This window comes from Vicia villosa, unplaced genomic scaffold (assembly GCF_029867415.1).
Source record: "Vicia villosa cultivar HV-30 ecotype Madison, WI unplaced genomic scaffold, Vvil1.0 ctg.000358F_1_1, whole genome shotgun sequence".
Taxonomy (NCBI): Eukaryota; Viridiplantae; Streptophyta; class Magnoliopsida; order Fabales; family Fabaceae; genus Vicia; species Vicia villosa.
Genome location: NW_026705161.1, coordinates 574,984 through 647,072, shown reverse-complemented (window position 1 = coordinate 647,072; position 72,089 = coordinate 574,984). Strand labels below are relative to the sequence as shown.

The following is a 72,089-nucleotide window of genomic DNA, read 5'->3' as shown; positions in this document are numbered from 1 at the left end:
TTTAAACTTAAGAAATCAATCTATGGACTTAAACAATCTCCTAGAGCTTGGTATAGGAGACTGAGTAATTTTATATTTAGAAAATGGTTTTTAAAAGGGTCAAGTGGACAATACACTATTCAGAAAGACATTGAAAAATGATATCTTAATTGTTCAAGTATATGTTGATGATATTATTTTTGGTTATACTAATGCTACTCTTTGAAAGGAGTTTTCTAAGACAATGCAGACTGAGTTTGAGATGACTATGGTGGGAGAGCTGAAGTTCTTCCTTGGAATTCAAATCAATCAATTCATGGGTGGAGTCTATGTTTATCAGAACAAATACAAAAAGGAGCTTCTGAAGAAGTTCAAGCTAGATGATTGCAAAATCATGACAATGCATATGCATCTAACCTGCAATATGAGCAAACAGGAAAGAAACACCAAAGTTTGTCAGAAGTTGTACAGAGGTATATGATTGGATCCTTACTTTAATTAATAACTTCTAGACCTAATATTTTATGCAGTGTTTGTCTATGTGAAAGTCTCCAATCAGATCATTGAGAGACTCATTTAACTACTGTTAAGAGAATATTTAGGTATCTGAAAGGAACAATAAATCTGGGACGGCTGTCTAAGAAATCCCTATTTTATAAGTTAGTTGGATTTTGTGATGTAGGCTATGCTGGGGATAGAATTGAGAGAAAATCCACTAGTGGAAGTTGTCAATTTATAGGTGAAAACCATATATCCGGGTCTAGTAAAAGACAAGTGTAACACCCCATTTCTACCCGACAATTATTCAAGAATCAGAGTTTCAAAATTTCTCGACAAACAAATGAGGCGTCACATATTCACTTAAAATAAATCACTTAATCGCATTTAGCGGATACATAGCACTTCTGTAATCAATTAAACAAATACTCTGCATATAATACTTTTCAAAACAAAGTAAGTTCTTTGATTAGAACATGGCGGAATCATAGTTCTCAATCTTTAATTCAATAACATCATATTCAGCTAAGACAAAACAATAAGCAACAACAATCATAAACATCATAAATCATCCCCTCGAGTGCTACGTATCAGAGCGACAACTGACTCGATTAACGGCAACTAAATCTTCATACTTGAATACCTGCACGTTACCAATATAAAGGCAACGGCGAACAAGAGAAAAGGGTGAGATATCAAATCATATAAGTGAGTGCATGATAAATTGTATATTAGGATCCAGGAATATATAGTTATCACATCACAAGTATTAATATTGCATAACACTTCATGCTTTCACTAATTCACAAATCTCACATGATGTACATCTCACAACAAGTCACAACACTTCATATTCACATCAATTATATATATACTTCATTTACTTTGCAAGCCAAGTCACAATTCATCATAAGTATAAATCACAATTCTAATCCTAAAACATCACCGCATATGAGTCATACATCTAGTCACAAAACATCACATATAAGTCACCCAGACATATTCAGTTAATTGCACTCACAGGTATTGATATCATCATATTATTTATAAAATCATCAATTCACATTTTCACATACTTCCATCATTTAACAAGTCACCAAATACAATCACAATATATTCACAAAACGTCACAACTATGAATCACATAAGACACATGGGACATGACTCATGTATATGCATGTGGTACCAATCGGAGCTTCAGCCCCCGTCACCAATTGTCCGAATCTGAGGCACAAGGCATAAGCCTTCGTCACTAATTTGCCAATCCAGGCCGTCACATAGTATGCATATGCAATGTGACTCGACAAACAAGACAACACATCATACTCATCACAATCACATATCGTCACGAGGCATAAGCCTATATCACAATCAATTACCATTATACGAGGTTATTCACGTCACCATAATATTTCATCTTCACTTAGTCACAAAATTATCATCACAAATATATACAACATCACTTATTACCGATCATCACAAACATCGTCATGTTTTGACACATCATCGTAAATCATATAACTTCACATATTAACAAAATCATCACAACATCATCATGTTTCGGCGTAACACCACAAACATATAATTTCATATACCGACAAAATCATCACAACAAATCGACACATTAAGCCAAGTCAAATTAGTCTTATAATTCTCTATAAATTAGTCGATTTATTAACTCACTAATCCACTATCAACTGACCAAAATTATTCACCTAATAATCTCTAATTAATAAAATATATCCCGCGTCACTACCGGTTATCTAATTTCCGGTTAAATTCTTAATATTCACGACTCTATGAGTTTTCGGGTTATACTTCCAAGTCACTAAAATCACGGCTCAACCGGTTAATTCGGATACAATTCTATTCTTCACCGGTTATTCGATTCGTTCGATTAAATACTCAAGATATCGTAATTTACCGATAAACCGAATAGTTAATCTAAGTTCATATTTATTCTAATTAAATAGGCTTATTGAACATTAATTCAATCATTAATTTAATCGACCGATTAATATCACAATTTCGACAAAATAACACTCCCACGTTAATGTACTAATTAAACTTAGCTACCACCTAAATTTCCACCAAATTCCGGACAACTAAATATACCACTTAATTTGCCTATTCCAATCAAACGGGACTCTTTTCAATTCTATTATATATATATATTTGCCATTATTTATATGTAACGTACAACACATTTCATTAACTAATATATATATTACCTAATGTTTATGTATATATTTTAAGTAACGAACGGCACATGGCAGAAGGCACTGCCTGCCGGTCGTCGTGCTTCTCAATAGCACTACCATCCGTCATTAGACACAAGCATAGCAGTTTCAGAATTATTCAAACACAAACAGTAGTGATAAAATTACAGAACTAATAAATCAATTTTTCAGCAACAATTAACATTACAAATGCAATAAATCTACACACCCAATTCTCCACATACAATTGTTCATGAGCCCAATCATATGAAGAGAACCCCACCCTTACCTCATTCAATTGAAGCAACTCAATGGGTCTCCGATTCACACTTCTGATTGGGCACCATGGATGGAAATCTTCAAGCTTTGTTCATCTTCTCCAAAACTTGCCTCTTTCTCTTCTATTCTTATTATCTCCAAAAATGACAACTACTCTTTCTCATCTCTAAAACCTTAATTTTATCATTCTAATTGGGCTTAGTCTTTCACTTCCTTTTTATTATTCTCCACAAACTAATTTAGGCCCAATAAGACTAAATAACCCAAAATAACCAATACGTCACTTAATAATATTCCATCAATGTAATAATTCCGACTTATAAATAATATTATTCCTAATATTATTTTCCGACTTCAATTTAATAATTCCAAATACGCTCTTAAATAACACCGGCAATCCAAATTGGATCAATATATCATATTTTCGGTCTAATCTTAATTACTTAGAAAATTCTCAAAACTTCAAATATTATTCCAATAATATTTCTAATACTTAAAATATCAAAACTCTTGATTAAATATCAATCCGCTATCCCGAACTAATACCGACTAAATCGTCTCAAAAATACGAAAACTTCACTAAACACTCTGAACGTCTAGATTAAGAGCAACTATTGCTTTGTCTACAACACAAGCATAATACATCTCACCTGTTATTCATTACACATAACTACTCTATATGAAATATCACCTGGAAGATTATCAGATTTGTAGGAGCAGTATTCCAATCTTTAGTGATAATACTATTACTATTTTTGACAAATAATCATATTAAACATTCTAGAACCAAGCACATAAAAGTATAACATAATTTTATTAGAGATTATGTTCAGAAGGGTGTAATAGGTTGTAGCGGTGAAAAATTGAGACCGGAGGCCACTGGATTGACTCGACTCGTATTTTAGTGAAAGTCGTCACCGCGCTTTATTGTTTCCAAAGGAAATGGGAAAAAGAGCGAAATAAAACCCAAATAAATTTTTTAAATTAAATCTAATAAAATAAATAGAGATCTTAGGTTCGGGATTGGTTATGCAATGGGAAGGTATTAGCACCCCTCACATCTGTAGTACTTTACAGAACCTCTTTAAAAATATATTATTGTTATTTTTATTATAAACTATTTTTGTTTAAATAGAGTAGGATGGTGAAAAAAGAAGTTTTAAAAGTGTGCTCAGCAAGACATCGCATATTTTTCCTACATACCCCTCCCTTAAGTGCAATAGGGAAGTCAGAGCATTTGTAGTTCCCCTTAAACGGAAAATAAAGACCCAAGTGGCAAAATCTTTTTGAGTGTTGAGCTTTACAAATACTCAACAGATTTTTAAAATGTTAAGCTTCGACGTCACGAGCATAGAGCCAGATATCTACCCATCCCAAAGGTGTGTACCATGGTTATTTTATACCTGAAGAACAAGGTTCTAAAAAAGGTTCTCAGAATCATGCAATTCAACTTGGGTATTATAAATGTTGTAATTTACTTGCTTGTTTGATGATATTCCAAGAGAACCTCATTTGAGCGTAGTATCGTATAACAATCATTCTGGATTTGACTCTAAATACAGTTTCCACACTACATACTAATGACCAAGTTAGGTTGAGGGTTCTAATTGTCATCAGCTTCTACAACTAGGTTGAATGTAACGATATTTTTCCAATTAACTTGGTCAACAAAGATTACCTTCAAAGAGGCCTCCACTGAGCGGTGGATCTCAAATTGACTTTCTTGGGATTATTCCTCGAGATCAAAATGAATTTATCACACATCCCATCATAAGTGCACTCATATCTGCGTTTAGGATTTATCTCACCACAAGGGAGAATCAAGCCCTTTTCCATACAACCCACAAAAGTAACAAGTATTCACATAGACAATTTATAATAACAATAATACGCATATAACAATAATAGGGTCAACCCTCTTAGAGATAATGTAGTATCCCTAGTAAATTAGTCACTTTTCTGTAGCGGTGAAAAATTGAGATCGGAGGCCATTGGATTGACCCGACTCGTATTTTAGTGAAAGTCGTCACCGCGCTTTATTGTTTCCAAAGGAATAGGAAAAAAGAGAAAAATAAAATCCAAAGATATTTTTTTAATCAAAACTAATAAAATAAACAGAGATCTTAGGTTCGGGAGTTAGTTATGCAAGGGGAAGGTATTGGCACCTCTCACCTCTGTAGTACTCTACATGAACCTCTTTGAAAATATATTATTGTTATTATTATTATAAACTGTTTTTGTTTAAATAGAGTGGGATGGTGAGAAAAGAAATTTTAAAAGTGTGTTCGGCAAGACATTGCATCTTGTGCCTACATACCCTTTAAGTGCAATAGGAAAGTCGGAGCATTTGCAGTTCCCCTTAAAAGGAAAATAAAGAGCCAAGTTGCAAAATATTCTTTAGTGTTGAGCTTTACCAATACTCAATGGGTTTTTAAAATATAAAGCTTTAACAATGCTTAACAAGTTTTAAAAGGTGCCAAGTTTTATCAATACAAGGAAAAAGGGTGATTTAAAAGAGGTTAAGCTTTAACAATACAAAACCAAGGTTGATTTAAAAGAGGTTGAGCTTTAACAATACAAAACCATTTTTAAAATAGGGAGAAGGTGCTAAGCTTTAACAATACTAAGGACAAAGTTAAAGAGGAGGAAAAAAGAGTGAGTACCTTGACAATATGAGTTAATATCATTCCCATTCCTTTGGATTTTTAGCATCAATGAGGGATCATATGTCTCAAGCAAGCCTGTCAAGTGGTGTGTGAGACATGGTATATGTATAATGGACACAATCAAGAATGAGTATAAACAAAGATATCAATGTATAAACTCAAGTACGAAAGGGTGTTATGAATAAAAGGGATAACATACCTTAATATCATATCATGTATGTATGAGTATGATGTGATGATGGATGGATATCTCATGCATATAGGACTAGTAGACAATGTATGTATGTGTGTGTGTGTACACACACACAAAGATAATAACATAACCAAAGTATAAAGTACAAGATGTAAATCAACAAACATATATGTTCAAGTAGATAAACAAAAAAGATCATGACAATCAAGTTTATGTTCACATGATATTGCATTGAAATCAAATGATTAAAGGATCATAAGATTAGGTTTTGGTATATGTACACTAACTTAATCAATTTCTAAGCCAAATAGAACCCTAAGTGAAAAAAAAATTGGGATCATGGTATAACTACATAAGAAGCTAGGTTTAATCCTAAAATAATCACCCAAGTTTAATTAAAACATTTGGTGAAGGCGTCATTTGAAAAGAATTAATTTAAAGGCCTTAAAAAGGCATAAAAACATCATTTTTTTTATTTAATTAAAAAAGGATTAAATAACTATTACTTTTGGATTTTAAAAATATATTTACAAAATATGTCACATAAATGAAGAGTGCAAACAAAAAATCAAGTGAAAATGAGTTTTTTTTTATTAGTTAAAAATTAGGGTAAAGTTTGATAAGAAAATAAAGAAAAATAGTGATAAAAAATAATGTTTTGTTAGCCGAAGAGTTTGAACCCACGCCCTTAAGGTGACTGGTTTAAACGCTCACCACTGGGCTAAGCGCCCATGGTGATAGAATAATGGGCTCAGAAAAACAAATATGAAACAGGATAGAAATATATGAAAATAAATAATAACACAAAAGTCTGGGGCGAGGGGATTCAAACCCCGAACTTTGGGCACAAGGAGACAAAGGGCGCATTTTCTACCACTCGGGTGGCTGTACATCCAATATAAAACATGCTTCCAATTATATATATATATATATATATATATATATATATATATATATATATATATATATATATATATATATATATATATATATATATATATATATATATATATATATATATATATATATATATATATATTAAAACAAGTTCAAAAACTCAAATTTTAACTTCATCTTCAACCTTGGTTCGACTGGATTTCTGGAATTCAAATCCCCATCAATTCTCAACCATTTCAAATACTCTTAACATGAAAGTCACTCAGTTTTCTCAGACGAATTCAACCATAGGCATATCATGAGTTTATTTAACCTATAACTCTTTAATTTTTCAGAAAATCAGATGAACCCTAAAACTTCAAAATGAAATTAAATGATCCATAGCAACAATAAATGACAACAAAGTTGGGGGTTTTAATCCTCACATGATTCTAAACAAGATAGAATCAAGCTTTATTCAAAATGGTACAAATATAAGAGAGTTTGAGTTTAAAAAAACTTACCTCTGAAGTGAGAATCGAATTTTGGATTTGAGCACTTCTGGAAGTGTTGCGATGATCTGAATAGCTTCACTGAACTCCCAGGAAGCATTTGCAATGCCTATTTTGGTTTGAATGTGCCTCAATCTCTCTGAACAACTCAAGTTGTAGAGCTGAAAATGCATTTGGGAGAGGTTGAGGGAGGTGTTACACTTGGTGCTTGATGCTTACAAAAGTGTCTGCAAGCTCTTTGGAAGGTGTTTGAATGATTTTTTTACAATAAACTTGCAAGGATAGAGGAATTAAAAAGTTTGGGTTTGAGAGCTTGCAACAATGGTGTTCTTGTGCAAATTCTGGTGTGTGGTGCTCTAAGGCTTACCTCTCTATAGAGGTTTCAAATGGCTCAAGTAACTTCTAGAATTCTGTCTTGGTTCAACTTGGAAGCTGGTTTGATCATTTGGTTTCTCCAATCTCCAAAAAAAATGTGGCTTGCTTCTTTGGGAAGAAAAGAGGGATTTTAGGGATTTGTCATGCTTTTATGACTTTTGGAGATTTCTTCTGAGCTTTAGAGATTATGTAAACTGATTAAAATCAAAGTGCATACTTAAATGAAGGGTTGTTGGCATAAAGCTTGCTTTTATCAAACTGGTTATGGAGCTTTTTGGAAATTCATCCCAAAATGGTATCGCAAGTTGGATAAAGCCTATAATCTTTGTGTAATGCATTAAGGATCTATGTAATTGCTCAATTATGTTGAGATTTGCAAGGTATAGGACCTGTAAAGTGAGATCTTTGTGGTATATATGGCTTGATTTTGGACATAACTTTGAACATGAAATGGTCCTGTAAACAACTTCCATGGTGTCTTTTTCTTTAATTCGAAACTCACGGCTGACACATGCTATGGAGGAGTTCTTTTACTTTTTAGAAAGACCTAAAAATCCTCTACAACTTTTATGTTTGGTGTTTTCTCAAATTCCCAAAGGATCTTGATGGAAATTGGCCTCAAAGTTGCTTATTTTTAAACAAATCTGCCTTCATGAAATTTTTCTAAGTGTTTGAAAAAGTTAACAACTTATGGCTTCATAACTTGAAATCCTTTCATTTTTGGAAAAATCTTCACATGGACAAAGTTATAGATCATGACTTCAATTGAGGCTTTGGAGCACGAAAAATGGTTACTTATTTAAGAAATTATGAACTTTCAAAGTTAAGCATAAAGCATGTATTTTTTCATCAAAAAGTCAAAACCCTAATCTTTGACTTTTGATTCCTTGATTGATTTTCTTATTTTTCCTGATCAAATGATTTTAATGACCTCATATTCATGATTTGAATCTTCAAAAGTTCATGGTTGACCAAATTTCTCAAAAGTCAAAGGTGATCTTGGACTGTTGACTTTTTCCAAATGAATTGCATTCTTCCAAGTATCAATTGAATCAGTATATTATAGCCAAATTAATATTATGAGTGGATTATAATAAGGCATTGGAGATCTTTAAATCATGTTTTGAGCTATAAGACCTTGCCTTGATCAAAAGTCAACTTCCTAGAGAATTAGGTCAAAAACCCTAATTGTGTACTAAATGAATTTGAAAGTTATTGATTTTGATTTGAATCACACTTGGGATTGGATATTGATGAGGGGAATCACTTGAGCATATTAGAAATCTTGAGCTCCTTTGTGAGTCTTAAAACCCTAATTTTCTTGAGCTCTTTGATCAGTCACCTACCTTGTGAAACAAGGAACAAGCAAACATAATTTTCTTTGTATATTATGGTTAGTAAATGATGCATGAATGAATGATGATAATGATGATCACACTCTTTGAGATTCAATGCAAATGAGGTGGATATCAAGGTCAAAAATTGGGGTACAACATAGGTATACACTTCATTGATACTGATCATCAATGGGTTGATATATTTACCAAGCCTCTTACCATAGAAATATTTAATTTCATTAAAAATAATCTGAACATGCATTTTGTAAAAGATTAGTGCTTGCTTCTTAATGAAGAAACAGAGTCTGATGATGATCAGTAGGTAATGTGGTCAGAAGCTCTGAATTAGCTTCTGATGAATAGTAGCCTCTGAAGCATCTCAGCCTTTGGTACTTAAAATATGGTTTGTTGCCTCTTATATACTAATGCTTAAATTTATATGTTTCCATTGTGGTTAAGAATTATGTTGGCACTTGTCTAACTAAATCTTACAATAGTGAAATGTTTGAATTAACCTTGGGAATTATCAATTTATTCTAGTAAAATAAAATCATGTCTTGCAGACTCTATGTCATCATCATTTTCCTTGTGTTTTTAAAAATGTTTTCAAAACTCACTCTTTCCACACACGGCTAAAATGGTTGAAAAAATTCTCTATCAAACTCGGGTGACTCACTCAAAGGATATTATTGGCAGGAGATTCATAAACAAAAGCTTTAAGAAAAGGATTTGCAATTATTATTAAAGAGGAAACCAATAAAAAAATTAGATGCATTCTCAAGATAACTGATTCAATAAATTAAAGGATTAAGGCCTTCTGCACTGGTCTTTATGCCATCCTCCTAATCTGAGGAAATTTACTCAGTCATCATGAGCATCTGAATCAAATTCAAATTCTTCAGCCATATCCTTCCTCTTCTTCTTGAGATTCCTCTTCTTCAACACTGAAGTTATTCCCTCCCGTGATGTTCCAGCGGTTGTGGGAGTCTGAGCTCTATCATCTTCAGTAGAGCTAATCTTATCCTTCTTTTCCTGCTTTTTCATGATCTTGCTAATTTCTTTTGAGAAATCTCTCCTCAAATTCTTATCTGACTTGCTCATAATGATTGAAAAGAGGAAAGCTAAAATAATATATCTTTAAAGATATCAAATTGTGATGATAACAACAAATGTTTAAAGATGACAACTGAAAGTTTAATGATAACTAAAGTCAAGCATAAGCGGTTAAGGATGAAACCAAACTATTAGGGTTAGGTAATGGAACGGATTCCCTCCTGATGGCAATCAAATGGATTCTAACTCAAGCCTCATCTCAAGTAAACTCAATTAAGTGTCTACAAAAAAGGAACATCTGACAAGTCTTAAAGTATATGAAAGTTGTGAAAGCCTACCTCGACGCGTCTGAGTGAACATATTGTAAAGCATAAAGGTATTCTCGTAAAAGTACAAGGTTAAATCACACACACATAAGCTTGTTTTCAAAATTATTTTTCTCAAGAAAACATTTTGAAAAATTCCTTGAAGTCATGTCAGATGGGTTGAGAAGCAGTCAAAATAGCTCTGGGTAAAGTTTTGTCTTTGGCAATCGATTGACACATTAACCTAATTGATTGGCTCGGTTCAAAATTGATCCCTAAGAGATTAGGATAACATCTTAATAATGGGTAACGACAAAATATATTTCTTTTCCTTTTTGAGCGTTATAATCAATTAACTTAGGGTAACCAATCGATTGGAAAGTCTTAAAAACCCTTAAAATCATTTCCTTTTAAGTGTCAATCTCTAGCTTATAAATAGAGGTCGATTTTCACTCATTTTCATCATCCATAAACTTGAATTTATTTCTCACCCCACACTATCTCTGGAAATTTTCTTTGTTTACTTTTTCTCACTAAAAGTTTAGCTGGAGTGATTTTTGAGAAAGTTCTTTTGTGAGTGAGGAAATTGTAATTCTAGAAGGGTAATTTGTAAGTTCACCAAGGAATTTTTATTTTTACCTTGGTTGAATATTTTATCCATTTAGGGATTATTTTTTTGGGTTTGTAGCTAAACCCATAAAAAGCTTAGGTTTGGGGAATTGTGCGATCAAGTCCCTGATTAGGTTAAGATTATCCCACTATTAAAATCTCATAGGTTCTTGGTTAGCTCGTGATAAAACCAATATTAGGTTCAAGCTTAGCCCGATATTAAAAGCTTGGTTGGTTTGAGATTAGCCTGTTATAAAATCTCCCCGTTATTGGTTAGCTCATGGTAAAACCAAGGTTTAGGTTCAAGAACTCATTCCGATGTTAAAAGCTCCCAAGGATTTTTGAGAAGCTTTAAGACTAATAGCTCTGAGGTTCTTGTGGAAAGAGGACTAATAGCTTCAATCCACCATTTGAAAGGAAGACTCAAGGCTCCACTCCTAGTTTAATGTTTGGTTGGAAGTTGGCCATAAACTTTATTTTCCTTGTATAAGGGGGGTCGTGAGTTATACCTACTAAAAGGTCTCAAATTTATTGAATACTCTCAAGAATAATTCTTGAGGAGGGGATTAGGTCTTTTTTTCTTTTGACCAAACCTCTATAATTTCTAGTGTCCTCTCTCTTCCCTTAACTTTTTATATCCCTGCATTTTATCTTTCGCATTTTTATTTTTCTGCTACATAAACTCAAAACTTTTCTAAAATGTTTTCTAACTCTGATTTTAATCCGAAAATTTTTTCATAACCAAATTTTTTTTAAACACACAATTCACCACCTTCTAGAGTGTGGAGTCACATATCCAGCATAAGTTAACAAATTTCAAAAAAATAAATCTTAGTATAGAAGTCGTTGAATTTCAGACAAGTAAGTTATGTTAAACCTTGAGAGAGAGTAATATAAAATATTACCTATGCTAACTCTGATTCCCAGTAACGCCATCATTTAAAAACTGCAGATGAAGTAAAAGGTTAGGAGTGTGACTTGGACCTCATAATATTTCTCATGGACTAACTTAATAACAATGTCAAACTAAGAATCTAACCTTTAGATAGAAGATCGAGAATGTTGGTGAGTAGTGTTTTCGGGCATTCCAATGTGTTAAAGTGTTTAGAATGATCAATTATTGATAGAAAATGTTGTAGATGTTCTAGAGGAGATGATAAGATAAAGACCTGATATGATAAATAGTCAAATAAGAATATGATATGATAGTGGTAAGATAGACACTTATCTAGCGCTGAAAAATGGGTCAGACTAAATTTTAATAGCCCAAAAAGAAATCAAGTCAGGCCACTCCAACCTATTTATATGTGTTGGTCCACCGGACCAAAACAAGCTGGTCAAGCTATTCCATTTTCCAGTTCTACACTTATTTTATCAGGCATTTAGTTCATGGGCATTACTTCTCCCTCCTTACGTGATGGAGAAGTACCCTACAAAAAATTGAAAATGCCCCTGCAAATCCAGAAGTATATTTTTGAATGCACCCATTTACACCAAATTCATGCGTTAATGAGCCACGCCTATCTTTTTTTCCATAAATCAGTCTGAATATGCACTTTTGTATTCATCCTATATGCACCTCATTCATTCCTAACTGTGACACCTTCATTTTACCATGATTTAGTCCAGAGATGCATCTCTGTAGTAAAATACGAATATACATTTTTGTATTCACCCTTTAGGCAGTAAATTTTGATAATTTTCTTTAGAATTACACTAATATAATAGACCATGTATTATACACTTCCATCTTAATAATTTGTATCAATTAAACCATATAATGATATAATATGAAAAATACTATATATAAGATGATGAAAATGTCATTGCAATAATTCATAATACTATCAAAATAATAAAATACAAACAATAATATGATATCATAATTCCTAATACAAACATTATCCTAGTGAGTATATTAGACCTTTTTGTTTCTTCACTACCTCTGATACTGCAATATTGTTCCTGCCTCTGATAGGATGACATCTACAATTGCGCTTCCAAAAGTCCTTTTCAAAAAGTCTCCTAAGTGTATACACGTTCGCGCAAGATATATATAACATGACGACATATAGGCAACATATCAATGACATGATATACCATAACTTGTCCCTCCTCTAATATCTCTTGATGTGTTGGCCTAGGTGGCGCTCTCTCTCTCTCTCTCTCTACATCTTGTATCATATATATGGCCGTGACACTCTAAAATACCATTCAATGTATTCTTTGAAAATCAAATTCTAAAACTATACAGAAATGCATTTCCGTACTCCTTAAAAATCAAATTTTAAAATCATCTGGGAGTGTATTTTCGTATTAACCTACAACTCAGAAAATATGCAAATGACAGAAGTGCATGAAAACCAAAAAGACTTAAAATGTGTTGCATATTTATACCACCTAATAAACACATTGCTCAATTATACTACCTATATATTGATGTACATTACACAACCTAATGCTCAGTTTTTACAAATGCATATATAGAAAACAAATGTGAAAATTTTGGATTAAAAAACTTATCCAATGTGTAATTGATGTTGAACATTTCAATTGATTGGATGTTCAGAGTAAAAACTTAAAAGTGGCTTGAGAGAGTTTGAGAGAATTTACTGGAAATGAGGAAAGGGAATGATCTCATACTTTTTTTATTAAAAACTCGTTTAAAGGTGTATTTTTGTAAGTTATACGGAGATGCATTTTAATATATTTTTTTTCAAAAATTAAGATAATACTCATTTACGAACGAATTAAGAGTGGACTGGGGTGTGACTGAAAGGAATTTTTTTTTATTTCAATGATAGTTTTGTTTTCCATAAGGGTGTGAGAAAGAATACTTAAGGTGGAAAAAATAATTTCCTTATTTCTCACATGATAATAAACATTACTATAGTATGTTGTTTTAAATGTTTGATATAGTCACCCACTCATAGAGGTGGCAAAATGGGCGGTCCGACCCCACCCGCCCCGCCTTATGCCCGCCAAAAAACGAGCGGGGCGGGCATGCCCGCCAAGTAAAATGGGCATCAAAATCATGCCCACCCCGCCAAGATGGCGGGTTGGCGGACGGTGGGCTTACCCGCCTATTTTTATTTATATTTTTTTAATAGATTAATATGCTTTTTTTACCTTTTAATTAAACTTTTCACTTATTTTTTAAAACAATTTTTTAACAAATTTACTCTAAAAAATATTACATATATTTATAAATAAATGTATAAAATAAACCATCAAAAATTGCAATTACTATAATTAACTAAAAAAAGAGTGACTTTTGGAGGAGGAGCGGGTTTTGGCGAGCGGCGGGCTTTGGCGGGGCGGGTATGGCGGGCGGCGGGTTTTGGCGGGGCGGGCTTTGACGAGCTGCGAGCCTAAAATCCCAACCCAACCCGCCATTTTTTAGCGGGTGCGCGGGCGGCCCGGCTGGCCCCGGCCCGTTTTGCCACCCCTACCACTCATAGCAAAATTTTGTTATAAAAAATAATTTTATTTTATATTTTAGATAAATTTTATTAATATGCATTGGGTAAAAAAAACACCCTAGGCCGTTATACAAAGTGCCCTAAAAGTTAATAGAGGCCACTTCAAAATTCATTTTACCCAATTCAAAGCCAAAATCCCCCACCTCCTTCTCGTCTCTTGGTGGTGACAACAACCACTGTCTTCCGTCACGCTCTCCTTCATATCCAAAGGTACATATTTTCTCTCCGTTTTTCTCCCCAATTCCTTTTATTCATTTCCGTTTCGTTTCTATTACTTACTCTACTTTTCAAATTTGCATCGTGATTATACTATTCTTGCTGCTAATTGTTTTCTCCTGCGCTAAGCTGTCAGTCTGGTATTGTATTAGCATACTTGTTTGTATAGAGGTATTTTGAATGGCATCATTAAGGTGAATATAGGGAAAGTGGTTAACTTTGTTTGTGCAAGGAAATCACCAAATATTAATACTTTTGATAATATCTTGATTTTGAATGACAACATTGCATCACACTTAATCTCCAAGGGAATGTCAAAATCAGGCAAGGCTAACCACCGGGGCAGAAGTAACAGCCACTTTAAGCATTTGTAGCAGCCTTATTTCATAGAAATCCCTACGTTTTTGTTAACTCAATCACTGGTTTTGCAATTTTACTGTAATTTCCAATGAGCTTTTTATAATATTTGGTCAGCCCCTAAAATCCATGCACGCGTTTTACATTTTTTAGAGTAGGCCAATTTAATAACACTATTCACCTTGTTCGGATCCACAACCACTCCTTGATGTGAAATTATATGACTAAGATATTCCACATTCTTTTGACCAAAGGCACATCTTTGGTCATTTGCCTCAAATTGATGTTGTTGTAGTTCAAGTAGGCCCGATAATAGTTGCAAGTCATCCTTCTGTTTCTTGGGCAAACTACTAACATTCATCTCCATGGTAACAGACCAAAAAGAAACTGTCAGAAAAGAATCCTCAGTCACAACCCTTTGCAAAGTAGAAGGAATCCCAACACTATTGTGAGCCTGTAAACTTTCCACTACACTTTGGTCTTCTCCTGGTTACAGCCCACCATCAACACATCTCCCTCTATTGGGTTGGGCCTAACCAAACTCCTATTCAACTGGGAGATTTCAATGAGTTGGAGAAAAAGGTCTACAGTTTAAACTCTAGTTACTAACGTAATATACCAACAACTAACATTTGCTTATAAAAAACTGAGTTTTTTACCCTATCGATTGCATAGCTATTAACAAGAGGCAAATTATTTTCTAGTTTTGTATGGGTTAGCATTCTTGTAGTTTGAACAATAATCATTCAAGCAGGGTTTTTCTCAGTCTGATTATGAGAGTTTTCTGTCTTTTTTTATTGAGGCGTCGGTATCCCAGCAACTATACTATCGTGAAATTGCAAAACCCTACTAACCAAGTTTAATCCTTGATTGATTTTGTGAATCATATTATTTGCTGCTCTTTTATGAATATATACATTTTTACTTTGTTTGGCATTTATCTGCATTTAGTTATATAATGTTTGGATTTGATATTGAGCCCTTTTACAGTTGTGATAGAAGTTTGACAATCAACTAAGCCAGTTAGCCAGTCAGTAACTATCTCTGCAAGATGTCGGCTGGACCTGGACTAGAATCCCTCGTCGATCGTAAGTGATATGTAACATGTTTCCTGTTTTTGTATGATGCTAAATATTTTTCTTCTTAGTTACCTATTATTACTGAGAAATGCTAGCATCAAACCCTCTAACTCACCCTTTTAACACACACCAATAATATTAATAAACGCTATTTTAGTTTTTGAAATACACCTGAGTTGGCCATATGCCATGGTCAATTACGAACTAGTTTTATTAATTTGATCCCTTGAAAATTCAAACACCTAATATCTTAGCTAATATATCCCTTCTCAATGTATTGAATACACAACTTTTGCAAAAACTTACTTTTTTAGACTTGTTAGACATCGCTCTTAGGTAATTCATTATAAAAACTTACTTTTTTAGACTTGATAGACATTGCTCTTAGGTAATTCATTACAAAAACATACTTTTTTAGACTTGATAGACATTGCTCTTAGGTAATTCATTAGAATATGCCGAGATTTAAATATTATGTGTTTAAGAGATGGTTATCAATGTTTACTTTCACTAAAGCGTTTATTACTTTGGCAGAGACAATATCAGTCATTACAAATGATGGACGGAATATAGTGGTAAGCCTTGTGTACTCTGCATGAAATTAACTCTTGATTGCTTGTAATTTTAAACTGCCCAACACTGTTTTAACTTCTAATTATGATGCTTTCCTATTAAGGGTGTCCTAAAAGGCTTTGACCAGGCGACAAATATAATTCTTGATGAGTCTCATGAACGAGTTTATTCTACTAAGGTATGAATAAATGATATTCTGCATTTGTTTAAAATTTGATTATTCATGACTTTGGTGACATAATGTTTGCTCATTTTATCGGATTCTTTCTTGTGAGTTATATTTTGGCGTTGCTCGTTTTACATGTCTTCTTTTTGTCGCCTCATTCTTCTTTCTAATGACAGGAAGGTGTCCAGCAGCTTGTTCTAGGTTTATACATCATTAGGGGTGACAACATGTATGCCGGTTTCTTCAATATATTTTCAACTTTATCTGTTTTAGACTCTATATACCCGCATTTTAGAACCCTAATAACCGTTTTGATTTGGATTTTGCAGAAGTGTTGTTGGTGAACTGGATGAGGATCTAGATTCCAACCTAGATTTGTCCAAGCTTAGAGCCCATCCCTTGAAGCCCGTCATCCACTGAAGCCAACTTATGTTAGTTGTTAGGGCTTAGGAGTTGCTTGCTTGTATCGAACTCATGACCTTCGAGGGTGAGGAAAGATCACATCTCTATTATATGTAAAAGTCATGAATTTATTAACACATTTCGTTAGCATCAGTTTTGACAGATAGCATCAACAATTTACTCACGAAGGAAAACGTAAATTAGTGTGCTTCTCGTGTTATAAACACTATCTGTAAAAGTATTGAGGAGTGAGGTATTGCATGTTTGAATTGAACCTATAGTCCAACATATCAAATATTTTGCCAATTTATATGTTCTCAGCAATTTTGATAAATAATCATGAATGGGTTTTTCAAACAATGATGTAGCGATTACAATTTTCCTGTTATGTACTTGAAAAACTCCCAACATTGCATTGGGATGCAGGATGAAGTGGAATTATCAGGGACCATACTGGTGGATGAGGGGTTTGGCTTGGATGAGTGGTCATACAAAATTTATGGTTCAACTTGGACCTTTTTGAATGACTTATTGGTGTGTTGGAGGGATTAATCATTGCTAGGCCTGAGAAGTTTGCTCGAGATTGAATTGCAATTGGATTCAGAAGCTGTGGATAGTTGCAATGCGAAACTTTCCAAGGTTCATTATTGTGAAAACTGTATAATATATCTAGTATAAAAAAAATGTACAAACACTATAGAGGAAACACTATATATTAGAGGGATACTCTTTCCACCTTCGTGTTGCCTCTCATATCTGAAAATTTAAAAATTCCTCAAGCGTCCGGAGATACATATCCGAACGCATTCAAAATCACATATCTTTTCTTTTTTAAATTGTATCCCATTGTTTTTTAAAAATAGTCTGAAGATGTATTTCTAGATCATATTTGGGTGTATCAGGAGATGCATCTCCGAAATACTCTCTTAACTCAATTTATGGAGTTTGTTATTCACGCAAATAATTTGAGTAACAACTCAGTGATATTTTTAGAGTTGTATGTCCGGACATGTCCAGCGAAAAAGTTGATAAAACACCACATTGCATGATTTTCTTCTTTGTGCTAAAGCAAGTAACCATTACAAACCCCTTGAAAATTTTTATCTCATTTTCAATCAACTTTTCAACACCAAAACATCTTTCTTGTATTTCATCACTTCAAAGGGAGCAAAACATGCTGGAATTGCACTCACAAGACTATGTTTTGTTGATAATGGTGTGACGAAGGGTGATAAATCAAACATAAGACTATGTTTTGTTGATAATGGTGTGACGAATGGGTGATAAATCAAACATATTTATCATGACCGAGTAGACAGTGGTCTAAGAGAGATTCATGAAAGTTAATGATGTCATAAAATTGCACATCAAAGAGCAACTTATGAAGATTGCATATCTAGAAACAACATATTTGAAACCACCGTCAGAACCGATTAAAATAAAATGTAACCGCTAAAGAGGTAAAATCGACTAAAAGTGACAACACCATGAGACAATCTCCATCATATTTTGAACATGTTAACTCATATTTTCTGAATTCTTCGACTCCAAATTCCCAAAATGTTTTCAAGGGTGCGCGCATTAGTAAACCATCTCCTCCACCGCTATTACCAAAAATTAAATTCATTGGAGAGATGTCGCTTTTTATGTACAAATGCATCAAGCGGATTGTAAGTCACAATATGGTTTATGGAGAGATTTCTTATTATAGGGTATGCATTGATTTAACACGATATGGTTTCTCATAAACATTCTTTCCACTTCGGAGTAAGTCGCCTCATAATCCATCCAAACAAATCATGAGTATTGGTTGGTTATAGAAAAAACAATATTTTGTTCAAGTTTATTTGGAACTGGGATGTCCTATACCAAAGACTTCACCGGAGTGAACGACACATTTCACACAAGATGTTGAAACATGGCTGAATCACTTTCTTGAAGAATGGAAGAGTCCACCAAATTGAACATTGAACGAGAAGCAAATAAGGAAAGGTCGAAGATTGAGCCACCAATAAATTTAGGTAATGACTTAAATTTTGATGCGTTTTAGTTGTAATCTAACAATATAGCACATTTTTTGTGAGTAACACACTGCATAATGTAAAAACTGAATCATATATTTCGAACATTAAAAAATATAGATTACTATTAACAATAATTACATTAAAAATAAATCATTTTTATTATTCTTTTGAGCAAATATCATGGCATGTGTGTTTCTGTAGTAACGATTACACTGGAGTTTTATTTATAAAGGCAATATACTGAAATAATAAGAGCATATATCAAAAAAGAAAATAGTAAGATTGACATGTAGCTGGAGTTAAAAAGTTAAGAGTCAATAACAATAACTTGAAAGAATATGTGGATTTTATCCTCAATAGTTTAAAGTGCCAAGCTAGTTTACAACAAAAGATAAAATGAGGAATCTTTTTATTTGATTCCAACTAAAAGGGAAACATCACATTGAGAAAATCTCAATTCAATCTCAATGTTCACCTTATTACAATGTATATAAATTATGGTAGTCTATAACCCCTCCCAAGCTTTGTAAAAATCAAAAAGGAATAGCCTTAGCATTCCCAACAAATTGATCTATACATAAAAATTTCTTTCCCTAACTACCAATCATGGAAGTAGTCTATTGCATATTTTCAAATTGCAGACGAGTGAGATGAGCGAGACCGACGAAATTCGGCTCATCTGAAAACTAGATGGTGGCATGTGTTATCACAAGGGTAAGGACAGTCTATGTCCTTAACACCGGCTCGGTCAAAATACCAATCTCCGACGGCCAGAGCAATTGCCTACATATTGCCAATGCGTATCGGTTAGAGATAAGACACAAAAAATAATAAGATCTTAAACTATGTTATAGAATCGCCGCTGCTGCATAACACTATCACTATGTTAAATATTATAATCAATAAACAAAGAAAGCAGATACAATTTCAATATAAATACTTATGTGACAGAGACCTTGTTTCCAATGACAGGAGAGTTGTCAGCAAACCATGTGTCTGGTCTCTCAGATTGGCAGTGAGCAAAGCATGAATTTATGAACAATCCATTTTGATTTGATCTTGAGAACCCTCTAACAACATTCAGCATGTGATTTCTGAATCCTGTATTAGATTATAGTTAAATGGTTTAATAAACTCAGAAATTTCTGTGCTTTTTAATGAAAGCATTTTCTCATGCAATTAACCACCTTGAAGAAATTGGATTTGTGGACCGGTACATTTAGCGTGGTTTAATCTGCAATCATGCCAATAGCCGCGGGGATCGTTCGCTGGAGGAGCTAAGCTTGATTGGATCTATCGACAAAAAAAAATGTTAATATGTCGGGTAATGCATTGCAACAGCCATATAGATAATATAACAGATTTATCGGAGTTTAGATAACCGAGTTAGGAATGAGACATTTACCTGCCATGAGTCATAGGCTGTATTAAGAATGAATAGCGGGGTTCTGATACCGGAAATCAAATTCTCAGGAAAGAAGCACTGAAAGAAAGGAAAAATATATCACAGAAAGGTCAACTCAGAACAATAACTAAGAAGTATTTAGTTTTCATCAAATTCATTCAAATGAAACTATAACTTCAAGATTTTTCGAGTAGGATATATCGGTGATTACCGAGGCGGGATCAAGATGATTACTACAAGCGCGTGGAAGATTCCTCTGCGCTCCCTGAAATAAGTGGACAATATTTTTATCATCACCATGGTTTATAATGTTAAATAACAATGCCGAATGGCGATCTCGAGAAGAAAGAAAAAAGTGCAGTACCTGTAGGGTTACAACACCATTGAAAAAATTCTTGAGGGTATGTCCACCAGCTACATCAATACTATAACTCAAAGGGGAAACAAACAACTAAGAATTAATTTTAGAACAAGCATCACGCGTCTATGAAATACTGAAGTTAGGCACTCACGCGTCTAGAAATAAACCGGCATCACTGAGACACTTCACTTTGGTAGACCTCGGTAGGAGACCTCGAAATTCATCGCAGTGTAAAATTGTAGCTAGACCACCGGCTGAGCATCCAGAGAGAAGAGCCTAACCGAAACAAAATTGTAACTAACATGAGAACAAAAATTATTTAAAAGGCAACGTGCACGCGTGAATGTGTATGGGAACAACCTGCTTGGCATATCGCATTCCCTTAGACATCAATTCTTCGACTGCAGCCAACCAAATGCGCTGTCCTCTAAATTGCAGTCGCGCAGCCTATCCCAAACAGATAATACTCACAAATCAGTAACTTATGAAAAACAATACTAAAGTTGGCTATCATTTCGGTTTTGAAGAATTACCCTATCTTCACTATCGCCGGTAAAAGAGGCACCATCACAGTAACGAATTTTCACTCTATTCCAGTTAAAAAAATCTACAATCATAATGAACAACATGAGCCGAACAGCTAAGCAAATCCTTTTTAAGCATAATACAGTTCAGTTGCATGAAAAAAACCTGGATTCTCTTGAGGATTATTGCTCATTATTCCCGTAAAAGGTATCGCCTTCTCCATGAAATTCGATGATCCACGCCGCGTTGTCTTGCGATAGACGCAAGTTCTAACGTTATTACACCATCCACCTCCCTGCCACAGAATTTCACATAAATATCATCAAACAAGAGTTCCCAACAACACTTTAAAACTCTTCTGTACGAGATCTTGTCTCGGTATACAATATGAACATATTGTGGAAACCTATAAGAAACATTGTATTTTAGAACAATATGAAAGATCATGATTGAGATACCTCTAAATTAACAAGCCAGCTGTTTGCTCCCGATCCGTATCCGCGGTCGAAATGATAAGCAGGCAATGTTCCATCCAAACAAACTGCCAAAAACAAATATTCATCATATTCAGCCAAATCAAAAGCTATACAAATTTTCAAACATTGAGAAAATCTCAAACTCTACACAATTTTTCAAGTTAACCAACCAAACAAGGTTGGTATATACCATATAGTATATCCTTGAAAACCAGTTTGTCACATGCACTGTTTTATTCACACATAACTTACAAACTTGAAAAGATACAAAATTTGGGGTAAATTATTTGACTGAATAAAAATTTTCAGAAACAAAATTTCAAAGAAAAAAATATTATAATTTTTTTTTTCAAACAAGGGTTAGAAGTGGATTGTACCAGCTCCTTTAGCAGCAGCAGATTGAATAAGGGTGATTCCCACCATGCGAGGCTGATTGACAAGGTTGGAAAAAGAGTAACCTTCATGAGCTTCTAAGAGAGAGAGTTCAGTTTCATTGATGTGATATGCAACAACCCAGTTGATGAATACAAGTCCTATTACAATGCTAACCCAGAAAAGCTTCACCATTGTTGTTCTATTCTGTGTTTTGTGAAAGAAACAAGACAACAGACAGAACACAAAGGTGCAAACTTTTTGGTTATTTGCAACAAAGGAAGGATATTTATTCTAGTTATTAATTGGGGACTGAGAAAAAAAATAATAAAATATAAAAAATATGAAGGGTAAGAAGAAGAGGGAGATTTAGAATGGAACAAGACAGTGTTTGCTTTTGCCGGGCTTTTTAAGGTTTTTTGTCTTTATTATTAATTTATTTATTACAGTGAGATCAAGAAAAATTAAATAAATATATAAATAAAATATTTTTAAGGTTTATAAGAAGGGAATTCTAAAATTACAGCTTATGTACACTGGTCCCGGTCACAGTCACTCTCATTAACTGGATTGCATAATAGTATATGTTATTTTTAAATTTGTGTGTAATTATTTTTAGATATTTTAAAATCATTATTATAAAGTTTACACAAAAATGAATTCACCTTAAACTCTTTTGATAATCTTAAATAAACTCATACCTTGTAAGTTACAATCTGTAATAAAGTTGTTACCTTATACATATAGAAATCAAATAAGTCGTAACCTTACATTACAATCATATAACTGAATGAATTTAAGGATATTAATTGGTCACCTTAAGAAAATTAATTGCCTTTTATAACAACAGCAACATGTGATTTTAAAATAACCAATTATTTAAATTATTCACATTATATCTAAATTAAATCGATTAATTATTTATATGATTTTAACTAAATTCTTATTTTAGACATGTTATTAATATGATTTTAAAAAAAATCATCTATATTCAAAATAAAGATTAAATTAGTCTACTTTTGAAAATCACAAAAAAATATCTTAAATTAATTTTTTTTAAAAGATAAACTATAAAAGAAAATAAGCTTTTTATAATTGTTTTGAATTTTTTTTTAAAAAGTTTATCTGGAAATGAAACAAAAAATTATTTAAAAAATAAATCAAAACTAATTATAAACCATCTTGGTTATAAAAATTAACCGTCCATTAACATCCTGAATACTTTTTCACCTAATAAATTTAAAACAATAATAATAATTCAAGGTGAATGCATGAGTATGATGACTTAGAGTGGGTACTGCATGTTGTTGGGATCTAAGTTCCCTAAGAGTTTTTTCTTGGATGAAGTAGTCATATTGCAATTTATTTGATTAATATATCCTCATCTATGACAATAGGTTTCAAGACACATGCCAAGGTTTAGCGTGGAAAACTGATATCTAATTTGAAGGTTTTAGAATTTTGGTGTTTGTGCATATTAATCAATGCAAACTAAAAGTTAGAGATGTGTTAATTGGTTATCCTGGATGTGTGATGGGATATAAGTTGTGGAAGATGAAACATGGAGGGTCAAAGTTAATTATAAGCATAAATGTTATTTTTGATTATAAGCATAAATGTTATTTTTGATGACTTCGTATCAGGGCCGGTCCTTTGAATTTTGGTGCCTTGGGCGAATCAAAAGAGTGGTGCCCCTATAATTTTTTTTAACAAGAAATACGTAAAGATAAAAGAAATAGTTGGATAAAAAACACATTTTCATTTGATATTGTCCAAAAAGAATAGAAATATGGATCTTTGAATCAATGTTTATACTACATCAAAACATAAACCACGATAAAGAAACTTATTCTTCTTCTTCTTGATCCAGTCTTTTTTCTTATAAAAAAATTGACCAAGTCTTTAAAATTATTTAAATATTATCCTCTTAGCATTTTTGGTTGCAAAATCGTTAATAATTTGTTCATAATCAAGGTTCTTCAAAAAATTATTTTCAATTGAAATTAACGCATGACTATTTAATCTATCTTGTGATATAGTAGATCTCAAATAAGATTTTAATAATTTTAATTTAGAAAAACTTCTTTCAGCAGATGCAACACTGATAGGAGTAGTCAATAGTCCTCTATAATATATGCATGCATTAGGAAAACAATTAAAAGTCTTTAAAAAACTCAATATTATATAGCTGAATTTTGATTCAACTGTTAACACTTCTCTAATAAGTTTCGGTTCTTCAAACAAAATTATTAATGATCTAAGCCTTTCAATACTTAACAAAAATCCAAAAAAATATTTTCATATGTGCTATACTACTTAAATATTCTATCAAGTGAGTCTATTGTTTGATCTATAATACATAAGAAATCATGATTTCGAAAAGACTCTTCTGCAGACTCAAGATTCAGCTACCAAATAATCATAGCTACTGAAAATTTAAAGTTTCTAATTCCATGAGTTGCTAAAGATTCGACTTTACTCTTAATTTTGAGATCATTATCTTGTTCAGCTAGTTGAAGTAGTTCACTCTTAATTTTGGGATCAATAATATAAAATATTTTCTATATCATTATTTTAATTTTAGTGCCTCAATTAAACTATGTAGTTGCTAAAATTATGGATAAGTTAATTAATGTTATTTTAGAGAAATTAATTGATTTTATTTTTTATATTTTATTTATGAGAAATTACATTCTTTTATTAATTTTAACTTTGTAGTGCCTTTATAATTTTGTTAACCAGTATTTTTTTTTAAAAAAATTTCTAGCAAGTATTTTTATAATAGAAAATTCTCTTTTAATATATATAGGGGTAAGAAAAAAAATTTGGTGCCCCTAAAATTCTGGGGCCCTGGGCTCCCGCCCCACGAGCCCGTGCTCAGGGCCACCCCTGCTTCGTATGAGAATGAAATGCAGAGACTTGAAGGTTAAAAGACTCGAAAACTATGGTGGCAAAAGTTCAATTTGTGGTGAAGTTATTTATTTGAAAGATAATAGATTGGGATAATGTTAAGGTTTTCACATCTAGTCGTAGAGAAGTGTAACCTACAAAGTTATAAGTTTTTGGTTATACCATGTGCTTAAACCTATGATTAGAAGAATATGATGGAAAGTACTCTCTGTACTAGTGTGATTGGAAGTATTATGTATGGTATGGCTTGTAGTAGACCATACTTAGCATATTTTATTAGTATAGTAAGTCGGTTTATGAAAAATTTGCGTTGAGTTTATTTGAATATTTTATAGTAGATGTTAAGGTATTTGAATTTATCATTGAATAATGGCTAGAAGATAACAAAGACAACTGAAGGGAATGATGCTTTGGAGGGATATGGAGATGCAAATTATGCTAGAAATGTGGACATTTATAAAAACTTAGTTAGGTTTTGTATTTACATTGTTTGAGACGACTATTACTTGGAAGGTAGATTATTAATCTATTGTGCCATTATCTATAACTCAATCAAGGTATATTGTCATAGTTGAAGGACTTAATTAGAAGACATTTGGTTAAGAGGTATGATTGGAGAATTAGAAATCACTCAAGCATATATAAGAATACAATTTGTTTGTCAAAGTGCAATTGATTTGGTAAATTATCAAATGTATTATGAGAGGACAAAGCACATCAACATTCATTTGTACTTCGTTAGAGGCATGATTGAATCAAATGAGATTGTGGTTAAAAAAGTTGCTTTAGAAGGCAATATGATGGATGTGTTCACCAAGTAACTACCTAAGTCAAGGTTAGTCAAGGTTCAAACATTGTTTGTATTAGACCAATTTTGTTGAAGAGTAGTTCATGTTTGGAGAGAGAACAAGGTATTTGATCCGTAAATTGACATCATCATCATCATTTGTGGATGTTTGCCTTAAAAACTCATAATTCATCTTTCTGACTACTACCTTGCTCGCGAGGCCCCAGTAAGGTCTGCAAAGTAGTGTGAAATAGGAATTGAAGCAATTTGTTTCATGTGTCACACTTAAAAAAAACTTATGCCATTTTTGCTGAGAATAGGTTTCTAATCTTTGGATTTAATCTAAGGGTTGGAAAGCACTTCATATATCTTGATATTTAGTGATTCATATATTGAGAGGAATATATATTGAGTCTCAAACGAATAGAAATTAAGAGGTATTCGTATGAATTTGTTGAGCTAATTTTTATAACTCATTTATAGTCTCTTGATTAAGTCTGTTGATTGGTAATGGATCGAAGAACTGTTATTTCTTCTATAGTAAATCATTTTAGATCGAGTTGGATAAATAACTTTTATGTGTTGATTCTTTATTTTTTTTGTTATTATAATTTACCTACACTTTTGGTTGATAAATTATTATTACTTGAGACTGATTATTGCGATTGTAATTGTTCTTTCTCTCACACACCATATATATATATATATATATATATATATATATATATATATATATTGACATATTTAAATTTTTTTATCTTCAATTTCACAACAACAATTATTTAACCAATATCTTTATTATTAATATAAAGATCATGTGGATGGAATTTTTTCACGTGTTGTAGAGAGAGACTCCCTCTTCTATCTAGTTTCCTCTCTTGCCCTTTAGGGTTTTGAGTTCGGCGCCTCCAGCTCTTTTGCTGGTTTCCCTATCAAGTTCTTGATCCAACCTCTTCTCTTATTAGAAGCCATCAACCCTGTGGTTTTCAGTGACTAGTTTTTTTAGCTCTGTTGCGATGGAGAAGTGGAAGGAGATACCTCTATCGAAGGAAGAAGAAGAAGGGATCACAGTGGAGGGAGAAGAAATATTTGGAGAGGAAACATTCCAACGAACGTTAGCGGGTAGATTGTGGACTAAAAGTAGCTTTAACTCAAGAGCTTTCACGAGCACAATGATTGGATCCTAGAAGTTACGTAGTCCGGTGGAAACATAAGAACTAAGTAAAAATCTATTCTTGCTTTGCTTCTCAACTAAGAGAGATCCTAAAGTCCCACATTGGTTGGAGATAGAACATTGAAAGAGTTTATGTAGAATAACACTCCTCACCTTACCAACCGGTTTTGTAAGGATGAGTTAAGTCAAACTATAATATGGTATCAAAGCCTATCGATCGGAACATGGACCGTCCACTGTTAATATTCACGCACCAAGCCAAAAAAAAAAGAATGCTAGGAGTGAGGGGTGTATTAGAAAGATCCTAAAGTTTCACATTGGTTGGGGATAGAGCATTGAAAGAGTTTATATAGAATGACACTCCTCACCTTACCAACCGGTTTTGTAAGGATGAGTTAGGTCAAAGGTGAGGAGTGTCACTCTATATAAATTCTTTCAATGCTCTATCCCCAACCAATATGGAACTTTAGGATCTTTCTAATACACCCATTTACTCCTAACATTCTTTTTTTTTTGGCTTGGTGCCTGAATATTAACGGTGGACAATCCATGGTCCGATCAATAAGCTCTCATACCATATTAGAGTTTGACCTAACCCGTCCTTACAAAACCGGTTGGTAAGGTGAGGAGTGTCACTCTTTTTAAACTCTTTCAATGCTCTATCCCTAACCAATGTGCAACTTTAAGATCTTCCTAATACACCCCCTCACTCCCAGCATTCTTTTTTTTGGGCTTGGTGCGTGGATATTAACGGTGGACGGTCCATAGTCTGATCAATAGGCTCTGATACCATATTAGAGTTTGACCTAACTCATCTTTACAAAATCGATTGGTAAGGTGAGGAGTGTCACTCTATATAAACTCTTTCAATGCTCTAATCCCAACCAATGTAAAACTTTAGGATCTTCCTAATAATGTTTGCCTTAAAAACTCATAATTCATCTTTCTGGCTACTACCTCGCTCGCGAGGCTCCAACAAGGGCTGCAAAGCAATGTGAAATGGGAATGGAAGCAATTTGTTTCATGTGCACACTTAAATGTTTTTATGTCATTTTTGCCGAGTAGGGGATTCTAATCTCTGAATTTAATTTAAGGATTGGGAAACACTTCATACATATTAGTATATAGTGATTCATGTATTGAGATGAATATATATTGAGCTTTAAGTAAGTAAAAATTAAGAGGTGTTTGTATGAATTTGTTGAGCTATTTTTTTTTATAATTAATTTGTAATCTCTTGATTAAGTCTATTGATTGGTAATGAATCGAAGAACTATTATTTTTTCTGTAGTACATCATTTTGCATCGAGTTGAATAAATAATTTTTGTGTGTTAATTCTTTAATTTGTTCTCGTTATTATGATATACGTACATTTTTATATGATCGATTATTATTACTTGAAATTGTTCTTTATCTTATGCATTGAATTTTATTTAATCTTCAATTTCAAACAACTATTATTCAAATAATATCTTTACTAATAATATAAAGATCATGTACAAAAATTCAGAGGATTTTTCAAGTGGTAAAATGACATACCTTAAATCTAAGCACCTTATGTTTAGTCTTGCTAGTTTTTCTTATAAAGATAAATATAAAAGCATCTATAGTCCTAATAAATACTTACACAATGGAATCTTATTTATTTTTAGAAGAGTTTTTTTTTTTTTTGAAAGGTTTTGGTAAGAGTTTCTATAAACCTCTATCACTTCAACCCAACAATTCTACAAATTTTTACTAAACATGTGTGATATCATCCATATGTAATTTTTCATATTATAGTTTTAAAAAAAAAGACACAAATCATAGTACTAAACAGTATATCATATTATTCTTCTTATTAAGTGTGTTTTTACCAACATAAAAAGTGCTTTATGTGCACATTCTTATACTAAGTGTGTGATAAAATTCATAATAGTAGTATTTAACAAATACTAATATCATAGGAACCACGTGTAAACATCGTTTATTTATTTAATTTTAAATAAAGTATTCAATCACTCTTATTTTTACTAAATATATTTTACTATTAACTTTGCATTATTGTATTTTAAAATAATTTATTTATGAATTATAATTATTTTATTTATATAATATAAAATTGAAAAATTGAAAAAATTATTTTTATTATATTTCTGTTGATATTTTAATAGTGCAAAAATAAACTAATTTGCATAAATTATACTATATTTTTAAAATAATGACAAATTGATAAAATTATATGATTAGACGTTTGTGGATATTATTATTGTTTTTTCGGAGAGTATATCATCTAGTATTAATCTTATAGATTAGTTTGTTATTGTGCATGGAGGAGATTCCATTAAAAAAAAGCATCTAGCATTTTTTAACATTAAAATTATTGATAATTAAATAACATTAACTAATGTAACCAAAAGGAATAACATTAATTAGATGCTAAATAAATCAACTTTATAAGCTGTAACCAATTCAGAACTTGCCGACAAAATGAAAAGAGAGAAAAGAACTCAACTTAACATCAATTTACAAGTCCCTTTATGTTAATCAATATTTATATTATTTAATGGCCAAAATTAGAATCATAGAAGCAGTTTTTGTGATATTCCCTCTCAACTACAAGTTATCAAGGTAGTTGTTTTCAATGGGCACACCAAGATAAGCCAATAAGTGATTCCAGATCACAAAAACAACAAACTAATTAGTGATATATAAGCATTTGGTGCAACGTCAAAAGCTATAGTGACCACTAACTCACCTCAAGCCCATAAATAGTGATAAACTCATAAGTTGCTTAATTAAGCTGGGGTATACTTTCCGTTCACGCAACAACATCTATATTTTCATTCATGTATTTATTTGTTCTAATCTATTCCTTTTTTTGTTGTGTGTTGTTGTTATCTTGAATAATATAATACCCTTAAACATACATTCACATATTTCATACATTTTTCACGCAACATGTTAGTTAACCAAGTTTTGTGCACATTTATGGGTGTGACTGTGTTGATTATCGATGTGCGTGTAGTTAGTTTAATTTATGTGTCAGAGACTAAGAGAGTGTCTTTATTATTTTACTAGACGTTAAATTTATTTATGTTATTTTTTTAAGTCAACTTAGAAGATAGTATAAACTTTTATTAGAATGGTTAGGCGAGAGTATGGAGATGAAATAGTTTAGAATGAGTTTTAAATAAATCTATTTTTTAAAAGTTAAATTTAAGAAACAATTATTTTAACTTCAGAGTTAAAGTGAGGGAGGAAAAGGTAATGAGTTATATGGAGCAAAATTTTAACTTTTAGTTAAGTTCATGATTCGAATTCTAATATGTTTGATTTGAATTATGTTTTTAAAAAAAATCGATTTTTAAGTAAGTTGATGATTCGAATTACAACATGTTTGATTTGTATCATGTTTTTTAAAAAAATTGATTCAAGACTTTTAACTTGAGATTCAAGTAACACTTACTATTTTGATTTATATCAAATTGCAAATAACTAAAAACATATAAATTACATACAACCAACTTTACACATACAACCAATCAAAATTCTTACACTTGCCATGTCATATTAATTTTTTAAAATTAAAATTGTGTTTTAATTGGATACATGGTTGTGATTGGTTGACAGTGTAAAAATATTTTACACTGTCAGTGCATATCCCTTTTTCTCATCTAACAAATAACTAAAAACATATAAATTACATATAAATTACATATAAATTATATCAAATTGCAAATAACTAAAAACATATAAATCATGTTTTCTAATTGAATAAATTGAGAGGTGTCTTAAGGTACATATCTAACAAATGAAGGATAAAATTACATATAAATTACATACTAATTATACAAATGTAATAAATCAAATTACATATACACATAGATCAAATAATTGACAGAACATCAAAAATAACAATATCGACTGCAATGCAATTTCAGTCTCCCTTTTTTAATGTTTGAAAAATTTGAGATATTGTTGAAATTTGATTTAAGCGGACATTGAAATTTATAATTTGTATTTCGTGATGAAATTAAATTCGAATTTATTTAAACAACACACAATAAATGATGCACACATGGAATTTAATTATTGAGTTCTCAAGCTCTGCGTTTATTGTTGCAACGACTTCCTTGATGCTTCCAACCAAAGCAATCGTTTGGTATTCCCTTGCTCTTGCTTCAGGAGCTTTAACATCAAAACAGACAATTAAGCGATGATCTTTGATCTAAGCAGAAGTCCGAATCATGTTCACACATATGTCTAAGTAAGCCTTCATAGTGGGAGGCAATACATTTGTAGAAGCATGGGGTAGAGCAGATGAACTTGAAGGGACATGATCCTTCTAAGAACATAGCCATTTGGAGTTTTTTTTTTTTGCCGCGAAGTTTACATCGTAAAACATTCCAAGAACATCCGCAAAATGCCAACAATCAGAATCCTGGTAATACATTTTACAACAATGGAATCAAAAACCTTGTGAGCCTTAAGAATGTCTACTAAAACTTGTCAGACATGATGATAACCAAAGAGATACTAGATAAATGAAGAGTACAACATAGGACGCTTCGGAGTGGATCTATAGATGTTCATTTAGTCCAAAATGAACTTCACCCAATTGATTTCTTTTTGGGTAAGAAGAATCTACATAAGGTACAAATAAAGTTTATCAACTCTAGCCCAGCTACTTAGGTTTCTAATATAGAAATTTTACAATAACCCAGTGCAACATCCGCATTGCATGCCTCATGTGAATAACATGAAAATTGGTCGTGTTAAGAGCACCATTTTGAAATGTCTTGGAAATCATCTTTAAAAATTGTGCACGGTTGAAGCCATGGGTACTTGAAACACAAACTTTTAATCCCTTATTTTCTAGCCCAAACACGTTTTTAAAATCCTCAATGCCAAACTTAATCTACCTTTCATAAATTGACAATGAATATCAGTAGATGGAGCTTCCATGTGACAATAAAATGCTTTGACATGATTTGGATTAAACTTCCTATGGGGGTAATGTGACCAAGTTACGACTTTGAGCATTGTCTTTTGAAGGGAGTGTAAAAAATATGACAATTCTTCTTGTGATATAATTTTGATGATCATAAGAAAAGAGAAACTCTTTAATAAGCTATTGAATATTTCTGTTTTAAAAACCCAAAAAATTCACCATGAATTCAATCTTTCTTTGTTAAGAAACTTGAGAGAAACCATGAAAAAATTTATTCATTCACAAACACACTATTTCCATGATTCAACCTTGTGAAAAACTTCCTAGAATGCTAAGAGTGTGAGAAGTTTGTAGTTGTGTTGTGTGAGATTCTTTAAATACTATTCATCATCTTCAACCTTATACCAAGAAACCATTGTTGTGGTGTTAAATTCAACAGATTGAGTGTGAGAGTTAGATTAAAGTATATTAGGGAATATAGTATTTTTTTTATGAATTTTTGTTGTTCGTATTAAAATAAGAGATATTTTTTGTTCACTTATTGATTGGTGCTTATCAAGAAAGAGAATAGTTTTCTTCATACTCCAAGGAAGACTTTGGTGGATCCGAATAAAGGTTGTTGTAGAACAAAGTTGGGAGTTGTCTTCATTCGTTGATACAAAAATCGCTCATACAAGTCTTTTTCAGATCAGAGTAAACGGTGTTGCAGAATTAAAGCTTTGAACAAGTTATCGAGGTTATCAATTTTTTTGGATCAAGATCATTGAAGATCATGAGTGTTAGTAGTTGAGTAATCTGCATCAACAGAGGTGGTGGGTGGAGGAAAAAGAGAGAATGAAAAAATAAGAGAAAATATGAAACATAAAGAAGGAGAGGGTGAATGGTTCTGGAGACGAAAAAATGGTTTATATAATAAATTTAGTGACGTGATTTTCACGTCGCAACTTTGCCACGTGAAAATCACGTCACAACCCCCAACAGTAATAATAGTTAATTACTCAACCTGCACAAAGTTCAGAACACATCACTTCAATGTCAACTATTTTACCTATAAAAAATTTGTGACGTGATAAACATGTCACAACGTAATTTTTGAAATTTTCAAACTTCCCTCCTTCACAAAGCTCCAACGTTTTAATTTTTTATTTTATAAAATATGTTGCGACGTGATTTTCACGCCACAATTTTTTTTTAATAAAAAAAACTGATACACCATGTACTAATGTTACTCTGATTATTTTATCATCTAAAATTTTTAGTGACGTGATAATCACGTCACAAATGTCTTTTTTTTCACATGATTATCACGTCACAAATGCCACGTCGCAGGGGAGCATTATTCTTGTAGTGTTCAGAATGCTGATCTTCAAGAAAAATTTAACTACCATGAAGTTCTACAAAGAATCTCATTATGTCATGTGGTTTATAAAAAGCCTCAACGAGCAAAAAAACTTCTTTCAAATCAACAAGGTGTGTTCACTCATTATTCAGCAAGAACGTCAATTTTCTACTCCTCTGGAAGAAGAGAAGATTTTATCAAATTTCAACAATTCAACCCAACGACCTTATTCACCAGATTAATCCAACAAAGGCATCATTTTTAGTCGAGGAAGAGGAGCCAAAGCTTGCAGTTATTGTCATAAACATGGCCTTATGAAAGAAGTCTGCTTTAAAAAGCTTGGATTACCCCCTTATCTCAAGAGAGCCAACATCAACCAATCTACTACTTGCGCTGACACACCAGAATATGTCATTCATGACAACTTCAATGATCCTTGCCCTAAAGAAGGAAACAACTTTTTATACTCTTGATCAACATAAATTTATTTTGGCTCTACTTCCACAACTTCTTCCAAGCTCTCCCAAAATTCACCATTTTCACACATCTTTAAACAACTCTTCAAGTATTCTTCTTAAACTTTTTCTTTAAATCAGAGTAATACCTCTGTTTTGAACACAGAGGTCAAAAGATCATGTGTGTCATTGTCGATCATTTTTTAGCAATCTTAAGACTATCCGTACTATAACAATTAGGTTATCCAATGGTGCAAAGTTAACACATCTAGGTCTAGCATTATTCATTTCACCTAAGAATTCTATCTCACAAAATTCTTATACATTCTTGAATTTTACACTGACCTCATCTATGTATCTATACTCACTAGACCCCTTAATTGAGAAGTCGTTTTTTATTCTAATAAATTCTTTGTATGGGGGAATTGTGTTTTGAAGATGACTGATGCAATTAATCTTCATCAAGGGCTATAGTCTCTCACAAATCCCCACCACCTTGTTACTTCCCTTACTTATCCCCTAAAAGTTTTTAGGCCCCCCAATATCAATGATTGTCACCCATGGCATTATCATTTAGGTCATCTTTCTCATGAAATTGTTATGCATATCAATTAAAATATTTCTTTAGCTGGATTTTTGAAACACACCATGTCTTTTGATTTTTGTATTTCTACTAAGCACAAACGTTTACCTATTGCTAATAGCATTAATTACTCTACAAACTATTTTACTTTAATCTATATGGATGTTTAGGGATGTTTTCCCACCCGTCCATGTTAGGACATATGTATTTTTTTACTGTGGTGGATGATCACAACTGTTTTTGATAGATTTACTTAATGAAATTAAAATGTGAAACTTCTAATCTTGTAAAATCTTTTGTCATTCTAATTCAAACTCAATTTCATAAAATTGTTAAACAAATATTAACTGACAGAGGTCTTGAATTCCATATTAGAGGTTTCGATATGAAATGTGAGATTATTCATCATACTTCTTACGTAAACACGCCTCAACAAAATGGTGTTGTTGAGCGTAAACATCAACATCTTCTTCAGAGGCAGAATAATGAGCTCTTACTAATACCTCATATGAAGAACACTAACTTTTATACCTCCTCCAAGATATGGGTTTTCATCATTCCCAACGCGTCACAATTTCTTATGACAGCTATTCAATTATTCACACTACCATCACTCTTGTCTTCCAGGAGCGCGGAAAACATATTCAATTAGATTGTCACATCGTTTGGAAAAAAGTTCAAGCAAAAGTAATTGAAAATTTCTTTGCCAACCTCCCTACCTTCTAGTCCACCTCTGGTGAAAACCCCATACTACCCCTGACTTCGGAAATGCACTTCCGAAATGCAAGAAAAAGGTGTTTTCAGAGATGCATCTTCGAAAGCGCCTTTTTTTTTGAAAAAATTGTCTTATTTCGGAAGTTCATTTCCGAAAACACCATTTCGGAAGTTCACTTCCGAAATACTGCGATTTCTGCAGATTTATCAAAACACTCCCCCTCCCCCATTCATTTACCCTAACTCAAATCAAAAACAAGCAAAGGCGAAAATTTGTGCAAACAGAATTCCAAGGCTGCATCAAGGCTCCAATCACATTGCTAAACAACATTTAAAAGCCCTCAAATCACTCAATTTGTAAGTTTTGAATTTGTTAGATTCATTATTCAAATGCATGTTATTTAGGGTTTCAATTGCATAAATGATATATGGACTGGTTGTTAGTAGTATTTAGGTTGTTTAGAAGCTTTTTGAATTGGTTTTATGTTTGATTTTGGGGTCTGCCATGGAAGTTGCAGAAAACTCCATCACAGGGGTGTTTCGGAAGTTCATTTCCAAAAACACCTCCATCCCAGTTTTCGGAAATGAACTTCCGAATTGTATCAGAAGTTCAAATTTTTTAGTTTTTTATTTTGTCTCGCATATTAATCGATTTCAATTGTTTACAGGAACATGTCAGGCAACCAACCAGCACGCATCAGACAGGGTAGGGAGACCCAGACTGCGTCGGCTAGACGCGAGCGGGCAGCGGCGCAGCTGGCGTCGACATAGGGACGGGGGCGGGGGCGGGGACGCCGTGTGCAAGTATCCGAGGACGTGGGAGAGGGTACATCTGGTTCAGGATCTAGGAGTCGGCTGGCTCGGGCATCTTCTTCCCGCCAGCGAGAGGAGGAGGAGGAGGAGGAGGTGGCGGCAGTGACTTACCACGAGCCGGAGGGGGTACCGGAGGTTGACCCTCCAGCCGGGGAGGATGATGAGCAGGAGGACGGCTATCCGGGAGGGCCCTTTGACACCTCCGTGCTGATTAGCTACCACGATCACGTCGCTCGGCGTATCTGGGAGGGAGAGGTATTTTTTATAATTTAACCGTTTAATTGTCACCATTTTTTATAATTTAACCGTTTATTTGTCGCTTATTTAATATATGTTGCTTATTTGTTTTTTTTGTAACAGGAGCGAGAGCCGTTGAAAATGGTGAACCACGCCCGGAAGATTTTCAGTTTGTTTAAACCAGCAACTGAGTGGTTTAACGACCATGTGCGAGGTTCAGGGCTATGCGGGCTCTGCATGACGGGGTACACCACCATCAGCACCGGCATGCAGGGGGCATTTGTGGAGCGCTGGCACAAGGAGACGTCCTCTTTCCACTTGCCGGTTGGGGAGATGACAATCACCTTGCATGACGTGCAGTGTCTTCTCCACCTGCCGATTAGGGGGCCGCTGTTGACCCACTCCAAGATCCAGAGGGTCGAGGCCATTGAGTGGATGACGCTCTATTTGGGCATGGAGCACGAGGTTGCTCACTTTGAGTGCGCCACGACATCTGGGCCTCATGTCCGGTTCACCACACTGAGCACTTATTTTGAGCACCACCTGGACGCGGCTGTCGAGGCTGAGGGTGAGGGAGACGAGCTATTCACACAGTATCACCGCGGCTGCGCTCTCCGGTGCTGGTACATGCATGTGGTAGGCGCTGCATGCTTTGTGGACAAGAGTTCCAGGTACGTCGATGTGACCTACCTCCGCTACTTCATGGACCTGGATACCGTTCACCAGTGGAACTGGGGGGCAGCTACTCTGGCATATCTCTACCAGAAGCTGAATGAGGCCTCCAACTAGAGGACGAGGCAGTTGGTCGGATCCTGCACACTGCTTACGGTACGTTTTATTTTAACACATTATCGTATTTATTTATTTATTTATGTTTCGTATTTATTTTTAATACATTATCGTGTTTCTGTTTCAGAGCTGGATCATCTCCTACTTCTCCCGCATCCACGGCTTTCACATCGATCCTGCGTACGTGGACGCCATGCCCAAGCCGCCAGATACGCTCTCCAGAGGGGGAACGATGCGGTGGGACCATACCGTTTGTACCTGGACCGCACGATGCACGACGACGTCACCTGGAGGCCGTTCGTCGACTACGCTCAGATTGTCCCCTTTGACGGCATTGCTCTATATTCAGGCTGGTTGGCATGCGGGACCGGCATCATGGTCCGGTATCTCCCTGAGCGGTGCATGCGTCAGTTCGGATTCGTGCAGCGGATACCCAGGTCACCCTTTGAGGCTGCTCCCGACACAGTGACTCGAGTGCAGCTCACTGCCATATGGGAGGACTGGCAGCATCATGTGGTACCGCAGGAGTACCGTCTCACTCGAGTCACACAGGACTGGCACAGTGAGGAGGGGTACGTCACATGGTTCTACCGGGTGTCCCATCCTCTGCTGAGACCCGACGTTCCCGGCGCTCCTAGGCCAGCACATGAGGAGATCCTAGAGAACCAGCAGGCCGAGGATGACCACGCCATTGATCTCATGCCGATCTGCCAGCGGATAGAGATGCTTGGGCGGGACGCGTTGGATCGAGGTATCGTTGATCAGGGCGGTCCAGAGGAAGTCGCCGTGATGGAGATGATCGTCACTGATGCGGGCCGTGCGGCGGGGTACAGGCGGCAGAGGAGGGCCCAGGGTGAGAGGGTTAGGCATACCCAGTAGTGGTCGGGTTTATTTATTTTTTGATTTCGGATTGTATCTTTCGCACAGTATTATTATTATTATTTTCGGATTGTATATATTATTTGGATTTGATTTATCATATTAGTATTTTCAGTTTATCTGTTGCTTATTTTATTTGGCGTTTGCGTTTAATTAAAATGCGAGACTATTACGAAAAAGCATAAAAAAAAAACACAGTTTCTGCATAATTCGGAAGTTCATTTCCGAAGACACCCTCCATGAGGTGTTTTCGGAAGTTCATCTCCGAAGACACCCCCCATGAGGTGTTTTCGGAGATGCACTTCCGAATTGTGGAAAATTTTTTTAAAAAAAAAGCGCTTCGGAAGTTCATTTCCGAAGCAGGGGTATTTTGGGATTTTCGCTGGGGATGACCCCATAGGGAGGTGGCTAAAGAAATTTTCAAGTAATTTATTTGATGCAATTTCACTCTCCAAACCAAGTGGTTGACATTTTCACAGACTCTCCACCTTTGATTCTCGCTAACTTTATTATGCACGATATACATTCTATTATAGTTCAAAACACACTATATCTAGTCTTGTAGTATTTGTATTTGTTTTTTTAGGCTTTTATTAGTTAGTTGTTTCAATTTATAACTACCATTATTTTAGTGGAAGTTAGTTATTAACTTAACTTGTATAAATAGTCAATCTCATCTTTTTCCTTTTTTTATTTATTTTTATTTTTCTGTTTTTTAATATATTTTACATTGTCCAGTGTTAGTTAAGTTTGTTACACCTAACTTTCTATTTTGTTGTAATATATCATCTATAATTGACCTACATTTTTGTGTATATTGATCATCATTACTATAAAATAAATAAGTTCAATATTAGTTTCATTCATGATGCTCGCACCGTATTAGTATCAGATAATTTCACATCAACACGTGATCAATCTTTTGTTTCATACCAAAATATTTATCATGCAAGTATCTTTTGATATTTTCATTAAACTCTTTATCTTATAATGTGTATCTAAAGAGATCTTTATAAAAAAGGAAAACTAATAAAATTGTATAATTTTATTATTAATAATTTACTGAAATTAGAGAGAAATTTAACATTTGTGACATTTTTCAAGGTGAGCTAAACTAACTAACTACAATTGACTTCAAATACTCACGAGAAAGGTTTTAGCACTACAACCTTGACACCAAAAATACGTAAGAGATGACGTGCGATATAAGCTCACTTTCAAAAATAGACACACAAAGGTTAAAGGTGAACCCCTAAACCGAAATAAAACACATAGAGTTTTATTATTAATAAAAAAGAAAAAGATAGCATGAGATGAGTGGGTTCATTTCATTTCATATTCAAGATCTAGAAGCACATGTGCAACACACACCTAACTATCCCTCATCAAATCATCACACCTATTTCCCACTTTAATTTCTTATCTATCTGTTATCACTTTCCAGTTTCCATGATATTATTCATTCTCCAAAAGATTGAAACATCTCCATCAACTTTATACTATAATAATAACATTTCAACTATCACTAACTAGATACAACTTTCAAAATTTAATATTAAAGCTAATGTAATTGAAAAATGTGACAAAAAATCAGAATCCATGTGTGTTAATAAGCTATACGATTTGGAGATGATAATTGATAAGGAGAAACCATTCAGATCTTGAAATCTAAATCGTACATATTTTATTCAATTCATTTGTCTTTTTTTATCACTTTTATCATATCTTTTTATTTGTCTAACAATCTTGCATGTTTCTACACATGATATGTTTCTTCACTTAATTCATATTGTATGAATAAGGGAAGAAGAATGGGTGATATTATGCAGCCATGCAGGGCAAGATTCCTTTTCTTTTAGTATTTTTGGCCAATGTTTAGGTACTTTGTAAAGTTTCTCACAAAAGAAACTCTAGAAATCACGAATGCAACTTCAACATAACACAATGAAACACTTAACAAGATAAAATGTTTTAAATCACGAATTCAACTTCTCTTACGTAATTTTTATTTGGTTTGTAATATCGTTTTGACGACTTCGGACCGTTCTTGTGTATCAAGATTGGAGAACTCTTAGTTCTCCCTTTTAATGAATTCTTGCTTACACAAAAAAGAGAAAAACTTAACAAAATAACATTTTGTATTTTTGAGGATTTAGATTATTTTAATTAAAAGGAATTTGCCTCACCAATTAACAAGGTGAACATAGTACATTTGATAATTCTATTGGTGCAGAGCGCATAAGAATCATAAATAATTGACTGAATGTGAACGTATCAAAAATGTGTCCTTTTATGATTGGTGATTATCGGTTTATATAGAGTCTTCATAAACAATTGTTTATGACTAATTTATTACTCATTATGGTATGTGTTTATTTGTCTAATTGAAAATAATAAAGGACGATAAGTCATGTGTTTCTTTATTTGAGAGCGGTCATTTATGACTGTTAATATGTTTTTAAAATTATGTCTATATATTGGTATGGACAAACTATTAATGGAATGTGTGGACCTTGGGCCGACCTAATCGCTTTGATCCATTTATGTTGATCCAAACCGATCACTAGTGTAAAATGAACAATATAATTTTAAAATTTACTCCCAATATACTAAAAACGGGTGTAAATAAGAAACACGGTGGCACTTTTGTAAATAAAGTGTCAGTTTATGATTGATCATGTGAAAATATACACCCTATTTTTTTAAAAACGGGTGTAAATTAAAAATATTATTATATTCAAATCATTATTACACCTGTTAAATTAAAAATCGGGCGTAAATTTAAATAGACTTAAAAAAATATTTATTTTTATAACTCAAAATATTATTCTTAATAACTAGTTAAGTGAATATTATGATAAATCACAAAATTTTGTATTCTCTTCCATCAAATAATCTTTCTCTCCCAAAACCCAGAAATAATTTAGGTATAACATTAGGATATAAATTCTCTAACACGAGATTATTCTCTTTGTTTCGTTATCTTCTACGTCTTTTTTTTACGTAACCTAGCTCCGAACAAAATCACCTCTGTCTCATTCTCTATCATCTCTTCTCCAAACCCTAATCACCGACGCCACAACAAATTCATCACGCACTAAACTGAATGAAGTAGAAAGGAACCGAGTCGATTAAAGAGCTTCATACCACAACAATTTCAGAGAGATCTTCGCACGGTTGGTAATATTTTTCATTGAATCGCTTATTGATTGTGCCATCGTTTGATTACTGTTTCCGCTGTATCCCGATGGTAACCCGATTAGTTTTCCCCTTCCTTTTATGCGCGTTTCAGTTCGATTTTTCTCAGTTTTCATGCTTGAAATATTGGTGTTTGCTCTACTTGCTTGAATCAATCCTTTAGCTCACGTTGTAATACTTGAATCGACCATTGTTTAGCAATTTGTTTGTGGTGTTTACTTATTGAATTCCTTTGCGATATGTGAGTAGTGTTGTTGTTGCTACACAGAGAGATTCTGAGTGGATAGGTTAGGTTTGCTTGATGAGGCTTAGATTTTCTTGTTCATATTTGTTTGAGAGGTTCGAGGGAAGATGGAGGGTACCGTTTGAGAAGGAGATGGTTTGGCTGAACCGAAATCCAGAGAGATGGTGAGATGATTAAGGCTCTTTTGTTGTTTGAAATTGAACGATAGAAAGAAACAGAGTGGAGAGAGAGGAGTTTAGCCTTTTGATTTGCTTTAATTGAGTTTTTATTGGAATTAATTTCAGGCACCACATTGTTTGGCCCTTACAAAATCAGCATTAGATCGCTTAAGATATTCCATGTGATGTGACGTTTTTATTTATGACTAACTGTTAGATTCCACTTGATATTTACTTGGATATCACTAATTCACTACCACCATCTACCATATTACTTCTTTCTTTTCCCCTAGTAATTATTGTTAATTTTGCTCCCATTTATGACGCAATTTTTCGGAAAATATTTTGTTTAACAAGTTGCTATTCTTGGAGCATTGATGTTTTTATCACAATACTAATATGGACAGGTTGCTGGGCCATCTGGGCAGATGACTTGGATTAGAGATGGTCCTAAATCTTTAGATGCCACCAATATCGTTCAAGCTATAGATAATAGGTTACCTACTTTTCCCCAATTCACCTTTACATTACACCTTCTAGCTACTAGAATTCAATACTGATAAGCTTTGTTTGTTAAATTTATGCAGTTTGCTGAAGATGCAATTGGATTATATTGATCTTTATCAAATTCATTGGCCTGATCGGTTTCTATCTTATTCCTAACCTTAGTTTTTTTTATATTTTATGTTGAACAAATTTCTTATCTTTTTTCCGTGTGTGTCTTACTAATCGTGTAGCTATGTTCCAATGTTTGGAGAAACTGAATACGATCCAGATCGACAATACTCTTCAATTAGTATAGATGAACAACTTGAAGCTCTTAGCAAAGCGGTGAAAGCTGGGAAGGTAAGTAGCATTCCAAATAGTTTACACTCTGGATGAATAAATGTTATGATTCCTGAAACAAGAGTATGAAAATTTCTTTTGCAGATCAGATACATTGGACTTAGTAATGAAACACCATATGGATTGATGAAGTTTATTTAGGTTGCACAAAAATTTAATTCCTATCCAAAGATAGTTTCTTTGCACGTATTATCAGTCACTACCATTAAACTCCTTCAATTCATTTTATGAAAATTTGCTTCAGACACCAATTTTCTTCTGTTTAGTGACAAAATTCGTATAGCCTGCTATGTAGAACTTTTGATTCTGCAATGGCTGAGTGCTGCCATCACGAGAGGTAAACATCATCTTCGGTTCTAACTTCTAATGCTGTAATGCATTATGAAAGCTTCATTTTCGATAATTGATTGATCGGTTTCTGTTTTCAGTATTGGCTTGTTGGCCTATAGTCCTCTGGCAATGGGTATTCTTTCAGGCAAATATTTGTCCCCTAGTAATGGTCCACCAGATGCTCGGTTAAATCTCTTTAAAGGTCTGTTCACATTTTCTAACATATATTAGTTTATGATTTTAAATTTTTAATGTAAGATATGTACCTAGCACATATGAATTTATGGAAATGATACTATACTATTATTATTACTGGCATTCACAGGAAAGTATTCAGAAGGAGAATCCAGATAGAGCTTATCCAATAAAGCTATACATGCAGCTACTCGGGTAAACACTGTTGCAATACTAATTTTTTTTATTAACTTTTCAAATCACTTCTTTTTTGCATGATTTGATTATTATCATACTCAAATTGCTTCATTACTTGATTTAAAGCATCTGATTCTTATCACAAAAAAAAAAACACCTGATTCTTATCACCAAAAAAAAAAGCATCTGATGCTCAATTATTTCCCAAAGATGCTACTATTGGAGATGACAGAGAAAAGACACAAGTTGCCAAGGTTTCTCCAAAGCATGTCTGCAAATATTGGATGAATGGCGATTGTGTTCATGGTGAACATTGCCGGACTCATCTCGTGGTTACGTGGAAATCAGTACCACAACAGCGATTTTATTCGTTGTGCTTGCTTCTTGTTTCTTGGTTATGCTGTACAAACTAATGCCGTTCTGGTTTGTTGAAGTTCTGGTGGTTCTACTTTGCATTGGTGGGATAGAGGCCAGTTATTCTCATCTCGGCTTTGTTCGTGTCGACTATAGTTCATCCCTTACTCTAATCTTTGTATTTTCGTATGCTTTCAAGGACTGCAAACTTGTTTGGTGACTCTATTATCATGGTAAGTCTTTTATCGTTGAAGTTTATCGTTGTAGAGTACATGTTTTTTCGTATTATATTGTATCCATGTTGAATTAACAGAAAAATTATTATAGTTTCAGATGGTTTCAACATCCAGCACAAGCATATGTGAAAATACCGTTCTTTGGATGCACTGCCCTGCTGGATGCGATGCTGTCATTCTTAAACAAACTCTAACCGTGAACAAAAAAGGTCAATATTCTTTCTGTCACTTAGAAGAACATGTTTGTGCTAAGGATTTTGATATGGATTTAGAAACTTCATGGCCTTTGGATTACATGTCCTTTATCTCAAACCCTGTGTCACCTTTCCTGTTTTCCACAATCTCTGATCAACCTTCATCTCCTCTATGGGTTTTTAGTGATGGAGAAGATGACAAACATGCCAAACTTGCAGCTTCAGCTTTCTCTGATTGCCACAAGATCTTCTCTTGTATGTTTTATTTTGTTTGGTTTGGTTACTTTCTGATTGGTTTTCTGTTGATTTCAATTTTGAATTTTTTATCATCTTTTGGACTTGCTTAATCCCAAGTTGACTATAAGTTAAACTGATGCAACAATTTTTTCTTTGTTTGATTTGAAAATGTAATATGAACTAGAATTTATGATTATTTTCCAGTATTAGGTGTTTTCATTTGCATAATATTACTTGTGAATTTGGGTGCTGTTAAACATGTGTTTTTTGAAGTTTATAGGAGCTGCATTTCTTCTAATTAAAGCTACTATTATTCAGGTGATTTGATTTCAGTAACCGAGAAGCCGAATGAGAACGATGGCAACAAAATGTTTTTGCCGCCGCTGATGCCACCAATAGAAAATTTGGATGGATATTGTGCAATCAAGGAAAAGATGACACAGGCGCTTCGCTATTTCAAAGAATGGACTGAACTGAATATTCTGGCTCAGGTTTGGGAACCGGTGAGGAATGGTATGAACTTACAACTTCAAGTCAACCCTTTGTGCTTGATCCGCATAGTAATGGACTCAACCAGTATAGAACGACTTCCTTGATGTATAAGTTTTCGGTGGATGGAGAGAACGATGGAACTCAAGGACTTCCTGGTCGAGTTTTCCAGCAAAAATTACCAGAATGGTCTCCTAATGTTCTGTATTATTCTAGCAAAGAGTATCCACGCCGAGATCATGCTCAACATTATAACATTCGTGGAACGTTGGCTTTGCCTGTATTTGAACCTTCGTTGCAGTCGTGTATCGGTGTGATAGAGTTGATTATGACTTCACTGAAGATTAACTATGCTCCTGAGGTTCAAATAATCTGCAAAGCCCTTGAGGTAGTATGATTAATTAACTTGCAAATTTCATCAAGCCTTTGTGTGTGTATAAATATAGTTAACAAGTTTTATCCTTTTGTGATTGACGCCAAACTATTTGCTATAGTTCATCATAAATACTTGACTGGTCTTATAGGGTATTGTGATGATGGCACCAACATGGCTCTAATCTATGAGTATATGGCTAATGGAGATTTAGCCAACCACTTGTCTGGTATTGTTTATATGATCATGTCAGCCCAAAAACTGAGTCAAAGATTTTATCTACTTGTTTCAATTGGAAAACAATATTTCTTTGTCACTCCAAACCAAATGCAACAATTATATGTCATTTTCTTTCTTGGTTAAGCTTGTTTCATGAATGCAGATAAAAATAAAAATATACTGAGTTGGAATCAACGACTTCAAATTGCAGTTGAAGCAGCAGAAGGTGAGTATGAATCCTTTTGGCCATTAGATTCATGATTTTCATCAATCAACATATATCTCACAAAGAGTTACGTTTTATGCAACAAATCATAACTTGATTTGCACATTCAAGTGTAGGATTGGAGTATCTGCATCACGGCTGCAACCCACCAATTGTTCACAGAGATGTTAAATCTAAAAACATCTTACTAAATGAAAAACTCCAAGGTAAATTAGCTGATTTCGGATTGTCAAAGATCTTTCCTAATGAAGGTGACACTCATGTCTTCACCTTAATTGCTAGTGGCTTATTTATACAAATAACAATATTACTAGTGCATAAAACTTTTATGATTGTTGCAAACTTAATTAATATTGACAATTTTTTATAAATTGACTTTAATAACCTTTTGTAAATAATGTATGTAATTTTTATAAATTCTTGCTATCCGGTTCATCAGACTGCACTATCAAGGTTTGGTATAAAACCGTCGAGGATACTTTGGAAGTTGCATATTCACACAATGTAGAAAACATTTTTTTAACATTTTTTAAGAAATTAGAGGTTTGTTGTGTGGTTCTGAATTGCTATATAATGAATAATTTTGTAGACTTTGCTTGAGAAGATGAAGTCGGTGTACACGAATGTAGAAGGTCTTCCTCCGGATCGAATTGTGGAAAGCAATTGCTTCTCCAGGGCGTGGTATTTTGGCCATGGATGAATCCAATGCTAGATGTGGAAAGCGGTTGGATTCAATTGGACTAGAGAACACCGAAGCTAACCGTCAAGTATGGCGTAAAATTATATATGAAGAAAGTGTTATGACTTGGTTAAAATATAATTTTTATGTGTATGATTTTATAGTACTTGAAATATTATGAATGCACATGATTTTGTATACTTTTTGGTTAATATTAAAAATATTTGACTTAGTTAAAATATGATTTTTATGTGTATGATTTTATAGTATTTGCAATACTATGACTGAAAATGAAATATAACTAAATGGTGTATATGAAATATGGTGTAAATAGATTTAAATATAATATAATTGTTCATTCATAAATGATGTATTTACACCCGATTTTTATTAAAATATGGTGTAATTAAGAAGGTATCTACACCCGATTTTAATTAAAATAGGGTGTAATTAAAACGTAATTACGCCCAATTATACCTGATTTTTATTAAAATAGGGTGTAATTAAAACGTAGTTACGTCCAATTACACCCAATTTTTATTAAAACAGGGTGTAATTAAAACGTAGTTACGCCCAATTACACCCGATTTTTATTAAAACAGGGTGTAATTAAAACGTAGTTACGCTCAATTACACCCGATTTTTATTAAAACAGGGTGTAATTAAAAACGTAATTACGCCCAATTACACCCGATTTTTATTAAAACAGGGTGTAATTAAAAATGTAATTACATCCGATTTTTATTAAAATAGGGTGTAATTAAAAACGTAATTACGCCCAGTTACACCCGATTTTTGTTAAAATAGGGTGTAACGTAGAACATATTTACACCCGATATTCTTAAAATAGGGAGTAATTACGAATGTATTTACACCCGTTTTACACCCGTTTTAAACGGGTGTAAATGCGTTAGACATTTCTCACCCTGTGGATATACACCCGATTTTTATTAAAAATAATGGGTGTAAATTTAATAAAAAACGGGTGTAAATTAACATTTTTGTACTAGTGGATATTCACTATGTTTGGCTTTTGACAAAAAATTCAGTGTTACCCCACGTTTTAGAGAAGCTTGCTTTTGTAGCTTCATGAAACCACGGTAAGAACAGGGTTAAACGTGAGGTGGCGGTAGCCTACTTGGTTAACAAACACACACATTGTCCTATAAAACACTTGAAGATTTGAACGGAATCTCTTGAATTCATTTATCTATCCAACCCAAGTTTGCAGACATGTATATAAGACATGGTATACTTTTCAGATTGTGTTGAATATGCTATTCAATTGCATTCAAATATCTAACAATATTTATGGGTTTAACTAAACCGTGCACACATCTATTTTTTTGGGTCTAGTTTTGAGAGAAAATTTTGGCAGTTTTTTTTAGTGGATGGGGGTGGATGCTCAATTTAAAATAGTAAACGGGTGCGAAGAGTGTTAGTGATGAGTTTCATGGTTTAAATATTATTTGGTTGTTATATTTAGGCCTGGATTTGGCCCATTGTTATATTATTACATTGAATGATATGTTTAGAGGAACTTACTCCAATAACTACGCTTTTCCCTCCCCCGCCTGTTAAACATAATTAGAATATCTAAAAAATTTAAAAATCTATTGTAACAAAATCTAATACAAATGCAACAATCATATACATTCATATCAAATTTGTAGTATATCAAATTCATATATTAAAAGTGTTAGTTTGTTTAAAAATCTGGTGTAAGTAATATGTGGGGATGACACCAGATTTTTAAAAAATCTTATACAAATACATTGATTTCTATTAGGGCTGATAATGAACCAAATTAATTCAAAAATATTTCAGAATTTAATTTGAAAATTAAATCATTGAATTAGGTTCATGAATTAAATAAGTTTGAATATGACTTAAAAATTAAATTCGTTAATTAAATGAGCTAAATTTGAACAATACATAATTCGACTCGTTATATTCATGAGTCAACTCGATTATATATGAGATTAATTATATTGTCTTTAAGAGTATGTTTAAAGATTTTCTCCAAATCTTAGTTATATATTTTCTTTTAATTTAATAGTTTTAATTAAAATTTTATATTCTCAAGTGAAAAAATATTTCTAAAAATAATTATATAAATAAAATCAATATTGTATAAATTCAAATCTTATAAAAAAAATAATTTATAACTATATTTTCTATTTAAAAAATATTAATTTAAAGTGTCAAATATATAAAATAGTAGACCTTAAAAACTACTTTTAAATCCGTGAAATGAGTTGAACCGAATTGTTCATGAACTTTTAACGTGTCGAATTTGAACTGAAAAAAAAGTTCGAAAAAAATTCAAACCAACATTCAAATTGAATCAATTCTTAACGAGTCGAATCGAGTTGGGACGAGTTCGACTCCACTCATTACAGTCTCTAGTTTCTATCAAATTATATTTATATTCAATTTAAATGCAAAGGTTGATATTGAGAATTTTGAAAAAATTTAGTAGTGTTTTGATTAGAACCGAACTGTACGAAATAATTTGCATGTGTGGGGTGGCACTATATTTTTTAAAACCAATAGGATTTTTTTTTAATTACAAATAACTTTGTTTGTTTGTTTATTAATGAAACAAATAGAAAGAGACAGAGCCGATCCTGACTTTTTAGAGGCCCTGGACAAATAATAAAAGTTGAATCTTAATAAAAAATTAAATAATTAACCTTGAATTTTCATTTTCTTTTTTAGATTTTTTTTGGAGAGAGATGAGGATATCTATTCCCATGATTTTAAAAATAAACATAAAAAAAATTATATTTTAAAATAACGGGACTTTTAAAACTTTAAGACATAACAATAAAAGTCTCAATATTTTATTAGAATTGAGATATAAATATATGGGGAGTTAAACTAGTTAAACATAATTATAAAATTTTATAAATACTATATCAAATTAAATTAACTCTAATCAAATTGTTCAAAATAATTTTAATTTTAATAGTTTAATTTATTATCTATTTAATTATACTAACTTAATTAAAAATAATGCTGAATTTCTTAAATTTTAATTAATTATTATAAAATAAAATTTAACAATATACTTTTTATAAAATAAAATAAGAAAGTAATATAACTAGACATTAAAAAATAATCTATTATATTTTATCTTATTTATTTAATAATAAATAAATTTATTATATGATATGATGAAATTTATTATATATAATTGATTTTTAAAAAAATTGAAAAGTTCCGTATGATGTATACATGTATTTTATTTACTTATATTAATATAAGTTATTTTTTTAATTACTTATATTAATGCCTATTAAAAAAATTTACTTGGTCTTTTTAGGAAAGTTGTCTTTAATATCAGTAAGTAAAAATATACTTATATTAATACAGTGGTCTTTTTAGGAAAGTTGTCTTTAATATCATTAAGTAAAAATAGTAAAAACAATGTTATTTAACAAGTGCTTTAGGCCAGAATCGAACTCAACACAATGACATGACATTCCCAAACATCATGCATCCGCTCGGCTGGAACAATATTGTGTCATAATTTTCACATTCCCATATTTTATTATAATAGTTATTATAATTTTTTTAACACTTAATCGATTTTGAGGCCCCCGACTTTTTGAGGCCATGGGCCTGCTTGCCCTGGCCCAAGGCCGGCCCTGGAAAGAGACTATATCATCATCTCGAATGACAAGTCTCTCAGTCTCACTACTTGTACAGAGAGATATGCAACGATGCAATTGATGTTGGTGATGGTCCTTCGCATACTATAAGTAGAATAGCTCTCAATAGTTCTCATTGTAGGAGGACATCCACGCATCACAAACTATCTGTCATAAAAAAGGTTAAGGGGGACGTTTCAAAGTCGATGATGACGAGGCAGGTGCTGAGTCATATTGATATAGGGGCACATGCTGAGGTGTTTGATCATGTAGCACTGCTCGAGCACCATATAGTTGAGGGATTTCCAAGAGGGCTCTCCGACCTGGAGTGCAAATAGAGGACCGTAATCAGGATGTCTTTCGATTATGATATGGAGATGTATAAATATTTAATTTTATTTGATTTAATATAATATTCATTAAATTAAAATAATTGATATTACGTGAACTAATCATGACAAGATCGCACTCCATTAAAGGTCCTTTTTCTCAAGGGATGAAGCTGAAGAAAATCTTGGTAGTGCAAATGTCAAACGAGGTCACGAGTTTAGTGGATGATGCTTGTTTGCTTCCTGTCGCGCCACAAAAAATACCTGAATATACTAACGCTCTAAATAATTATAGATTCGCCACCAAAGTTTTAAGTTTTAAAGGGAAACATCGATAAAATCTTTGAAGAACGAAAACATGGTCATCACATCCAGTTTCAAATTCGGGAGTCGATATGTGAGGAAAAAGTATTAATATCTTTCACATTTGTTGTACTCAACAAAGTCCTTCTAATTAGTTGTGTAGAAGTGTTTATTGTAAAATGTGCAGTTTTTTGTATATTAAAAAGACGCTTATACAAAAGAGGGAAATTTTAGTTTTCTTTAATGTGCTTGAGAAGACGTCGAGTCTTGCTCCTAAGTTTTCTCGAGTGCAATCGAAAACTCAAAGCCTTGTAGTTTATTACATAAATAGGGATGACAAATCTGGAAAAATTCAATTTTTTTATATTTTTTGGTAATTTTTTATTATTTTGTGATTAAAAATAAATAAAATATAAAAAATTATAGTTAAATAAATGAATATTTTAAAAAACGAAAAAAAGAAATACAATAGGGTTCGAACCTGCGATCTTGCACATGATGTCCCTGCATAGCTTCCAACTGAGCTTACAAATTCTATGAACTTGGGATATGTATACATTTTTAGATTTTTTTTTTCTTTTGAAATAGTCCTAAAAATAAAATAAAAAAAACATGGGAAAAATTTAGGGTACGACAGCTGCCTTTATTTAATTACCTTTAACCCAAGAGCATGAGTGATGACAATCTTCATGTAATCATGGTGGATAACAATTAAATACGAAATGAACCAAAATTTTGTCCACCAAGGTAAAGATCGTGGTCAACTCGAGGGTCAGTGCTTAGACTTAAACGGGAAAAGTTCGTCGTCAACTCGAGAGGCAATGCTTAGATCTAAAAGGAAAAGATTGTTGTCAACTCGAGGATCAGTGCTTAGACTTAAACATAGGTCATCACCAACTCAAGTGTCGGTGCTTAGTGATCCGCTGTCGCACGCGGATCAAAAACGAGTTGTTTTGAATAAAACTGTAGATAGCGACAAGTGACTCGAATATCGTCTCTCAAGGATTCTTAGTTATTACTAACTGAAATCGAATTGGGGGTTGGTTTGGTTTCTGATTAACAAAAAGCGATTATTGAAATAAGCTTTTTTGAAAAAGTGATTATAAAATTAAGCCAATCTACTGTTTTCGGTTCCGGCTTATCATGGGTTTCTACCTTACCAATTCCCTAAGCGGCTTCGGTCTCTATTCGATTTCAATATCAATTGACAACCGCAAAAGATATTAAACAGATTGAATTCCTATTCCGAATTAAGCAAACTAATTAATACAATCGCGAATTAAGCAAACACGATATAGAAACGCAATTTAACGACGAAGCGACGCAAACAACGATTAACAGTTAGGAATACAATCATACGAAATTAATCAAAATATTCCACGAAATAACAGATTAAGCAAATGCAAATTCATAGAATATAATTGAAAGAGAAACGAAATTGAATTGATAAAATAAAAACCTCAAAGCTTTTGGAATTCGATTACAGTAGATCGACTCTGGATGTTTAGTTCTCCATTCAAGCGTACAGAGCAAAAGAGTGGAAACAAAATTGTGAATAGTAAAACGTGATAAACAGTAACACGGCTGCTAGACCTATTAGGAATCAGCCAAAAAACGTTTATGACCCAACTGGGTCGAATGACAAAACTAGACCCACTACTAAACGACCCAAAAACTGAAAATAAAATAGTGTTGCAGCTTCAAATGCAATTCTGGGAAATATAGGTTCCGATTCTGACTTTGACTCCGACATAAAAGTTGTAGCTCTTTCTCTTAGATTTCCGGCGATTATTAGAACGCCTCATTCGAACTCCCGGAACTCCAGTTATGATCGTTTCCGTGCAGACTGCTAAAGCTGAAAAATAAATACGAAAATCAAATAACAATAAAAATAATTTAAAATATAAAAACATTATAAAATACAAAAATAAGACAAGCAAACCAGGGAAATGTATAAGTACAACCGTAGAGGAATGTGCATCAAAATGCACTGATCAAATTCCCCCACACTTGAACTTTTGCACTCCGAGCAAAATGAAAAACAAAACAAAGAAAGCAGAAATACATCAACAGTTACTCATCCTAGGCTATCAATCTTCTTCGGGTAAGTTTGCATCGACAGGTACTAATCTTGCACACTAAGGACATTCGTAAGAACACTAACCACAGATATGCAGACATAAGCCTCCTAAATACACAAACCAATTCAAATCATATTATTATACCATAGCCTAACTTACTCATCCTTTTTGCTCTTTTTCATTCAGGCGCAATCACATTAAGCCCGTTATCTCCACACACTTATAGCAGGACGACCGGTTAGTGACTCTAATCCTTTTGCACGGGGTTCTGGTACTTGCGTGGCATAACCCTTTGCTTACTCAGATGTAGTTGCGGGGGATCGGACCGTAATCCTCCCTACCAAGTTCAGCACCAGAAACCGCTGAACCAACTAACTAAGAGTTTTGAAAACTTTTTTTTTTGAAGATTACACAACCGTTGGGTTAAGTGACCGGGTGAGGATCACCAAACTTAGAAGGTGTATTACCTTTTTCTTTTCTCTTTTTTTCTTTTCTTATCGGAACATTCACTTATATTCATCGGCTTCCTGCGTAAAGTGTGTGAGAGATGGTGCCGACTGCTGAAATAAACTACTCAAGAGTTGTCAGAGAATGAGAATTTAAGGCTAAAACATAATAAAAAATTCAAATTGATTTCCATATGCAGGAGACTTACGGTGTTAGAACGATACCGATCTTGTGAATTTTTCCCACGTCTCCGCAAACTCGACTCAAATCAGTCTATAGCCTAAAACTTTCAAGAAGATGCATTTTTTATTGGTTGAAATTAAAACAAAACAAAAATTTAAAGAAAACAAAACAAATAAATGATTCTCTCCCCCACACTTAAGACATACATTGTCCTCAATGAAAGAACATTAATATAAAATAAGAGTGAGAGAAAGGAAAGAACACACCAGAGTAGTCAAGGGGGATAAGTGATCACATAAGCTGCCTTTCCCAAAGAGAGGTCTTCTATATTTTCTTCTTCCAAAGTGGAGCTCTCATGGAGTAGCTTTCGGTAATGCTCATCGTCCTTAAAAAATGGTTTAGCTCCTTCTCCTTTTATTCCAGGATCAAAGAATGTTCTTCTAAAAGTAAAAGTGTCAAATGGGCACGTGAAGGTGCTCTCATCTTTCACAATATCAAGGAACCAAAGGTTATGGGGCTGCCTCACTACTTTTGCTGCATCTTCAAGTGAGATCCTATGCACACACATGGACGAACTAATATCATAAATGTCATCCAAGGTCCATCCAATTCCTTTGGTATGCTTCTTCAAAACCTGCAAAAACTTACTTTCTTGATCAAAATAAAGTTTAGAAGAAATTATAACCGGAATTTTTTCATTCATCTCTAAATAAGCATATTTAAGATTTTGAGGAATTGGTTTCAGCTCCCGAGAAGGTGGTTGTTCAATGGATGGTTTGATTCGGGCAGCCGGGGTGTCGAGAGCTTCATCTACATGAACAACTTCATTTGCAACCTCATCTGTAGTAAGAATATCAACTTGCAAGGCAACCTCAATTTCAGTACAAACAGAGCAAATTTTAGTGTCAGTACAAACATCACAAGAGTAAACATCATCAAAACCAGACAATGATGGAAAATCATCTGCAAACAAATCAGTACAAGTATCAACAACATTTTCACAAAGAAACTCTATTTGAAAAACAGAATGCTCTTCCAAGCGTTGTTGGTTTGATCCTTGAGCTTGCTGCATGGCATTCATCAAAGTGGCAAGCTGTCCAATCTGTGTTTGCAAAGTCTGGAGAGTAGAATCTACTTGCTGTTGATACTGAAGATTATTTGCAGCCATTTGTTTGACAATATCCTCTAGTGAAGGTTCGGAAGGTGCAGAGCATACAACCTGAAATTCCTTCATATGCTTATGCGGATCCTCACCTGCAAAACCATTAAACCTAGGCAACAAATGTGTTAAACCATATTCCAATTCAAAAGATGCATCACCCGTAGGATAGTCAATACATAAACCATTATAGTTCACATTAGGGACAACCAACTGCGTTAGTGTTCTTTGTTCAGCCATGGGTTCAACATACACCAAAATACTGATTATGTCCCATACATGCATAAACGAATAGAAAGAATAAAAACGATTAACTAAATTCAGAAAAATGTAAAAACACGAAATTTAATCTAATTAAGACAAATAAGAATTTTAGGAATTTTTTTGGATTTTTTTGACTCTATGAAAACAGTAAAAGATTCATTAAAAATTGAAAAACGATGAATTTGGCAATTTTGGCTCGAATTCCCTTACTCTTCTAGAGTAAGGGAGTATTAATCGTACGATTTTTCTACTTTCAGTAGGAAAAAACTTTTTACAATCAAACACAATTTTTTTCAAAAACTGAATTTTTCGACCCTAAACGCGAATTGGCTAAAACCGTGAGAAAACTATGGCCAAAACACACAAACACTACACCTAAGACTCTAATATCAGTTAATATTCACAAGAATCCCCGGTAACGGCGCGAATTTGATCCGCTGTCGCACGCGGATCAAAAACGAATTGTTTTGAATAAAACTGTAGATAGCGACAAGTGACTCGAATATCGTCTCTCAAGGATTCTTAGTTATTACTAACTGAAATCGAATTGGGGGTTGGTTTGGTTTCTGATTAACAAAAAGCGATTATTGAAATAAGCTGTTTTGAAAAAGTGATTATAAAATTAAGCCAATCTACTGTTTTCGGTTCCGGCTTATCATGGGTTTCTACCTTACCAATTCCCTAAGCGGCTTCGATCTCTATTCGATTTCAATATCAATTGACAACCGCAAAAGATATTAAACAGATTGGATTCCTATTCCGAATTAAGCAAACTGATTAATACAATCGCGAATTAAGCAAACACGATATAGAAACGCAATTTAACGACGAAGCGACGCAAACAACGATTAACAGTTAGGAATACAATCATACGAAATTAATCAAAATATTCCACGAAATAACAGATTAAGCAAATGCAAATTCATAGAATATAATTGAAAGAGAAACGAAATTGAATTGATAAAATAAAAACCTCAAAGCTTTTGGAATTCGATTACAGTAGATCGACTCTGGATGTTTAGTTCTCCATTCAAGCGTACAGAGCAAAAGAGTGGAAACAAAATTGTGAATAGTAAAACGTGATAAACAGTAACACGGCTGCTAGACCTATTAGGAATCAGCCAAAAAACGTTTATGACCCAACTGGGTCGAATGACAAAACCAGACCCACTACTAAACGACCCAAAAACTGAAAATAAAATAGTGCTGCAGCTTCAAATGCAATTCTGGGAAATATAGGTTCCGGTTCTGACTTTGACTCCGACATAAAAGTTGTAGCTCTTTCTCTTAGCTTTCCGGCGATTATTAGAACGCCTCAATCGGACTTCCGTAACTCCAGTTATGATCGTTTCCGTGCAGACTGCTAAAGCTGAAAAATAAATACGAAAATCAAATAACAATAAAAATAATTTAAAATATAAAAACATTATAAAATACAAAAATAAGACAAGCAAACCAGGGAAATGTATAAGTACAACCGTAGAGGAATGTGCATCAAAATGCACTGATCACTTAGACTTAAAGAAAAGTCGTTGATAACTTAAGGGTCGGTGCTTAGACTTAAAGACGGATCGTTTCCAACTGAAGGGTTAGTGCTTAGACCTACAAGACAGGACGTCACCAACTCAAGGGTCGATTCTTAGACTTAAAGACAGGTTGTCGTCATCTCAATGGTTGGTGCTTAAACCTACAAGACAGGTCGTATCCAAATCAAAGGTCGGTGCTTAGACTTAAAGACAAGTCATCGCCAACTTAAGGGTTACTCTTAGACCTATAGGTGGTGATGGTCATCAACCCGAAGGTCAATGCTTAGATCGAGACAAAATTATTGTGCTTAACCCGAAGGTTAATGCTTAGATCGAGGATTAACTGGTCATCGTCAACCTGAAGATCGATGCTTAGATCATGACAAATTGATCATCGTCAACCTGAAGGTCGATGGTTAGATCAAGACAAATTGATCATCATCAACTCGAAGGTTAATGCTTAGACCAAGACAAACAGATCATCATTAACCCGAAGATTGATGCTTATATCATGACAAACTGGTCGTCATCAACTTGAAGATCAAAAAAGAGACTCGTTGTGGATATGAAAGGTCAACACCCACTCACTGATTAGTATATTACTTCTGAATGACGAAACAAGATACTTAGCTACTTCAACCACTAAAATTGGCAAGTTAATCAACAAATTATCAAGTAAAATATTCACAGAGGGTTAACTAGGAAAACTCTTACATAAAGCTCCATCGGAGAAACCTATCACCAAGGTTCATTGGGAAAAATCCCAAAAAGGACTCAGTAGGGAAAAGCTTGTGGAGAGAAACTTTCAAAGGAGACCATGTGGGAAAATTATCTATAGTTAAACGAATAAGCACTCATATGGATATAAAAACTCTATTAGGAAATTGCAATTGACTTGGATGGGGATTTCTCTAGACTTCCACAAGCGGTCACAAAATCCTTGCATATGTTACGTATGCATACTTTGTGCAGATGAATTCATTGATGCATGATATATTTTGGGTCGATGCATTGGTTAATGCATACCATGTGATATGCTTGAAATAATGCATGAAATATAATGATTGATCAATGCATATATTTGACTAATAGATGAGATTGCTAGGCGAAAACTGGTCTTAAAAATAGGTTGATTGTCAAGCGAGTACTGGATTTGAAAATGATTTAATTGTTACATAGGTATTGAAATTGAAAATGACTTAATTGCCAAAAGAGAACTCGACTTTAATTGATCACGAGAGATGGAATTGAAAATGAATTAGTTACGAGAAAGTATCATATTTTGAAGAAGAAAGGGGTTTTAAATTTCACTAGACAAGTACAGGTCTTTGTTGGTGCCAAATGGTGTTGGTCTTTTTGGATTTAAAAAGTATAGGGCTGCTGACAGACGGTCTTTGGGAACTGAGGGTGAGCGCCACTCATTACTTGCTATGCATGATAATTTAATGAGATTTGTTTGTATACATGAAGTGAGATGTTTGGGGCATGATGTATGATACCAGGAGAGTTGCCCATGAAGACTGGGTTTCTGATATGTGTCAAGCGATATTGGGTCTTCGGTTTCATGATGACTGGTGCAAGTATGCCATCCTGTTTCCCGAGTACTGGAATAAGTGTCATTTCCTGATGGGGAACAAGTTATATGTAAACAAGGAGGATGACATGTTGCAGGAGGATCTTTATGTGAAGAAACAGTTGGTAGGTTTCGTCAAAGAGTTGGGTTATATCAAGGGTGTTACTCCTCGAGACGAAGCTTTATGGAAGCTCTTGAAACGACTTTATTAAAATTGGTCTATTGATGGACACTCGCACCAAGGAGAAGAGGAAGATCATTTTTGGTGATTTTCATATGTACTTTACTTTTTGTCATCAATTTTTTTTGTATGTGTTTACTTTAGTTATCATTATTTGCAAACTTAATAAAGGATGAAGAAGTGATTTGCCTAATAAGACAGGGAATATGGAGAACTCAAGTCGTTGCATGTCCTTCAAACATTTTCTGACGAGTCAACGCTCCTTCATCATCAAGGCCCGTCAGAGATGCTTTAAATGATCTATGATGATCGACGCGCGTGGTGGTCCTCTAGCTCCCGCATAATCATCTAGTTCAGGTCCACATACTCCAAAAGAGCATTGAGTTTCTACCTCTGAAGAGGATTGTTCTTATTCGGCCAACCTGATCGAATAGGCTCTTTAGGAGGAATTTTCAAGTATGGTGTACTTTACCCAATACGTTTATGTTGTTCTGGCTATTGGTAGGAAGGAAAGTATGGATGTTTTCTTGTTTGAACAAAAATACAAAGAGAAACAGTGGCTAGAACAAAGTATTCATACCTTGACACACCAACAGGAAATGTACTTGCAAGAAATATAGAAAGCTCCTGCTTCTTTTAGAGGGGTATGTGAAGCTTTGAGTATCCCAAATCTCCTTGACCCGCTAGTTAACCAGGTAACTTTTTTTGTTAGGTCAATAGTAATGAAAGATTAAGTTATAGATTCTGCTCGGGATACTTTATCGTTTACTCAAGAGCCCCTCTATATGGTTCAAGGAGATCTAGAAGCTCTGAGCCTTGAGAATGCCTCCTTGGCTCAAAGTTTAAATGAGTCATTCATTTCTAGTATAACAACCATTTTGGATTCCTTGAGAACACCTTGCATCTAGTAGAGCATTTACATCCTCCTTTGCAATTTCTTCATTAACAATTGAGAATTCATCATACACTTATGAGATAATTGATTATACAAGAAATAACATCAAATACAAATTCAAAAACATAAATGAGTGGACTAATTGTTACTTATTGTCTGTGTTTTACATCTTGTTGAATTAGCCACTTCTTGGAGGTCAGATGTTCGTGCTCTTTAGGTGGTCGGTTAAGGATGTTATTTTCATGGTCTTGCTCTCTCTCCTTGGTCCTTTTGGAGTGCTTGATGTATCATTTTGGCTCATTCAAGATCAACATTAAACATGGTCGATTCTCTGTGAAGGTTTAAAAATTTGAGTTTGAGGTGGATCGGTGAGGCCACTGCGTCCTAGGAGACTACGAAGGGTCTGCCCAGAATGAAGTTGTTGGCACTCTTGCAATTGACTACAAGGAATTGCAAGCTCAAAGTTCGTACATTACTTCCATATCCTATAGATATCATTAATTCAACATACCCCTATATGTGGGTTGTTGTATCTTTCAACGCCTGTAATTGTGACCCTTCATATGGCCACAAATTTCCCCTTTTTAGGCCCATGTTCTCAAACAACTCGAAGTACATTATGTTGCATGAGATACCACCATCAATCAATCTTCAGGGGATATCTAAATGTCTGACCTTAGCAATAATGACCAAGGGGGAGATTTCGTTTGGGGTCTCTTAGAATTTCTCACAATCTCGAAACTCGAGCATTGGCCTGTCAGGGATATTAGTTAGTGTGCCCTTGTCCTTCTTATGGGGAACCATTAATTCAACAATTTTTCTCTTCAGTGTCCCCGTAGATGGGATAGTCTGTTGGGGCGTCCCACTGGTGATAGCAACAATGTGTCAGTGCTTCCCTTTGCTTGCTCCCTTATTTTCGTCATTGATCCTCTCTTCGTTCACCACGACATCCATAACTTTTAGGGGGGCTATTTTGGGTCATTCTTCCCTATTCATTTTGTTGCCCTTGGCATATTGAAACAAGAGGTTTTTCTTTATCAACCATTTGATTTCGTCTTTCAATGAGATGCAGTCATCAGTGACGGTTCAAGAAACACTAGAAATAGGGGTTTGAATTGGGTTTCTCTATGACAAAAGATAAAAGATACTCAAAGATTTTTATCATGGTTCACTATTAACAAAACTAATTCATTCCACTCGTCAGAGTATTTTCGCCTTCTCACAAGGACTTAATCCACTAATCAACCAGATTATAACTCAAAGACCAATTGTCAATGACTTCTCGAGGCTACAGACTAAACCTAGTCCTTCAACAAATACAAACTCAATGACAAATTGTCAAAAACTTCTCGAGGCTACAGACAAAACATAGTCCCTCAAGGAATTTTACCGAAGTTACAATACAAATTGTGTGTTTATAAGAATTCTTCTAAACAAGTAGATACACAATGTGAATTTCAAAAATTACACTTAAGAAAATATATAAGAATTTTCTATAAGTGTAGTGAGTGATGTAGTTGTTTTCTTATTTTTCTCGTTGTTGTTGTTGTTTCACTCACACGGTCTCATACTCGTTGTGTTGTTGTCACATCCACATTTATTTGAAATTCCTTGTCCTCTTTATATATATATATATATATATATATATATATATATATATATATATATATATATATATATATATATATATATATATATATATATATATATATATGATGAATAGTATCGTTGGAGGAAGAAATTGGAAGATGATGAATAGTAATGTTGGAGGATGGAATTGGAAACTTCATCAATTTCACAGCTATAATAGTGGTACGAGGTTGAGTCGAGAATTGTGGAGATCTATTGGTAGTATAGTCCTTTAAGAGTTCCATCATATCTGTCCTTTTATGGGAGTATTTGATTTTACCGCTTGAATGTACTATCTCCAAAAATATTCTTTCAATTAATTATCTCAATCATTGGCTTTGTATTTAAGATGTCTTGAAGCTTGATCACAGTTCAGAGCCTTGATTATTAGACTTCAGAGTCTATTGAAAATGAGGCTCGAGTTATCCGAGTAAATATGGATTGTTTGATTCAAAGGCGTTATCTTATTTATCCAAATGATTGACTGTCAGATGAACAATACTTTGTATCCCAACTTTACTCCAGAATATGTTGAATTTTAGAGTCCATAGTCTCTTTGTCTAGAGTCCAGGGTCAGCTTTGTTCAGAGTCCAAAGTCAGCGTTGTTCAGTGTCCAGGGTCAGCTTTCTGCTTTGGCTAGACTCCAGAGTCGGCTTTCATTAACCTCAGATTCTGCACAATTAATGAAACGATTAGTGTACAAAATTGTTCTCTATACTTTGTTATCATAAAAACTTAAGGATTATAGATGTAGAACCAAAAAAATATCCAATAATCAGTATTGTGGTTGTAGCCCTTGTGGAAGTGGAAGTATTTTGTCTTATCTGTTTTAGATAACTTTCTGACGAGGAAGGGGTTTTTGACTATTCCCTTCCGGAACTCCATATTGACACACTCTTGGTAACTTTTCTCTCGTGAGGCATTCAAAGAAGTATATGTATTGTATCGATCATGGGATCCTTAGTCTGACTCATATATCTGCATGTGAGAGTCTTTCTCGAATGAGTGACCGGAGTTTCCATCTATTGCGCCTGGATTGTTGAACCGATGTTAAGCTTCTCCTCAAGGTTGATGAAAGGTTGTGCCCTATTGAAGAGCTCTTACACAGTACGAGTCTTTCTTCATCCCAACTTCTGCCTGAAGAAGTTATCCCGTTACAGACTGTTCTCCAATATCCAGCATTTTAGACCCTCTTCAGTCCGTTCCACTTCCACGACCACTTGAGTGAAAAAATTGAAGTAGGACTATAAGATCTCATTCTTTCCGTGTGTTATCTAGTGTAGGGAAACTATCATCACTGGCTTCCTTTTCCATTATGTGAAATAAGTTGTAAAGCTCTTGCATAGGTTGGTTCATGACTCAATACTCCCGTTCGGCAGAGCTTTGAACCACAACTTGACAGATCCCGTCAAAGTTAGTGCAAATAATTTGCACTTGGGATTCTTCATGAGCGGTGGAGGTAGTTCTGATGCTCATCGATGAATTTCAAGTGCTCGTTGAGATCTCCTTTCGCATTGTACTCATTCTGGTTAGGAGGTTTCTCTAGTGCCTTTGATATTTGACTGTCTAAAATGCAGACGTAAAAGGGATGCTTTTGCGAATTCTTTGCTAATGGCTTTTCTACCTGCTCACGAAGATGAACATGACATACATCAGTCTCCCACGAGACCCTGAGGAGGAGTTTGATACTTCTCTTTGAAACGGATTCCTGCACAGCGTTTCCCTTCTGAGGTTTGTTGTGCAAGCTTTCTTTAAGGAGAAGCAACCTTTCTTCTATCATTTATGAGTTTTGTTGTCGAATGATATTGTACATATTGTTCAGCAACTCATTAGCACCTTGTACTCTAAGATTAGCCTATAGCAGTTGAAAATCAGACAATGTTTCAGTTCATGAGACTGGTGGTTGTATTGGTGGTATGAACAGAATTACTAGAGTAGATCAGGATGCAACAAAGTGTCTACAGTAACTTGATCAACTCATGAAAAACTTTTTTTACTGTTTGTAAGATTAATAGATAGTGGTGGAAGGGCGAAAGAAGAGAAGTTCAAAACTATTTAGTTCACTCGCATATGGCTTATACGAAAAGGTTGGAACAAAAAGGTATTTTGGAACAAGTATAACACTGCAAAACAATGGTTGCAACATATTAAAATGTTGTCATGGAATTGGTTAAAGTGTAAGGTAATCGGATTTAATTAATACCTTAATCATTGAATATCAAATCCACTTAGGTGTTATAATTCTATTGTGTTTGAAGCAGTGCTACCATACTGAAGTGCTGATACAAAATATATCAATTAATAAACATGGTGTGAAACTTTTTGTAGCTAAAAAAATGTATAAATGTTATTGCAAGTTACGGCACACATGTCTTGCAAGAAACAATGGTACAAATTTGAAATGAGATTCTCCTATAAAGTGAAGCTATCCACAGTTTCACACTCAAAATCAAAACCCCACTGCCAAATTCCAACTTCTACGCTGAAAAAACCAAAACCAATAGTATTACTGTCCTGATGACTTTAACATAGCCTGACAGACCTTTGAACAAGAAATTTGAGGCACAACCAAGTCCATTTTTTCCACCCTCGGGTCTACTCTGATATTTCCACTGTAACATGTTTCTATCAGAGAAAATTATTATCACTATTATAATAGGATATATAAGATGGTGTAAAAGTATGCCATTAATTTATATTTATATAACAAAAAAGAAGAAAATGAGAGAAGAGAAAACCTTTGACTATGAAACACAGAGACACAGAGATGGTGCCAGAACCAACAATAGTACAAATCAATTATACAATCACACACACATGTAAGATAATAGAAATTTCAACCACTTTCTATATCCACATCCAATGCTTACCATACACAGCCTAATACTACTATTTCCCTTAACATCAAATCATATCATATTTATCTATGCTTCCATTCTCTACTGTTTTTTTCTTTCTCTTTTCCATCATCTGTTTCATCAGAAGAAGAGGGTCCCTCAGTATTGGCCTCACTCGTTTGGCTACTTTCTTTTGCCTTACCATCATGTTTTCTTCCACCACCAACCATTAACAAAGGTGTTTCACCTAATTCCTTTGAGTTCATCTCTGAGTTGGTTCTATCTTCAGTTTTGTACTTGTACCAAGTGGCCCAATATAGGAAGTTAAAGAAATTAAGACAGCTTAATATTGCTAAGAACCAATAGAACAGGTTAAGATTGTTTTGGTTGAAATCAAAACCATGTAGCCAACCTTGTTTACTCGGCGTGATCCTTTTCGTGATAGAATTAATAACGTTAACGAATATAGTACTTAAGAAATAACCGAGCGACATGGACAAGAATGTGAAGGATGTTGAAAGTGATTTCATGTTGGAAGGTGCTTCTCTGTAGAAGAATTCCAATAGTCCAACAAGTGTGAACATGTCCGCGATACCGAATATAGCATACTGAAAAGATAACCAGAATAGGCTTATTGGTTTTGTAGGGTCTTTTCTTCCTTGGTCTCTTCGTTTAACTTCGATGAATCCGGCTATCGTCATTGAGATCGCAGAGAGTACTAGTCCAACACCAACTCTTTGAAGCTGTGTGATACCTGAAGGGTGGTTTGTGATTTTTCTTGCAAATGGTACGAAGAAAAGTTCGTAAATTGGAATCAATGTGCATAGGAAAATAAGTGGGATAACAGGAATGGATGCTGCGGGTACTGTGAAGGAACCGAGTTTAAGGTTCATTATGTTGCCTTGTTGAACTGAGAATGTTTGAAGCTGAGCTAAACATGTGTTCATTACAATTGTACTGGCTAATATTGGTAACATTCTTGTTAGGATTTTTACTTCTTCAACTTGTGTCACTGTGCAGAGCTTCCATGGTTGTTGAGGCTCAGAAGTTTCTTGAAGTATTGCTGCTTTATCTAGAAACCTGACTCAATTCAACAAACCAAAATCATCATTTGAATATAATGCATGCATTTATTTATGTGTGTAAAGGGAATTAAATGGGAATGAATGTTTTCTCAACCACAAACAATAAATGATAATCAATTAATGTACATGTGAAGTTGGTTCCTTAATTTCATCCTAGCAACCCCATCTTCCCTACCTTCTCAAAATAAATAAATAATTCCTATGGCCCGTTTGTTTCTGCGTCAAAGAGGGAAAAAAAACGCATGTTTGGCCTAATGCTCCAAATTGAAGCTTCTATGTTTTCACGCATGGAAACATTGTTCCAAACACATGCTTAAGTGCAAATGTCTCTAATCAAAGTAAACTTTACAAAATTACGGTAACGCTGTGATTTCTTTGATGCAACAGTTAACCATAATTCCAGAAAACTGATCATGATTCCAAACATGTATGTAGTAAAAACATGTTTGGATTGAACTTAGTTTAGTAGAATCATAGTGCACTCACTCTATTGTTAATTCTGTAAAAGCTACACTTTAAAGTTTCACCAAAATCACGGTGCGATTTTTACCGATTTCACAGGCAATTCAACAGGAAGCAAGTTAAAAATAGGGAAACAAAGATTAAAAGCAAAAAACATTGGTACTTGACAATTGAAAAGGAAATTGCTTTTCACTTTCAAATCTATCTATCTACAAGGTAAAGGTACTACTGAGCCAAATACCACAAAGAAAAAGAAAAAGAAAAGAAAAGAGTGAAATACTTTTTCAGTGAGTTTGTGTCAGAAAATTTATGATTATCACTTTTTCTTATATTTTGGTGTTAACTTAAAAAGCATAATGAAGACATATTTTCCATCATCATTCTCTGTATATCTCTGCAACACCGAACGTGTAGAAGTGAGTGATAGTAGGCCCAAATTCTTGGCATTACTTAATAGTTAGTACATGAAGAAAAAGAATCTTAATAATGTTCTTGACAGTGTAATTGTTCATTGTCATTTTGTATATCAACACAATAATCAATCATTATCACGAAATGCTAGTACTAATTAAACACATGAAGATTTAGAAAATAACCTCATTTGGTTTGTGTGTGCAATCTTCTCTAAAGAGACATCTTTATAGACCTCATAAAGTTGTTCATTAGTCTCTGGTAGTGGTAGCTTTCTGTTCTTAAAAGCCACAACAATAACCTGCATCAAACAATAATGCTTCATTAATCAATAAACTAAGCGTAATCAAAAGTCTCAGTGTCAGTTTCAGACACCGACACTGACCCAGATACACCTTTTCTCAGAGACGTCAGTGCTAGAGAGCTCATTAATCAATGAATTAGAGACTAATTAGTAATTACTGACCTGAATAATTCTCAAAATCGGACTTTCGCCGGGAACTTTGATACGGTAAAAAGGTTTACCGATTGCAAGTGTAACAAAACCAATGGAAGTAGAGACTGTGATGATGAAAAATCCCCAATGCCAAGCTTTTTGTGTGCTAACCCAAACAACACCAGTAACACCAACAACTGAACCCAAAGTTGAACTAAGTAAAAGCCAATTGAAAAAAGCTGCAAGTGATTTTGCTTCATTTGGTTCCTTTTCATCAAATTGATCAGCACCAAATGCTGTCATTGCGCCTCTTACTCCACCCATACCCAAAGCATATAAACACAAAGATATGTAAAACATCACAGCCACACCTCCTTTCACACAGCTTGATTCACCACATGCTTCTGGGTGTAGATTTTTCAATGCAGCTTGAACTGTCATCATCACCAAAGCCTGCACAATTCAAGCTCTCAAAATCAAAACATGTACAGTACATGTTCGACGAAATGCCTGACCTAGTTTTTTAATTTTATTTTATGTAATTTTATGTGATTGGAACATGGCATTGGGATTTGGAATTTGGAGTTTTTGAAATATTATACTTACAATAACTTCGAGTGATCCAAAAAGCAAACATGTGGTTAATCTGTTGCAGTAGGTATCTGAGATGAAACCACCAACAAGAGATAGCAAGAAAGTTGAGCCCATGAAATTTGTGAGAGTGTTTGCAGAGCTTGAAAGATCAAAATGCATCACTCCATAAAAGTACAGAACTAAGCTCACCATGTTTGCAACAAAACCCATGTTATCCAATGCTGACAAAACTGCATCAACAATGAAGAAAAAATGGTTATGAATGAAGAAAAAAAACATCAAATTTGCTTCAAAAACTTGTGCTTTTCTTTTCTTACCAAAGATGAACATGGAAGCTCTGAATCCACCTTTCTGTTTCTTCCATTGAATGATAGGTTTGAGTTCTTGTTTTACTTCTTTGTCTCCCTGTATGAACATGTTTCAAATTCAACAACAGAAACCAGAAAGAAAAAAACCAGACAGAGAATTATGTAATGAATTGAATGAATGTCTCAAGTTTGTTTACCATTGTGGAAAAAGTGTGAAAAGTTTCAATTTTTCAAACAAGAATGAGATGTTGATGAACATATAACCCAAAAAAATGAAAACTTTTGAAACAAGCTTTGAATTTTGATCACAAAAAACCAACAAGTTTTTTAATGTCTTACACTGTTTGGTTCTGTTCTTTGGCATTTGTCTTCCATTCTATTTAACAGGTTTTGTTTCACACTTTTTTCCTACCTTGGTTTCTGTGCTCACAAAAAGTAATGCTTACGATTGATTTTAAGGTTGTTGTTGCTGATAAATTGATGATTAATAACTAATGATGATGATTAATGGATGCTAATTCCATCAATGATTTTAATCAAAATTAATGAACAAAAACATATATACCCCACTGTCTTGGTTGAATAATTATGCTTGTGTGGAATTATGTATTTGTAATTTTGTTATCACTATTCCTGAATTAGAAGGTTTGAGTAAGGTTATTGGGTCAAATTGAAAGTGAGATTTTACTTTGTATAAATTGGTAAGACTTTTTTCTGCTTTATACATAGCATGTGAATGTGATCTAGTGTCTGTGTCTCATCATATTCTCATTTATTTGTATATTCAAATTCATATAGTACTGTTTGTGAAGTGTAAAGTTTAATTATTCATGTTTCTTCACGTGGGTTCCTTAATGATTTGATATTAATTTTTGTCATAGGAATAATAGTCTTGATAAGTTGGTTTGCCATTGTGAGGATATTAATTAATTTTGTGTGAAATTGTGTTTTTGATAGTTATGTGGGAAAATTGTTTTGTGTAAAGTTTTAGATTATTAAAACTTTATCATGTAATGAGTTTGAAACATGTTGTTGATTATGCATAAGACATAAAACAACAAATCTCTTTGGTAAGAAAAAAATTAATTTCTAACTTTGTTTTTAAACTCAAATTAATAAAAACATTTTGTTTAATAGCTGTTATTTAACTTTTATATATATATATATATATATATATATATATATATATATATATATATATATATATATATATATATATATATATATATATATATATATATATATGAGAATGTGAGAATGAATTTGAATCATTGAATTTTAAAATAGATAGTGGAGATTATGTGTGAATTTTTTTTTATCTCTCTTCAATCTTTTATTTTAATGATGGATGAGAGAGAAAAAAATATTGACACATAATCTCCACCATTTAATTTAAAATTCAATGGTTCAGATTCATTCTCACATTCTCATATGATATGCCCTCATATATCTTAACCATTGATTTTCATTAATCTAACGGTTTTAATTGATCAATTAATCTAATTATTTTTGGAAATATTTTTTTATATAAAACTTTAATTAAAGCCGTTGGATTAATGATAATCAATGGTTAAGTTTTGGAGTAAGTGTTGAACACTTGCTCTTTGAATAAATATAACCCTCCTCGTATATATATATATATATATATATATATATATATATATATATATATATATATATATATATATATATATATATATATATATATATATATATATATATATATAGGGGACGACTCAAGCGAGAACACTTGGTTATTATGAGAAATGAGAACAATGAATCACGACCATTAAATTTTGATTTTGTTGATTTTAATGGACTGGATTGTTGATTTATTTTAAATCAACATAGAAAGAGAAACCAATCCAGTCCATTAAAATCAACAAAATCAAAATTTAATGGTCGTGATTCATTGTTCTCATTTCTCATAATAACCAAGTGTTCTCACTTGAGTCGTCCCCTATATATATATATATATATATATATATATATATATATATATATATATATATATATATATATATATATATATATATGGCATATCATTTGAGAATGTTTTCTTTATATGAGAAAGTAAGAATGAATCTGAACCATACCATTAGATTTTAAAATAAATGGTGGAGATTATGTGTGAATCTTTTTTTATTTCTCCACCATTTATTTTAAAATCTAATGGTTCAGATTCATTTTCAGATTCTCATATAAAAAAGACATTCTCATATGCCTGTGTTTTTTTTTTTAACTTGTAATTATTTAAAATTTTCATAAACAGATTTTATTTTTATAATTAATATAATATTATCAAGATAGTAAAGTTTACTTTAAATAGTCATAGCCGTAGAATTTACAAAAATAAAAAAATTACCAAACTTGCAAATTAATAAATCAATCAAATAAAAATATAGATAATATTTCACATATTCAATATTTTTAATTAAATAAAAATATAAATTAATAATACGTTTTAATTTAAAATGACCATAATAGTAAAACTTGCAAAAATAAAAATAAAAAGATCAAATTTGCAAATATATAAATCAGCAAAATTAAATATAACTAATAATTTCACTTTCTTCAATATTTTTAATCAAATATAAATATAAGTAATGAATAAATAATTTATTTTATTTATTTATTATCACCATTTTAAGTGCTATTTTCTTTTGAAAATAGTGTTATCCAATAAATAAACAATATTTATTTTATTTAAAAATAATGTAACCTATATCGCACTAGAAAATTCAGTTCTCATTTTACAAACTACATAATTTTTTTTTTATTTGATTAAAAATATTGAAGAAAGTGAAGTTATCACTAATATTTTAACTTGTGTCCGTGTGTGTGATCTAGCGGTGAAATGTTTGAGTCCTGATAGTGTCCTTCTCTCACAGGTTCGAAACCCGCTTGATTCAAATTGCTTAGCAAAAAAACTAATATTTTAATTTGGATAATTTATTTATTTCCAAATTTAAAACTTTTTTATTTTTGTAAGTTTTACTACTATGATAATTTTAAATTTAAATAATTTATTGATTTGTCATCTATGTTTTATTTGATTAAGAATATTTAAAAATAAAAAATTATTACTTATGTTTTAATTTGATTAATTTATTAACTTGCAAGTTTGGTATTTTTTATTTTTGTAAATTCTATGACTATTTAAAATAAATAAGGACATTTTTGAAAATATATAATATGAGTTTGTTTGCTTAGAAAAAATTTCTAATACTGTAATGATATATTTTAAAAATTATAAAGGTAAAAAGTATTTTTGAAAAGATTTTTTTTTTATGAATTTTTTAATTATTAAACATTGACAGTTATATTAATAATTTTTATTTCTTATAAATATCATTTCTGTATAAATACTATACATTCCATAATTGTTAATTTACTAAACACTTAAATTAATATATTATTTATTAATCATTAATCATCAAATATAAGTTATTAATGTGTTATAAAGTATCAACTATTAATAATCGACTATTAACTACTACTATTAGTTAATTTTATCAAATAGAACTAACATTATTCCATATTATCGGATGAAAAAGATACTATATTTTTCTTTTTCTTTTTTGGTGTGAGAAAAAATATAAACACCCCTAAAATTTTAAATTATCAAAACTCATTTTTTATGTATCGAAGGATTAAAACAGAAAACAAATAAGTTTATTTTTAATGTAAAATAAAAGTAAAATATTATTAAGAAAACTATTAATGAAAAAAGTAATTTTATTTGGATGTCGATATGATAATATTTTAAATAGAAAAAAAAAAGTTAAAAAGTTACGATTAATGTAATAAATTAGGTGGGTGTATGAAGCTCCATAATGTTGAAAAATAAAAAGCAAAAAGGCAAATATTCTAGGGTTATAGGTCAAATGTTGAAATTATGGGTCACATGATCCAGCTCATATAGTGTCCTTTATGTCTCTTGGAGCTTGGTTGTTACATACAAAAATCCATAAACTTCACTTCTTCCTTCATTGTCTCAAGGAAATTCAGTTTAGCCTTTTTGTAATCTCATTCTATTCATAAAGTTCGTAGTATCTCACTTTTAAAATGTCTCTTTCAAAATCTATATTATTTAACTAACTTTTTTTATCTCAAATTCTCAATCATTCTAGATTTTTTTTCCCTATTGGAAAATCACTATCAATTATAAAAGCTATTTTTCTGGGTATTTTATGATGTACTTACTAAGTAGTCCTATATTTGAGATTTTTTATTTATTTATAAAAGTATAAAAGAATAAAAATTTAAAATTACTGAATTAATGATAAACTCGAGTAAAAAATCAAGAATACCTAAAATTAGGCTTTCTATTTAACTTTAAGTGATAATTATAAACTTTAAAGCTAATTGATGTAAATTTAGAATTCGTGTTTAGTTTTAAATTAGTGTCATTCGAGGAAAGGAAATGTTTTTACATTAAAGAAAGGAAATGTTTTTTCAACACCCCAAAGCAACACACACCATACATGAAACGATTTCTATTTTAAAATAGTATTTTGTCTCTTTCAAATTTGAAATATTTTAAGGGGTGATCATTACATCCCATATTTTTTAAAAATTTTAAAAATTTTGAAAAATAACTTTTTTTAAGTAAAAAATTATATTTTGATTGTTGAGAAAGAATTATAAGCGTGAGTAGTGTGGGAAAGTCTCACATCGGTTACAAATGTGGAAACTTAAATATTTATAAGTGGGAGAACTCACACATCAATCACCTTAAGGTTTTGAGTGAGTATGTAGTGTGTCTCTCACAAAGTGTGTTGTTCCTAAAGAAAATGTTGTAAATGCTTGTAGGAGGTACAAGTGTATGTGGATAAAAGAGTTTCCACTTACATTTGAGGATGAGTGGCACCATGAGTCTGGTTCGAGTGAATGGACCAGCGTAATTGTATCGAAATGTCTGTAAGAGGCATTTCGTTGAAAAGTAAAAGTGTATGTGAATAAAAGAGTTTTCATTTGAGGGGAAGCATTGTGGATAGACTCGCACTTAAGGGGGAGTGTTGAAAAAGAATTACGAGTGAGTTGTGTGGGGAAGTCACATATTGGTTAGAAATGTGGAGACTTGAGCATTTATAAGTGAGCGAACTCACGTGGATAGATTCACACATGGGGGGAGTGTTAGAAAATAATTACGAGCGAGTAGTGTGGGAAAGTCCTGCATTGACTAGGAATGTGGATACTTGAGCATTTATAAGTGAGAGAACTCACATTTGAGTAGGTGTTGAAAAAGAATTACAAGTGTGAGTAACATGGGGGAAGTTCCACATTAGTTAGGAATGTGGAGACTTGAGCCATGTAGATCACTATTACTACATGGTGGTTGTAAGTTAGGTTCTTAATTACTAAGTGAATTAAATACTTCCTAAGCAATTTATATCAAATCGTAGGTGTTCAATAATTCTCACATGTGAATACATTCAGATTTATTATGTGGTCAATTCAGTTTATATTGTCACGATTGTTTCAAGCTTCGTATATAAAATTACATATTAGTTTACATTATAATATGGTATCAGAAGAAAACATCACAAATTTCCCGAATTCCACAAACTCTCACAAACAAAACCCCAAGTTCTAACTCACTATTCCTTTAAAATTTCA

General features: G+C 33.1%; 4 protein-coding genes and 1 pseudogene across 16 annotated transcripts; 3 read left to right on the top strand and 2 right to left on the bottom strand.

The window, feature by feature from the left end:
* The first annotated feature begins 14,437 nt into the window (after positions 1–14,437).
* On the top strand, positions 14,438–17,883 carry LOC131627302 (sm-like protein LSM8). The gene is made up of 6 exons (XM_058898141.1): positions 14,438–14,593; positions 15,947–16,044; positions 16,570–16,610; positions 16,712–16,786; positions 16,951–17,003; positions 17,104–17,883. Exons 2-6 carry the CDS (start codon positions 16,008–16,010, stop codon positions 17,192–17,194), a joined length of 297 nt encoding a protein of 98 aa, XP_058754124.1. The 5' UTR covers positions 14,438–14,593; positions 15,947–16,007; the 3' UTR covers positions 17,195–17,883.
* A 1,645-nt stretch (positions 17,884–19,528) lies between these two features.
* LOC131627301 (pectin acetylesterase 12-like) lies at positions 19,529–22,661 on the bottom strand. The gene is made up of 12 exons (XM_058898140.1): positions 22,345–22,661; positions 21,950–22,032; positions 21,657–21,786; positions 21,500–21,573; positions 21,327–21,413; positions 21,118–21,242; positions 20,970–21,030; positions 20,817–20,870; positions 20,606–20,683; positions 20,388–20,493; positions 20,156–20,301; positions 19,529–19,983 (listed from the first exon to the last, which is right to left on the bottom strand). Exons 1-12 carry the CDS (start codon positions 22,532–22,534, stop codon positions 19,876–19,878), a joined length of 1,242 nt encoding a protein of 413 aa, XP_058754123.1. The 5' UTR covers positions 22,535–22,661; the 3' UTR covers positions 19,529–19,875.
* Positions 22,662–29,756: 7,095 nt separating this feature from the next.
* LOC131627310 (uncharacterized) lies at positions 29,757–43,569 on the top strand (annotated as a pseudogene).
* An 80-nt stretch (positions 43,570–43,649) lies between these two features.
* On the top strand, positions 43,650–46,349 carry LOC131627332 (probable LRR receptor-like serine/threonine-protein kinase At4g29180). 12 transcript variants are annotated; one of them, XR_009291429.1, is made up of 8 exons: positions 43,650–43,688; positions 43,783–43,900; positions 44,070–44,140; positions 44,441–44,999; positions 45,136–45,213; positions 45,367–45,429; positions 45,546–45,635; positions 46,019–46,349. XR_009291429.1 is itself a non-coding variant. In XM_058898173.1 (7 exons), exons 4-7 carry the CDS (start codon positions 45,159–45,161, stop codon positions 46,027–46,029), a joined length of 264 nt encoding a protein of 87 aa, XP_058754156.1. In that variant the 5' UTR covers positions 43,650–43,688; positions 43,783–43,900; positions 44,070–44,140; positions 44,441–45,158; the 3' UTR covers positions 46,030–46,349. The 12 variants fall into 12 exon arrangements, 1 of the variants encoding a protein (XP_058754156.1); XR_009291428.1 differs by lacking the exon at positions 45,136–45,213; XR_009291431.1 differs by lacking the exon at positions 45,136–45,213 and having other exon boundaries at positions 45,541–45,635.
* Positions 46,350–62,632: 16,283 nt separating this feature from the next.
* On the bottom strand, positions 62,633–67,103 carry LOC131627331 (protein NRT1/ PTR FAMILY 4.5-like). 2 transcript variants are annotated; one of them, XM_058898171.1, is made up of 6 exons: positions 66,807–67,103; positions 66,477–66,564; positions 66,172–66,389; positions 65,596–66,018; positions 65,315–65,430; positions 62,633–64,251 (listed from the first exon to the last, which is right to left on the bottom strand). In XM_058898171.1, exons 1-6 carry the CDS (start codon positions 66,840–66,842, stop codon positions 63,255–63,257), a joined length of 1,878 nt encoding a protein of 625 aa, XP_058754154.1. In that variant the 5' UTR covers positions 66,843–67,103; the 3' UTR covers positions 62,633–63,254. The 2 variants fall into 2 exon arrangements, with proteins under 2 accessions (XP_058754154.1, XP_058754155.1); XM_058898172.1 differs by lacking the exon at positions 66,807–67,103 and adding an exon at positions 66,665–66,802.
* Between the last annotated feature and the right edge of the window lie 4,986 nt (positions 67,104–72,089).

What these genes read in the sequence shown, in the direction of transcription:
- LOC131627302 (XM_058898141.1), top strand. Translation starts at nt 16,008, where the DNA reads ATGTCGGCTGGACCTGGACTAGAATCCCTCGTCGATC. An exon ending in ACTAGAATCCCTCGTCGATC is followed by an intron (nt 16,045 to 16,569) that starts GTAAGTGATATG and finishes TTACTTTGGCAG; the next exon opens with AGACAATATCAGTCATTACA. An exon ending in ATCATTAGGGGTGACAACAT is followed by an intron (nt 17,004 to 17,103) that starts GTATGCCGGTTT and finishes TGGATTTTGCAG; the next exon opens with AAGTGTTGTTGGTGAACTGG.
- LOC131627301 (XM_058898140.1), bottom strand. Translation starts at nt 22,534, where the DNA reads ATGGTGAAGCTTTTCTGGGTTAGCATTGTAATAGGACTTGTATTCATC. An exon ending in CCGGCGATAGTGAAGATAGG is followed by an intron (nt 21,414 to 21,499) that starts GTAATTCTTCAA and finishes TGTTTGGGATAG; the next exon opens with GCTGCGCGACTGCAATTTAG. An exon ending in CTCCTGTCATTGGAAACAAG is followed by an intron (nt 19,984 to 20,155) that starts GTCTCTGTCACA and finishes GGCAATATGTAG; the next exon opens with GCAATTGCTCTGGCCGTCGG.
- LOC131627332 (XM_058898173.1), top strand. Translation starts at nt 45,159, where the DNA reads ATGGCTCTAATCTATGAGTATATGGCTAATGGAGATTTAGCCAACCAC. An exon ending in TTTAGCCAACCACTTGTCTG is followed by an intron (nt 45,214 to 45,366) that starts GTATTGTTTATA and finishes TCATGAATGCAG; the next exon opens with ATAAAAATAAAAATATACTG. An exon ending in TGCAGTTGAAGCAGCAGAAG is followed by an intron (nt 45,430 to 45,545) that starts GTGAGTATGAAT and finishes ATTCAAGTGTAG; the next exon opens with GATTGGAGTATCTGCATCAC.
- LOC131627331 (XM_058898171.1), bottom strand. Translation starts at nt 66,842, where the DNA reads ATGGAAGACAAATGCCAAAGAACAGAACCAAACAGT. An exon ending in AAAGAACAGAACCAAACAGT is followed by an intron (nt 66,565 to 66,806) that starts GTAAGACATTAA and finishes ATGTTCATACAG; the next exon opens with GGAGACAAAGAAGTAAAACA. An exon ending in GCACACACAAACCAAATGAG is followed by an intron (nt 64,252 to 65,314) that starts GTTATTTTCTAA and finishes GAATTGAGTCAG; the next exon opens with GTTTCTAGATAAAGCAGCAA.